General features: G+C 35.2%; 5 protein-coding genes and 2 pseudogenes across 5 annotated transcripts; 2 read left to right on the forward strand and 5 right to left on the reverse strand.

Annotated features, from left to right (window-relative positions):
* Nucleotides 1-993: 993 nt before the first annotated feature.
* On the forward strand, nt 994-9,072 carry LOC115973404 (helicase protein MOM1-like; the record flags this gene model as incomplete). Its single annotated transcript, XM_031093662.1, has 8 exons — nt 994-1,202; nt 3,248-3,502; nt 3,776-3,916; nt 3,990-4,301; nt 4,454-4,618; nt 5,468-6,416; nt 6,620-6,810; nt 8,195-9,072. Coding segments are annotated over 8 exons (2,453 nt in total), but the record flags the coding sequence as incomplete, so codon positions are not given.
* A 3,078-nt stretch (nt 9,073-12,150) lies between these two features.
* LOC115973401 lies at nt 12,151-17,462 on the forward strand. The gene is made up of 4 exons (XM_031093660.1): nt 12,151-14,050; nt 15,343-15,726; nt 15,843-16,056; nt 16,901-17,462. The coding sequence occupies exons 1-4, from the start codon at nt 12,914-12,916 to the stop codon at nt 17,167-17,169; spliced, it is 2,004 nt and encodes a 667-aa protein (XP_030949520.1). The 5' UTR covers nt 12,151-12,913; the 3' UTR covers nt 17,170-17,462.
* A 296-nt stretch (nt 17,463-17,758) lies between these two features.
* Nucleotides 17,759-21,505, reverse strand: LOC115973402 (isocitrate dehydrogenase [NAD] catalytic subunit 5, mitochondrial-like). The gene is made up of 7 exons (XM_031093661.1): nt 21,244-21,505; nt 20,303-20,623; nt 20,055-20,216; nt 19,893-19,967; nt 19,603-19,712; nt 19,456-19,528; nt 17,759-18,463 (listed from the first exon to the last, which is right to left on the reverse strand). Exons 1-7 carry the CDS (start codon nt 21,397-21,399, stop codon nt 18,272-18,274), a joined length of 1,089 nt encoding a protein of 362 aa, XP_030949521.1. The 5' UTR covers nt 21,400-21,505; the 3' UTR covers nt 17,759-18,271.
* A 19,369-nt stretch (nt 21,506-40,874) lies between these two features.
* On the reverse strand, nt 40,875-45,448 carry LOC115973405 (phenylalanine ammonia-lyase-like). Its single transcript, XM_031093663.1, has 2 exons — nt 44,894-45,448; nt 40,875-42,883 (listed from the first exon to the last, which is right to left on the reverse strand). The coding sequence occupies exons 1-2, from the start codon at nt 45,274-45,276 to the stop codon at nt 41,134-41,136; spliced, it is 2,133 nt and encodes a 710-aa protein (XP_030949523.1). The 5' UTR covers nt 45,277-45,448; the 3' UTR covers nt 40,875-41,133.
* Nucleotides 45,449-45,843: 395 nt separating this feature from the next.
* Nucleotides 45,844-50,795, reverse strand: LOC115973406 (phenylalanine ammonia-lyase-like). Its single transcript, XM_031093664.1, has 2 exons — nt 50,251-50,795; nt 45,844-47,687 (listed from the first exon to the last, which is right to left on the reverse strand). Exons 1-2 carry the CDS (start codon nt 50,631-50,633, stop codon nt 45,938-45,940), a joined length of 2,133 nt encoding a protein of 710 aa, XP_030949524.1. The 5' UTR covers nt 50,634-50,795; the 3' UTR covers nt 45,844-45,937.
* LOC115973408 lies at nt 49,049-49,135 on the reverse strand (annotated as a pseudogene).
* A 5,468-nt stretch (nt 50,796-56,263) lies between the features above and the next one.
* LOC115973403 lies at nt 56,264-58,811 on the reverse strand (annotated as a pseudogene).
* Between the last annotated feature and the right edge of the window lie 2,713 nt (nt 58,812-61,524).

Genomic DNA, 61,524 nt, shown 5'->3' on the forward strand with positions numbered 1-61,524 from the left:
CAAGTACACTAGAAATTTGCTATGGGAACAATACAATCAAGGACCCAATATACAATGATCCAACAACTCAGAAATAGAAAAACAAGAAAATGTTGGTAAAGCTAAACTCCACTCAAGTAAAGTATGAAAGAAGAAAGACTTAATCTCAAGAATAGAATGTTCACATCCCTCAAAGCTTCTAACATTCGGTTCCCTCCATATACACCACCTTATGCAATGTAACACAAACCTCCACAAAGCTATATTGCTTTGTCGGCTAAACCTGCCCCGCTATGATTCAAACACCTTAAGCATAACCCAATGGATTCCAAACAAGCTAAACACCATTGTCTACAACTCATATGCTATAGGGCAATGAAGAAGGATATGATCCATCGATTCTCCACGTTGCTTGCACATACAACACCAATCTATAATCATGTCCTCGTCCGGGGATTATCTATAGAAAGGATCTTACCCAAAGCAGCAGACCATGAAAAGAATGCCACCCTAAGAGGGACCTTTGCTTGCCACACCATTTTCCAAGGGAATGACTTTATAGAAGAAGTGGATAAAGAGTGATAATATCCGCGAACCTCAAAACCTCTAAACTTAGCCGGCTTCCAACAAATTTTATCACAACCATTATCCCGCACCTCCCTAGAATAAATCATGTCCATAAACGAAGCCAAAGATTCTAATTCCCAATCATGCATTGGACGAGAGAACTGTACATCCCAATAAGGTCTCCCATTAGAGAAACACATAATCTTTGCTACCAAAGCCTCCCTAGCCCGAATAATACAGTAAAACTCTGGAAAAGCCTCCTTAAGAGGATAATCTTCATGCCACACATCATGTCAGAACTTGTATATAGTACCATCACCCACATCATGCCAGAACTTGATGAACATTTTATTTTATGTTCAATGCTAGTATGAGAATATGACTCATGTATGAGATGGAAAGCTTTACTTCCAACTGTTGAATGTTTGTATAGTTCTTTACGCATAGATTATACATTATTGTTTATGCTTCATTACTTTGTTTTAAACAATTTGCTGATACTGCAGGAAGAGAAAAGTACCATACGTGAATTGTCAGAGTTATCATTTGGAGGTTCACTTGGAGAACATAACCGTCATCTAAGTTTTGTGAACAAGCTTCGTGAGCATTGGCATAAAGGTCAGAATGCCATTGTTGTAGATGACCATGCAGAGCAGGTAAATACTTCTTATATCCGGTTCCTTGTTTATTTTCCTTACTGATTTTTATGTGTCAAGGGCTGCTGCTTGATACATAGTTTTAGACTGTTAATTGGTTTCTCATCCTTGTTCTCTTTAGTTATTTACCGTTTGTGGATGCTAGTAATATAGTTCTATGGCGATTTATGTAATCTCCGTTAGATTGTATAATGTTAGATGGAGAGACAAAAGTACATCTTATAATTCTCTAACAGGATAGCAACCCAATGACAGGATACACTAGGATTTGTTTTTTCCCTTTGGTCAGTTTTTGCTAACAATTTCGTTGTGCAGCCTAAAAGGAAAACATATTAGTTAAGTAGCATCTTGAGTCTTAGAGACTTGAGTTCGCTGAAGGAACTTGAGTCTCTAAGACTTGAGTTCTAAGAGGTGGCAAAACTGATGTGGACAAAAATTCACGTAAACACAAACCCCTTTCACATCTCACCTGCAAACCCAACAAAAAACTCGCGCCACCACCTGGATTCCCACCGCCACCATGAATAGAACCTTCACCATCCCTGATCATCGAACCTCGTAGCCTCCTCCTCATAAATTTGCTAACCACTTGCTGCCTAGAGTCCCTTAGGTACCAGATAAGAGAGAGAGAGAAAGGGGGGGGGGGGGGAAGTTCATTGGCTTCAATATGGGGTTTTGACCAAGAGAGATAGGGAACAAGACAGCGAGAGAAAACCACCTTGGTGGTGGCTCATTGTGTTTGTGCTCAAGCTCAATGAGTGAGCTTTGGTCTTGGAGGCCTGATTTGGGCTTGATCTGGAGAGAAAGCTAGAGAGAAGAAGAAAGGATTGGCAACTTCTCTTGTTTTAGGCAGAGTTTCTCTTGGTTTTCTTTAAGGAAATTGAGTCCTAGAGACTCGAGTTCCACATGAATTTTTTGTCAACATTAGTTTTGCCACCTATTAGAACTTGAGTCTCTAAGACTCAAGATGCTACTTAACTAATATGTTTGCCTGGCTACATAACGAAAATGTTTGCAAAAATGGGCCAAAGGGCAAAAAAATCTAGATATACTATGTCAAACAGGAATCCACTAATTATTATGATGGTCCATGAACTCCATCTGGCAAACCATTAGATGGCATATAGTCAGGTTTCTAATAGTTGTTTGTCATGAATGGAATTATTTTAGGATATTTTTGTAGAGTAAAAAACTTTATGATGACTTTAGTGGAAATGTATGCTAATAGTATACATATGTGCACAAACACATGTTTGTGAGATCAGCTGTGCATATATGGTGATTATATTTTACTTACAAAGCCCTAGCAAGACAAATTTCATCTCCTATGTATATCTTTGTAACATACATTGTAATGAGTGATGATATTTTAGATATGCATGCATCTCAATGGATGACCTCTTAAAATAATAATTAAGTGATTAAATTCACCATTTCCTAACACTTAAAACTTTAGGCGCAATCGGTAATTTATCATGATATTAGAGCAGTTGGTCTTGGGTTCGAACTCTATCTTTGCTATGCCTCCCATTTAAAAAGTTTAAATCCCACGTGTTGGGCCCTACTCACTAAGGAAGAGTTTGGGTCCACATGCCACCGGGGAGGTAGAAGTGCGGGGGGGGTAGGGGTAGGGGTGCTAGAATAGTGGTTAAATGATTAAATTCACATTCTCAATTTCCTAAAATTTTAAGCATTTGGGACAATCAATAATTTAACATGACCTTCCTAATTTATCAATAATTTTAAGTAGTTCAAAAATTTAACAATAAAACAAAGCACAGTAATTTAAAACTTTATATCATGCAACCCTGATGAGTTACATTTTAGTGTATTGTATTTTTATGCAATATGTTTCTTAATCTTCTTTTTCAGTTGGGGCTGAATCTATTCTTTTTCTGGAGATCTTCATTTCTATGCAGTGCCTGTATGTGTTTATACAGTTCTCAATGCTATTTTTTGTTGTTGAGGTCTCCAATGCTCAGAATTACATCATGTAGATCATGACATCAACATCAATTGACCAATTGCAATATTTCTTTTTTCAGGAGCAGGCTGTGAAGGTGATCTTGTTTATATTATCCTTGCATCTTGATGTACAGAAGCCATTTTTGGTCATCTCAACTTCCACTGCTCTTTCTGTCTGGGAAGCTGAGTTTTTGCATTTGGCACCATCTGCCAACATTGTAGTTTATTATGGGAACAGAGATGTCCGAAGTAGCATCAGATCATTGGAGTTCTACAATGAAGGTGGTGGGATAATGTTTAGTGTATTATTATCATCTGCAGATGTGGTTGTTGAGGTACTCTTATTTTACATTATAGTATTATGCCTTCAAGTAATGAGTGTGCAGATCAATAAGCTTAAGTTTTCCAGAACAGAATCAATATTCTTGGATGAGTTGTTATGTGACTGTTAATTTCTTACTTTGTTGCTCTCTCTCTCTCTCTTTTGGCAATAGATGCTGTTTTCAAAGTGGAAATTGGTTGCGTTTATTCTGGGTTCTCTAATTGTAGAAGTGGTGCCAAAGAATTTAAAAGTATCATGTTCATTTGTCCTTTATTTTGATATGCAGGATTTACAAGTGTTAGAATGCATAGAATGGGAAGCAATAATAATTGACAAGTGCCAACGTTCTAAAATGTCAAAGCATTTTGAACAAATTAGGATGCTAGCTGCCAATATGAGGCTTCTTCTCATCGGTGGTCAAATCAAGGTACGCATATCTATAACAAACATTTTCTGCTATGCTAGCTCAAATTAACTGATTTTGCTGCTGCAATTTTCAGGATTGTCAGAGTGATTATCTCAATTTGCTTTCCCTCCTTGATTCTGGCTTTCATGGGTTAAACAGTGATAATATGGTGATTGACTCTAGTACTGATATTTCCCTATTAAAGGAAAGAGTAGCACAGTACATTGCATCTGAATGCAAGTCAGGCTCTCCTAGATTTGTAGAGTACTGGGTCCCTGTCCAGCTTTCCAATGTGCAACTTGAGCAGTATTGTGCTTCTCTGCTCTCAAACTCGATGTTTCTTTCTTCATGTTTGAAGAGTGAGCCAGCTGATGTGCTTCGTGACATTATCATTTCAGCTAGAAAGGTTACTCCTAACCTGACAACAGCACATGATTTTTTCTGCTTCACCATGATCTTTACCCCTTTCAAATGTCGAGTTATGCAATCTCATTACTTTAACTGCTATATTTACCATGGCTCAATTGTGATATGTCTGTTCTTGGTGTTTATTTGCAGTGCTGTGACCATCCCAATCTTCTGGATCAGTCTTTGCAAAGCTTTGTCACAAATATAGAAGAGAATCTGGATGTTGGAATAAAAGCAAGCGGAAAATTAAAAGCTCTTGATAAAATCCTTTTGGAGATTAGAAATCGGGGTCTCAGAGTTTTGATCCTATTCCAGGTAGCCTGCCTAATTGTGCTGATATATATATATATATATATATATATAAAATTCGCCAGGAAATTATTTTTGTTATTTTACTACTTCAACAGCATCCTCAATAGTTCCAAGAGTACGATATGTTACATGATTGCCTTCCATTTTGAGGAATATATGTGTACACCATCCCGTCTAGCAATGTTACTTTTATCGATATGTACCCTCCAGATCTTATGTTGGTTAAAAACAAGTATTATCTGTTTGAGAAAATGACAGTTTCTTTCAGAGTTAGCTAATGATATGTCTCTTATGATAACTATAGGAAAGGGACTTAAAAAAAAGAAGAAATCTTTTTCAACTTGTAAAGGGTCTTGGTGTAAACTTGAGCATCAAATCATCAAACCAACATTTCTAGATTTGATGTAAATATGTAACTGTTTTTCTCTCTCATGTGTAATTAAAACTTTTATGTTGCCTTTGCCCAAATTGTTAGAAGAGTTCCTAAAAACATGGGCTAATTTGGGTAACTCCCATTTATGTTGATAGGTGTTTGACAACTTCATGTGTGTTCTTCTTTCGTTATTGAATTCCCTTAATGAACTAGTGTGGTATCTCTAGTTTCCTATCAATTTCTATATAAGTAAATAGCTTCTGTTATTCAATCAATCCCTGATAAGAGTGTTGTTAACCTTGCTACCTTTTAAAAAAACTATGTTATCATTACAGTTTCTGATTTGAATTTACTCTGGTTTAGCTTATGTATACACACACACCAACACACATTAAAGATCATTCTGTTTTGTATATTATTTATTGATTTGGGGTTGAGAAAGGCATATTGTTCTCATTTTAAGGTTTACAATATGACAGTCAATTGGAGGTTCAGGACGGTATTCTATTGGAGACATTCTGGATGACTTTGTCTATCAAAGATTTGGTGGGGACTCATATGTACGTATAGATGGTAGAGGGTATGCCCATTCAAAGAAGCAAGCTGCTCTAAACATGTTTAATGACAAAGAGAATGGAAAATTTGTGTTCTTGATTGAAAATCGTGCTTGTCTCCCAAGCATTAAACTTTCATCAGTGGACACTGTTATACTATTTGGCAGTGATTGGGACCCACAGAATGATTTAAGGGCGCTACATAGGATCTCTATCAGTTCACAGTTTGAACAGTTAAAAGTATTCCGTTTATATTCATCATGTACAGTGGAAGAAAAAATTTTGATACTTGCGAAGGAGGGTATGGCTCTTGATAGCAATATACACTCAATAAGCTCGCATACTTGTCATTCACTGCTAAATTGGGGTGCTCCCTATCTATTCAATAAGCTTGATGACTTCCATGGTTGTAATTCCTCAGACTCAGGTTCAAACATGTCATCTGAACAGTCACTTTTAGATGATGTACTCCGTGAGTTGTCAACCCAATTGCCTAACAGTGGTGACAACAGTGACCCGAGTAACTACTCAATTATTTTAAAAATACAGGAGGGTGGAGTGTATGCCAGAAATCTTTCATTACTTGGTGAGAGGAAAATGCAGTTTGTGGACAATGAATCGCCTTCTATTTTCTGGAAAAATCTGCTTAAAGGAAGGAGTCCGCAGTGGAAATTTTTGTCTAGGCCATCCAAGAGGATCCGAAGAAAAGTTCAATATCTTCATGACTCACCAAAAGAATCTGAATTTGAAAATGTTGTTGTCACTAAGAAGAGCAGGAAAATGTTCAACAACACAGTTGATACTGTAAAATCCAACTCAAGATTGAAGGACAAAAGAAAATTAGTTACAAAAAAAAATACAGTCAAATTAGCTGGTACTACTGAATTTTTTTAGCTGCAATAGTTGGTCATCATATATTTTGTTTCAAAAGGTCCCCTGTATATGGTTATAATAAATCCAAAATTCTTATGGAGAAAAATGAAGAAAAAAAAATTTAAAAAGGATTTCAAGAAAATTTATCTTTCTATGGTGGCATTTGCAATCAATCGGTAACGTATTTAGTTTTGATGTTTACAGAGAACATGGGTGGCATAAATCAGGACAATGATTCTCCAACTGAACATCCTGTGGCTAGTAATGTTGCAAGAGAACCTGAAATTGACATGGTTGAATCCAGGAAACAAGAAATTCAGACTGATGTGTGGAAGACTACTCAATTCTTGCCAAAGCTGGAGATGTCAAAACTTTGTGAAATTCTACTGCTTCCAGTATGTTCTTCCTATGCTTTGTTGTATGCTTTTTAGTTCAAATACAAACACACTAATTTTTCTATTTGGGACCCGCTTTGCCAAGCCTCTGATTGGCTCATTTGTCCTTTTCATGCAACATGAATGCTCAATTTCCAATTGATTGGTGGCAAATATAAATTAGTTGTATAACTCACATTTCATCTTAGTTAACATACTAGAACTTCAATTCTCATTACTCTATGGAAGGGGCCACTCCTAAGTTTTGATGAACTTAATCTTTGGCAAGCATGATATGTAAGGCCAAGACAAATAATCTATTGTGAGCTTGGTACATTATGGGTCCTGCAACAATGGTGAGATAATAATGAACGGACTGCAGTGCATTGGCTTGTCTCTCCATCTATTCTCCCAACTAAAGGGATTAAACTGATGAAAAATTTCTTCCATGGAAAGTCAGAAATTATATGCAAGAATCACTCCTAAGATTCATAACCATACTGCTAAGCTAGAATAACCGCGTAATCTGAAATTATTTCTTAGTTACAGCAGCAGCTGAGTGTGATGATATTTGTTAATCATTTTGTGTGGTTGTAGCTCTTTCATAACGGGACATGCAAGTATGCTAAAATAGTTTCAATGGATTCTTCAAAGTGATCTATATAGATTGGTATTGTCTTTGGATCAATTCTACTTTGTTTCACTAAACTCTTGTAATTACTTAGAGCTGTGCTTAGCAAACAGAACTATGATGTGCCAGATTTGTGGGGTCACTCTAACTAGCATGCACATTCCATTTCCATGGTGGCAGTCTTAGTTTGATATACATGCTTCACATGCCTAATTGGAGCACTTAAAGATTGATCTAAGTAACAAAACGCTAGCCACAACTATGCTTATACCCCAAAAGGACTAGTCAAGTTACAATTGAGGCTTCTTGTAACCTCTTGTAAACCCAAGATTAACCTAGTAAACACGATGCCCTTGTCAAGGTCCATGTTGTGTTGTAGCGCCCTCAAGTCACGTGGCGTACTAGATTTGCTTTGATACCATTTATAACGACCCAAAAAAAGCTCTAGCCACATTTGCGCTTTTACCCCCAAAACCAATCCACTCAATTTGGGGTATCACAATTTGCTTGTAGAATTAGCACATAGAGGTACTCATCCAATGCACATACAACATTGTTACTGGCATGAACCTTGACAATTGCAATCCAGGCTATATAATACATGGTTGGTGGTTTGACTGCACAACTACTTAATTTAGACATCTATCTACTAGTAGAGAGAGATTGCAACTTCATTTTTAGATTGAAAGTGTTACCTGCGCGATGGATGTGAATATATTTTTCATAATATCTTTTTATATATGCTGATGTTTGTGATACATTATGACAATGCAGGAGAATATCAAGGACACTGCTCTAAGGTTTCTAAAGTACATGAAGAAAAAATTTGATGTTAGCTGGAAAGAAATTTCTACCTTACAGGCCTATCAGATATCACTGGTTAGATGCAAGCTTCATACTTATGCTACTTTTCACCATCTAGTGCCTAAATGTTTCTTCACAACTTTAAATGAATCATTGATTGGTCTTAATGAGAAATACAAAAAATATGATTGCAGAATTTAATTTCTTTGGTTTAATCATCATTTTAATTGTTTGTGCCACCGCTATGTCATATATGACACATGATGTGGTTCTTTAACCGAACAGAGAAAAAATTAACCTAATCTTAATCTTCTTGGACATCAATAGTGAATCTAGAATGATTGTCATGCATTCATCCAGCAAGCGTGCATTTATTTTTAAAAAAGAAAGAAATAAGAGAATGATTGTCGTGCACTTCCAGAAACCTAATAATATTGGAAAAACCAAAACGGATGCAACAACAAAAATTGAAAGGGTATAAAATAAAAAGATAGATAATTTAGAAGTTAGCACCTAAACTTTGCTTGTAGTATGATGCTGGTGGAAAGCAACAAGAAACAGAAAACATCCATCTCAAGAAAATAACCCTTGAATCCGCGAGGAGAATTTCCTGGAATCAACCAAAAAGAATATGAGAAAATCTCTCTGAAATTGTATTAAGCAAATTCTAATTTGCCGAGGAGGCTACAACCACAATATTAATAGTAAAGAAATCTTAGGGAGGCTAGGAGACCCTTGGGAAAGCCACAGGAAACAAAACATGTCTGTCTCAATAAACTAACCCTTAAATCCACAAAGGGTTCCTTGAATCTACAAGAATAAATTCTTGAAACCCACCAAAAAGAAAATTAGAAAACCTATCTGAAATCATATTAAGTGATGTTGATGGACGTGGAAACTTTTGGAATATTTTGTATATATATATATATATATATATTTGTTTTGCATTTAATGTAATAGATTACAACTTATTTCCATTCTTTGTTTGGGTATATCACATTTAATGTAATAGATTACAGCTTATTTCCATTTTTTTGTAAAAATGTTGTAAAATAATTTGTGAATGTAATATTATTATTCTTCTTGAATAATGCTATATAAATTATTTTATAAAAAAATTTACAAACTGCTGATGTGGTGAGTGATTATTGGAAAATGAAAAAGTTATATTAATGGTGGGCTTAAATGAAAACCAATAAAAGGTTGGCCAAAGCAACATTTTGTAAAAATGTTGTAAAATAGTTTATCTGTAGCATTACTCCTTCTTCTTTGCCGGGTTAGAATTTTTTTTCCTCTTTCCTTCTATGTAATAGATTACAAGTTATTTCTTCTTTGTTAGGTTAGAAATCTATTTCCTTTCCTTCTATGATGTAATTGGTGAGTCTATTTAAAGGCCCCAAAATTTAGTAGTGTAAGCAGTTTATTATGAAGTTATGAAATTTGGGTTGAAGTTTTCTTCTAGTGCTTGGTGTTTGTTAAAGATATTGGGTTTAATTTAATGTAATGGCCAAGAGGCCCAACATATTGTAAGCCTATATAGGCTAACCCTAGCTCTTGTATATACTCTACTAGTGTAATCAACAATTTTTTTTTTAGAGAGTTTTAATCTATGATATCCGCTTTTGATGATATCTTTTTATTATCAAACCAAGACACCGGTCGGTTTCTGGTGTAGGTGGAGATTGAACCCCAGATCTTTTATTCAACTATCAGAGACTTTATCAGTTGAACTAACTGGAACCCACAGTGTAATCAACAATTGAGAATGCAGTCCTATCCAAAAAAAAAAAAAAATTGAGAATGCAGTGAAGATGTAGCCGCTCAGCCTTTATCCCATGGACCGAAGCCATAACTCTTTAGTTATTCTCTCTTACTTGCTTGTGGTTCTCTAAATTATTTTATTCATTTCTTTCACTTGTGTTGATTCCAGCAAACGAAGGTGTTAAATCCTGGGTTCATATCGTGCTTGGTGTTAATTCCAAGCAACTGTTAAGTGCCTATTGCCTAGGTTCTATATATTTTTCTCATTTATCCTCTTGATGCTGAATTCAAGCAAACCCTAGGTGATTCCTAAGTCCTATTCCTTTATTTTCTTCTTATTGTGTTTCCCAAATAAAAGCCTCATTCTAGAGTCTATTTGTCTTGCATCACTCTGGGAAATGTCCCGGGATGGACGTGACCTCATTTTTAGTTTTAAATTGAAATTATAAAAAAAGAAAAGAAAATTACTATAAATAATGAATTTTACTAAACAGAAGCATAAACAAAGTAATTTGCCTGAAAGCAACATAGCTCATTGTCAAATGATAATGAGATTTGATCCTAATGGCAATTCCCTTCAGGTCACTAGATTTCATGGGATTCCGTTGTTTGCTCCAATGATTTCTACTAGTTGTCCAAACTTGTTGCATGTTGACTTCTGGTTGTCTCTCTATTCAAGGAAAGTTTGTGTTGTTTGTTCTACACTAAGTAAAAGAGTAAATGTAGAGTTTGCACTTATGGTTGGTTGGAGTCAATACCAAACCATTGGAAAAATTCCAAGAGAAATTTTATTTATCATAAACTTCTAAATTGTGGAATACAATGTTGTGCTTATTAGAACTATCTAACCCACACCCGGACTTGACAAACCCGCTGAACTAGAGTTACTTGAACTGAAATCAGTCTAATATGAGCAGTGGATTGGTTGACGGCGGGTGAAAATCATCAAAACCCAATCACATTGGGTCAAGTGCGGGTTTCCTGTCCAGAAATCCGACTCTAACCTGACCTATCTGATTATCTGTGGTTTGTAGCCCTCTGCCACTTTGCTGTTCTTTGCTGTTTGAGATCTAGGGTGATTCGACTAAAATCTTGCCATATCTGAAAAATATCTCATAGGATTTCACAAGATTTTTGCTAGATCTGGAGAGATCTTCACTGAATCTAGCAAGATCTTCACCAATTTGATGAGATCTCCACCACGTGCTGCCATTGAGGAGAAAGACTGGTTCGACTGATTCAACTGTCTCAAATTTGATGGCTTGCTGGATGACAACTTGTATTCCATCAGTCGATGGTGGATGTGGGTTTCTAGGACTCGATTTAGTTGAGTGGAGTGGCGGTTTGGTGGGGAATCTGAACGTTCTCAATCTGTCAACACCCCTGGTGCTCATATAGACTATAATTTAACCCTAATTATAGTTGACTTAGGAAATCCTAATTCCAATTGACTTGGAAAATCTTAAATATTGAATTACAAAAGCAACCTTGACCCTAGGAAATAAAATAAGATACTAATTAACCTAATTAACTAATAAGACCTAATACAATTGACTTCCAAAATTAAATAAGACTAAATTTTCTTTGTGCTTTCTGTATAACCTTGTGTTTTGCTTCCACAATCACCTATTAGATTTGCATATAATTTGAGCAACATATTGAAATAAAATCATTGCACTACACAAGCTTAAGAGACTATGAAGCCCAACTCCAGTAGAACCTAAAGGGATGCAGTTGCGCAAAAAGAAGATAAAAGTAGTATAATTATCAGCTCTACCATTGTGACCCTTTGGACATTATTGTCACCAAGTGACAAATGGGCACTGAAATTAACCATGGTATCGACTTTTTTGGTTAGAGAAAATGTAGATTCTTGAATTTTCTCACCAGTCTCTGTCAACATATAAAGTGCAAAGGTTATCAAAATCAGAATATTTTCCTTCAATGTAGAGATTCCGTATCCTCTATACATATGTATGTATGTATATACGTACGTGTTTCATGCATATGCAATATTATTATAACCGCATATCCTTTCTCTGGTTTCCTTTGTGTTTGGAATATCATTGAAGTCAATGCCACATCTAGTTAAGTGAATGATGTACTTCTCTATAGGCAATAAATACATATTCATCAATTTCATCTATGCATGCCTACTCTCTTTAGAGATTTAAAACAGATTATCCAATACCTTATCTTCACTAATTGGTCCAGCAGGACTGATACTTTGGATGATCATCATTTAGCTTGTTTTTTCCCTAGCAAAATTTTCTAGGATCACCGGTTTATTGCATGTTACTTTGCTATTAATTTCAGGTCTAGGTACCCCTAATTCTGTTGAATCCCCTATATAAAGCTCCAGTTTTATAGGAGCTCTTTTACACCAGCTATCAAATTCCATTCCATCCTTACAGGCATGGATGTGCTCATTCTCTGTTGAAATTTTTTAGGATCAACATAATTTAGAGGACATTCAAAATAATCTAAGTCTGTGTGTTCATATAAGCTATAAACTGCCATGGAGACAGTAATGTGTTATGTGGGAGCATGTGTATGTTTGCATTCTTGGATGCACCTAGATCAAGTGAATCTAGTGTGAGTTCTTATGCATTATCCTATTAGTCAATAAAATATCTGATTCACATACATTATTTATGCAATTATTAGTGATGAATATGTTTCTCTCAGTGTTGGGTTGCAGCTTCTTTGTTGAAACACAGTATTGATCACAAGGAATCGATTACACTTGCAAAACTGCACTTAAATTATGACTGCAAGGAAGAAGAGGTGGATTATATCTACTCTGAATTGCAGAAGGTAAAGAAAAAGTTTGCACGCCATTTGGAAAAAAGGAGAGCCAAGGGATCACATGGTGCAAAAGCTTCAAAATCGACTATATCCAACTATCAAGATGTGGTAGAAGGTGAGATGGAAAGGGGCTTTCAGAGTCATCATTTTTTAGATCTATCTGAACCTGCCACAGTGGAACAGGCACCTGACTGTAGAATGGTGCAGACGAATCATATCTCTACTAGCATAACAAGAGTTCCGGATATTTGTGATAGAAGAACGGAAAAATCTATTCAACACCCACAAACGGACATTCAGGAATTTCATGAAAGGATGATGGAGGAAAGGGAAAAGTTGGAGGAAGAGCACAGGTTAGAGTCCACCCTTACTTGTACAAAGGATCAGGACATTCCAGTAAGATTAGATAAGCTTGGGATAGTAGATCACAACTTCAAGGAAAATTTGGATGAAAACAATCATAAAACAGAACCTGTTGCTTCACAGCAGGATTCAAGGATTGAACATGAACAAATGAATGCTAACGTAGTAGCCTCGTTAGAAAAATCAAAACCAGGGGGTCCAACAGCAATATCAGGTAATCTCCCATTGGGCAACTTAGAGGTCAATGAGGGCAAACTGCAACAAAGTGATACAGCTGAAATTAACGATGGTTCCCAGAATGCTGGTCCTAATGCTATGCCTTATTTCCAAAACCAGAATCATGCTGGAACCATACCAAGTCTGCCATCTGAAGTTTCTCAAATTTCTTATCTTGAAAAGATATCCTGTAATTTGCCCAGAGAAATGGAAACTATTTCCATAGAGTCTGATCCAGAGAGTGATAAAACGGAAATAATGGCCTCAACAAGAGATGGAAGTATGTGTGCTGAGCAGCATGATAAAGCAGGTTCCAGTAATGATCCCACAAATGGTGCCCCTGTGTCGTGTCCTTCAGATTGGGAGAGTCCTATTAGAAATGCGCAGATTGGACAATGTGTGGAAGGACCTTCTGGAGTTCCTCATACTCTGAGTGAAGTGGTCATAGATGATGAACCCATGGAAATGTTACCTCATGTTGTGCATCCCACTGAAGAGTTTATTGCAAAAGATGCTGTGACTCTGGAAAGCACAACTGTTACTGAGGTCAGGCAGCAGAATGGAGCAGTCACTGCCAATTGTGGACAGTCAGCTGCTCTGGCATTTAATGGGACTTACTCATCCTTGGTGCAGCCAGACATTTGCCTGGCCCAAGGAAATTCACTGGCATCACAGCAGGTACTTGAATATTTATGAAAATAGTTTCCCTTTAGTGGTTTTACTTCATTTTCTATATAGTTTTATACTGTAGCCAACAGATATGTCTGTATTCTAAATTCATCACAAAATAATAATAAAAGGTCATGCTCAATGAACAAGGCTCCCAGTTCTATAGGGTGTGGGAGAGGTGGTTAGTGGGCAGCCTTATATCCATTTTGGAGAGGCTAATTATTGGGCTTGAACCCACAACACATCGAGTGGTCAGAGGGCACTAGCCATCACACCAAGGTTTGACCTTTATTGCCAAAGAATCATAAAGTACTTGTGTGGTATTTATGATAGACCATAGTAAAGAAATAAAAAGAAATCCCTATAATCAAGTTGAGGAACTCTTTGCAGCAATACATTTTGTTGCAAGGATAATTGACTTGGAGAGGGATTCTTCTGCCTTCCACAATTCATTTGGTCACCAAAGAATGAAGTATATTTTGTGCCTTACCTGAGTTGTACATGATAGATTGTCACTTTAATTCAGTAGCCAATAGAATTTTGCCACATTCTGATATTCTTCAGCTGGATGAAAGTTTCGTTTATATGGCAACACATGGTACATTGTACTTGAAAGAACTAAAATTTGGAGAGATCGCCAAGTATTGTTATCACTCCATGCACCTGACTGCAAATGTCAACTGTCAAGTACATCTGTGTTTGTAGACTTTTGTTGAAATGAGTTGCGTATGTTAAATTCTTGTCATCTCTCTCTCTCCCTTCCCCAAGTTTCATGTTGTCAAGGTTAGGATGTATAAGTTTTTTATTTTCATGCAAAATTTTGAGGTGTTTTCCTTTCAGGTTGAGGAAAGAGAGATGCAGTTCCAGATATAAATGAACTTTTTTATAAGGAATTGATCCCCTAAAAACATATTCAACTGCCAGCATTATCTCCTTGCTTAAAGCCTTCTTCCTCCGTACCTTGTTAGATTGGAATGTTGCTTTTCATCTCTCTGTTAGATTTGATTGAGCATTGTAGTTTGATAGCAGTTTGTAATTCTCCGAGTACACCCCAGGTGTACCTAGTTTTGTTTTTATTAATAAAATTTCTGTTACTTATATATATATATATATATATATATCCAAAAAAAAAAAAAAAAAACTGTCCGCATTATCTGCCAAGTGCAAGAAACAGGCAGGTTAAGTGGCAACCTGCAGCATTGTTTCAATAAAGTTATAATTTCTGCAGTGCAATTGGCAGTACCATACTGCCTTACCGTTTTAATCTTGAAAACTCAATTTTGCAATCTTTTGTTTTGCAGCTGCCTATATCTATTTATCCTTCCTCCACCGAACACAATCTAGCCAGCATACCTGCATCCAGTGGGATACAACATCACCAGAGCAGTGGAAGCCATTCCTACAGTCAAGAGGCTCTAACTCCAAGATCACCACCTTTAGAGAATCTGCTGGAATTTTCTGACGTTATGCATCCTGTTATGGATTTGCCCCTGGAACCATTCATAGTTATGCCTGAAAGTGGAAGTGAACATCTTCCATATAGTAGCGTATCGGGACCAGTGAATTATCATACACAATTTGTTCCTGTGATACCTGAGAGGCCTGTTTGCTTAAACCCACTTCAAATTGAAATGGAAAGAATACAGAGGGATAAGGAGCAAGCCTTCAAGATACACAACCATAGGGTTTGTCCAAGATGCCTTTTAAAAAAGATCTTTTGATTTCTTGATTAATTCGTTCTGGGGATTATTAGCCCTTGGGCATTTCTTGTTTAATTGAATATGATTTTCATTTTGAGCAGGTATTGCAGCTGAAATCTGAATGTGACAGAGAGATTGAAGAGATACATAAGAAGTATGATTTGTTACGTCAGGATGCTGAGACAAAATTGATGCAAGTGCAGAGGGATCTTGAGACATTTCATGGCAAGGTTTATCTAAATAAGTTATTGGCAGATGCTTTAACACTAAAGCAACAAATTCCTACGTCAACTGGGTCACTACATAAAGATCAAGGTATAGAACTTCTTTAATACCACATTCTATAATACACACACACACATATATATGTAGGAGTAATCTGTTCATTCCAGGGATTTATGCTGAAAAGTCAGCTTAGCCATACTCGGGAACCAAACAATCCTAATTGTTCTTGGATTAGATTCCTTTTTAATATTAGATTTTCTAAATCAACAAGAAGACCATACGAATGGAGCCAAACTAAGTTGGAGTGGGGATACCTTTTGTAAATACCTTCTTTTTTGCCAAAAATGTTAGTTTAGCAAATATGGACTTGGACTTAGTTTGTTGCCAAACTAAGTCTTCATCTTATGCTTCACACAACAATTAAAAACTCGCATCTTTTAGAGTTAATCTACACAACTGTGTCTCATTCACTTGTTTTCAACCATCATTATTGTGTTATCCAGCTAGTAGTCTTTAGAAATTTTTTTCATTTTTAACTTTTTTAGTCCACTTTATTTTATGAACGATCTTTTCTATATTATTTCGTTTCTTATTTTATCTGTTTTTTCTCTGTTGGAAAGTTTAAATTCAAACTTATAATGTGAAATCATGATTTATGTTACTGTTAATTGAAGCATACCCCAAAACTTTTGACCTACCCATCTTGGGATGGATGCAATTTTGCTGTAACTTTTTTATGCAGGGACTAGATCTACCTTCATATATGTAGTTAATTGGGTGCTTTGCATGAATATAAAGTTTATGCAGCTATAACAAAGATGCAAAGGCATTTGTATTCTATTAAACCCCTCAACCCAAAAAGAAGGCATAATAGCATTCTTGAGTTATATTGCTCTTTATGCCATGTAGCTTCTGACATTTCTGTATCTTGCAGCTGCATTATCCAGTCTCATGAATCAGTGGAGTCAGCAACCTGCTCAGATGACTGCTCCAATACTCCAACAATGTTGGGCCAGCCCCCCAATGAATATCCCACCTGTAATTACCACTCCCATTAATCCACTTTTTAACGCAATGACCCAATTCGCTGTGCAAAATGGCTGTGAATTACGTGCCCCTGCCCCACACATTCAAGCCTTAGTTCCCCCATCCATGCCAACAGCCCATTTCTCAACCCAATACAGTGGGATGCCCTATCTGTGATTACCCAGTAATCATCTTGCAACATCATTTAGGCTGACACTGCAACACCGAAGCATACCAGAATTGTAGAAATTTCCAAGTTTTGCACTGATACATAGTTTACCCATGGCTTCTTAATCAGCTCTGGCTCTGGTAGGGTTTTTGACTGCTTGCTTTGGTGCAGATAGGCCTAATTCTTGTAGGATATGAATTCAATGTTTTGGATGTACATCACTGTTAGTAGCAATGACAGCATTGAATATAGTGATTCACTAATCATTTATAGTATACAGTTTACGTTTTTACCTGGCAAATTTGTTTGTTTGGTTCGGATTTCCCCCTTTCCCCTTACCTGCATTTTTTAAGAGCATTTTATTGGTATACCTGATTTTTTTTTTCTCAGCTTATTATTTAAGCAAATATATGCCAATAAAAATAAGCTATAAAAGCCAACACAGTTGTATTTTGGGATGGCCATGTACTGACAAGTAGATCAGGCCGAGGGTGAACAGCTACATAGTACCTTTTTTGGAAGCCTAGGTTATCATCATATCTGAATCAAATGAACTCTGTACAGAGTGGCAGTATTTTGCTGAAAACTGAGCAACAATAATGTGAAACCACTGTACCACATATCTTATATAATTAGTAACAGAAATTAACAGAACTTAATGTCACCGTGAAAGTGTGAGTGCACCATACATCAAAAAGGAACCTGTCCAAGTCCACAGACAGGTAATCAGGACAGGTGGAAAAACACCACACCATGATGCTTTTATTTCGAGTTGCATTGACAAAGAATACAAAACCACCAGAAGAAAAGCACAAAGGAGTCCGAAAGAGAGCCCTGTGACCAGAGTCGTATGTATGTTAAATCTGAGACAGCAGGTACACTGGTTTATACATAAAATCAAGCCATATTCAACTCTCCATGGATGCCCCATAACTTGTCCACAGCTGTATAGTGCGATAATGGACGTCTTTGAAGCATCAAGATGATGTGGTCTTATTCCCCTTAGAAAAGAGCTAGAGAAATGTTCTGAATATGACTCCGTTGGGAACATCACAACAAATAAATTGTAGTCAACTCCAATGCAAAATTCAAATTCTATACTGAAACTCCTCAAAGATGATCACAAATTGCCCTAGTAAAATCACTTGTGGATGAAGAGCCACCAAGGTCAGCAGTCCGGTATTTCCCCTCTGCAATTGTGTTGAGAATAGCATCTTGGATACAAGTGGCTTTGTCATGGAGCTCCAAATGGCGCAGCATTGTTACAGAACTCAACAGCAAAGCAGTTGGATTCGCCAAATTCTACATAAATTTAACCACAACAAATATGACTACACTTTATTTCATAGGAGGTTATGCTTAAAGAAACACAGGATTACAAGTGTGAAATGACGAGGAATTCTTTAAAGCAAACACAAAAGGAAGAGCATAACCAAAGGTAGGTAATTAACAAAAGTAGCAATTTGCAACAAAGTAGGAGTCTATAATCATCTTATAAAACCACCCTCTTTTGGCCTTGGTCATTAATTCTTGACCAATGCACTAGGTATACTATGAAAAAAGAACTTGGTCAAAACCTCAATTACAGAGCTTGCCTAAACTATCTAATAATGCAATACCTAAAGCACAACAGCATCTCACTAGCTGATGGTCTTGCATGAAAACAACAGACTACAGTATTCAAGGGGTTTACCTTAAAACAGCCCCGAGTCTAACCATCCTAGGTAACCAAGAAAATACTCATCAAAGTTGACAATTCTACCACCACTTATCTTCTCTCGCCCAAATCATCCTGAACTCTAATCATTTCAAAGATTCCAATATCTTTTTCCCCCTGCTGATAAATGATTCTAACCATCTATCTCTTCTTTGACCATATGACCCATATATCAGCCACATTGCTAAAGAAGGGTTTTTTCTTCTTTTTTGGTTCCTTCCTTTGTTTTTATTTTTAATTTGTGAAATACCATGTTTTTCAGGATCCAGGAAAGCTAACATGTTTTTACTGGTAAAACAGGATGAATTCAAAATGTTAAAACATATTTGAGCCTCAGAAAGGAAAAAGGAAATTCCTTCTTTGAATAAGCAATAGCAATAACAATTTTTTTCATATTCATGCTAACACTCTAACCAAAACCTACAACAAAATATATGTCTACAGCGATGGGAGAAAGAGGACGAACTAGCATGATCAGGGGAAAAAAGGTTTATAAATGCATATTGCATGATTACATGCCAGGGAACCAGGGTAAATTCACGAGAGTGGAAATCATAAATTCAATTTGAGGCTTAACCTTTCCAGCAATATCAGGTGCTGAACCATGTACAGCTTCAGCAAGGGCAATGCCTCCCTCACCAATATTGCAGCTGAAAAATGAAGCCATATAATGTCAGATGGTCAAGTCATATATTATTGGAGATGTCTATGAATACACACATACCTTGGTGTTAAGCCCAATCCCCCAATCAACCCAGCACAAAGATCACTGATAATATCACCATAGAGATTAGGCATCACCAATACATCAAAAAGTGCAGGATTTTTCACAAGCTGTGCATGGCCAAACAAGAAAAAAGTGTTAATGCTTACCTAAAATTTTAAAAGGGAAATTGTGTAGTTCACACGATGTCTTAAAATGATTTTATTTATCAAAATATGACATTGCAAGAAAGGAAATCTATATGCACACAGATCAAATTCACTGACACTAAGAGAGAAACTTGTCTATACCATCATACAGCAATTGTCAATGACAACTTCCTCATATTTTATCTCAGGGTACTTCTCAGCAACCTCACGACAGCACTGAAAGTGAAGTCAAAATTGAAGTTAATATGACATTACTTGGTTAAATAATTAAGAATCTATAATCTATGCATCTACTACTAAGACCTTTAGGAAAAGACCATCAGTTTTCTGCATAATGTTTGCTTTGTGTATTGCAGAGACTCTCTCTCTTCCATGGGTCTTGGCATAGTGGAAAGCATATTCAGCCACCCTCAAACTGGCCTGACGAGTAATGATCTTGAGGCTTTCAACCACTCCTCTGACCACCTAGCATCAAAAGAAGGAAAAAGTTCAGATTCACGCACATTTAAACATTGCCAACATTCATCTGCATATGTCAAAAACACACTTACTTGATGCTCAAGTCCACTGTACTCCCCTTCCGTGTTTTCACGAATAGTGATAAGATTTACATCATCATACCGAGTCTTATAGCCAGGGAGGCTGTAGCAAGGCCGAACGTTGGCATACAAGTTAAGTTCTTTCCTCAGAGTAAGGTTCAAAGAACGATGACCTTTTCCAATTGGTGTGGCCATTGGTCCTTTCAACCCAACCCCATTTCGCCGTACAGATTCTAAACTTTCCCATGTTAGGAAACTTTGGGTCCTAGGATCTATTTGGTCCCCAACATAGTGTTCTTCCCATTCAATTGGAACATCAGCTTCTCTAAATACCTGCATAAGTTTGAATCACAGAGACTCGAACGCTCAGACATGCAAGCAAATGCACATTTTTTGTTATAATTCAATAGTTGGGGGTGGGGGATTTGAACCCAATACGTCTCTGTTGGAAGCTATAACGCTCTTGGCGCACATTATTCATGGTTTTACTTCAATTAGGACATTGTAGAAACAGCAAATGAACCCATTCCTAGGCTTAAATGACTCCATACACATTCATTTTTTCACCATGTATATTTGGTCCCAAAACCATTAAATTTCTTCTACAGCACCTAAATCCAAAAACACAGTCCAATTATGCAAATTAAAGTACAACACACAAAAATTACACTAAAACCCCTTCAAAAACCCTTTTTATTTTCTTAACTAACACTTGGTTATGAAGCTTGAATTATCAAATATATCATAAAGCTTCAGCCTTTTTGTTCTATCAAAACAAAAAAAGCAATCAATTATAGAAATTCATAGGTGCAGATCGAGTCATATACCTAGATTGACTTTTAGAAAACCAATAATACTCAAACTGATATAAAAAAAACACAATTTTGTATCGATTTTCATGGAGAACACACAGAATCGGAGAGTGAGAGAAAGAGAGAGAGGGATGGACCTACCTGTTTGACGGACTCGGCGATCTCGGGGCCGATACCGTCGCCGGGGAAGAGAGTGGCGCGGATAGTGGTGGCGGAGGAGAAAGCCCTAACGGCTTCGAAGGCTGTGCTAGGGTTTGAGTGGCTTCCGAGAGCGCGACGAAGGAGTTGGGAAGCCATGATCGAATTTTTGATTTCACGCAGAGAGAGAGAGAGAGAGATATTCGCAAAATGTTCGAGGGAGAGAGTAGAGTATAAAGTAGGTTATAATAATCTTTGTTCAAAAAAGTTGAAAAGTTTTAGCCCCGTTCAATCAGAGTGCGCCAAGGGTATTCACTGTCTTTTTGCTTCTTCTTTTTTGACATAAATATTACGATAAACGCACTGAAGTAACACTCTCTTTTAGGAAAAATTATTAGACCTACTAATCATTCTCAGTCTAGTTTAATAATTTAAAAAAAAAAAAAAAAAATTACATGTTACCCCTAAACTATAACTCCTTTTATACTTAGGGTGCGTTTGAATCGACTTCAAACGAATTTCGGAAATCAATTTCCGGAAAATTCTGCGTTTGGCTGTCACGGAAAACATTATTTTCCGGAAATTGATTTCCTGTTGACCGAAATTTTAAGCCTTGACCACGAAAATGAATTTCTGCCTTCATTTTCACTTCAAAGCATTTCCGGAAAAAGAGAGAGAGAGAGAGAGCGCGCGCGCGGGCGAGAGAGGAGAAGAACATTCCAGTCAGTCCGATGATCGCCGGCGGACTCCGAGCTCCAGGCGGCGCCGATCTCGCGAGCTCCAGTCCGACGCCGCGAAGATCGCGATCGACGGCGCGATCTTACCTTTGCGAGATCGCGATCGACGCTTCGCGAGATCGCGCCATTGATCGCGATCTCGCCTTCGACCGAGATCGCGTAGTTGATCGCGATCTCGCCTTCGACCGAGATCGCGTTCGACGGCGCGATCTCGCGCCGTCGCGAGATCGCGATCTCGCGACGCGTCGATCGCGATTGACGGCGCGATCTCGCGAAGCGTCGATCGCGAGATCGCGCCGTCGCCGTTGATCGCGAGATCGCACTGGCGAGATCGCGATCGTTGATGATTTTTTCTGGATTTGTGTTTTCCTTCTTCTTTTCCAAACACCAGAAAATATTTTTCGGAAAATTTTTTGAAATGCAACCAAACACATGGAAACATTTTCCTTTTCCGGAAATTAGCATTTTCGGAAAATATGTATTTTCCGGAAAACGTTTTACAGCAACCAAACACAGCCTTACTCCCTATAGGCCTAACTAATAAATTTGACTCTATTTATAAACTAATCAAAAAATTCATGCACTAATAATGTTTTCTTCTTTTAAAATTTAACTATAATACTTTTAATATTTGAATTGGCTTGGATAATTTATAACGCTATATGGAATACACAAGATCTTCTTGTTAGTAATTAATTATGAAAAAAAATAAAAGCAAGTTCGTAAGAAGTTGTGTGAAGCCAATTTCCCTCAAACCCAGGTTGAAGGAACGAATACAACCATTAGTGAAAACAAATTCGACTCAGAAGGAGCCGATGCAAATTTGAAGGATAGAAATCAGAAATGGAACAAAAACTAAAGGGAGAAGACTTTAAAAAATTTAAAACCCTTAAACAGGAAGATGAACTGGAATAATGCTCAACAAGATTTGGGGTAATCAAAAGGGGAGCCTAAAGAAGAGAGGTTTCAATCTCCAATAGGACAAATAATATCTTCAACACCCAAATTGCTCTTTGGGGAATTGTATAGAAAAAGAGGAGGGGGAGGGGGAGGGGGGGGGGGGGAGGATCAAATTCAAACAAAGAAATAAAAACCAAATAATGTAAATAACTATTGAACCATATAACTTCATAATACACATTCATCTTAAATTCAAAATCAATTTGAGGTTTTCTTGTTCTCTCCTTGCTCTCTGAAGATGTCAAAAACCCAAGCATATTTCAGAAGCTCCACCCTGACCTTACCATCAAAAGTTGATAATTTTATAATACCACTAATTGTGTTCCTAGAGATAAACTTGTTTCAAGGTGCTACGTGACATGACTTTTAGACTCAATTGTCAGAATTCTTAGGTGTTCATCTATATGGATGGCGGGGATCTATAATTATCTTTTCAAGTGACACATTATGACTTAGTATGTAAGCTACAATCTGCAAATCAACTCCACACCAAACAAAGCCAATTAATTCAACCACCTCGAGGCATTTAAGTCGACATTTATACTTTTTTACCTCCACTTTCTCTTTTGTAGGCTTGCCTAAGTCTTCAAACTGCACAAGGAAAAGGTTAACATCACATGGTTGTTCAAAGACAAGAAGTCAAAGAGAGAATATAAACAATCAACACTAACAAAAAGTATAAAAGGCAATGGTATCATCACCCAAAATATGAATCTAACACTAGGCAATATGCCATCTAGTTGTCCCATGAAAAATAAATTAAATCGCTAGCACTTTCTACATGTAATCCAACCAATATGCATGGGTTAAATAATCTAAGTATCATAGTAAATTTGTATGGATTTCAAATTGAAACTTCTTTAAGGGGTTTTACCAACTAAATGAGCTGCAGAGGCCTAATCCCATCATACCACATTCTGGGCAAGTTCCACATTCCCACAATAATCCAGATTCTAGGCAAGATGGATGTATGTCAAAAAATTAACTGCTTTAACAAGTATTTAAACCTAAAAAAACTTTCCACTATTCTTTCTTAATGGAACCCTCTTTAGTACAGCAAAAGTAGCTTCAGCAAGCAGGTAGAAGCAAAACCCATATTGCCATGAATGTGTTCAACCTTAACATAATATCAGATAGATAATACTGGATCCAAATCCAAATTATCAATATCAACTCAGATGTTATTGCACATATACAAGCTAAGAAAAACAAAATAAAGAGATCATAGATCTACTTTCTTCACAAGTCATATACCCTGTTATTCTACATAAAAATACCTAACCAACTAATTCAGAGTAAAACTGTCAAAGTGGGAAAAATAAGTCTACCGAACATGGTAGCTTGTAAGGATTTCAAATTGAAGCCCTCAATATCCCCAATCATCAGCACTCAGCAGTCAGTAGGTTCTAAAGCCCTCAATACCCCTAACATAGTAGCTTGTTTTTGGATCATGCAGTGCAAAAAAAAAAAAAAAAAATCCCCACAAAGGAGCAAGGTTTCATCTTTTCCCATAAAAAAATAAAAGAAAAAACAAGAAATCAATTTATCTTACTAGTTTACAAACAAGTAAACACAATTCTCAGGCAATATTAAAGTTTTATTGTGCCTTTGCATTAATTACACACTAGCCTAAATGTTTTCAATTCACAAATTCATTGTTACATCTACCAGAGCAAATGTGGCCCTTTAATAAGGGGAAACTGACATGTGAGTCATAATATCTTGATATGGACAAAAGGTGTTATCAATCTAGATGTTATTGCATGTATACTGTGTACATCATAGCATAAGCCTAACAGAAAGTTAATAGGCCTACCTTATTCACAAGTCATTTCATCTCATTCTATAAGAGAATACAACAACAGTTCAAGGAAAAACTACCGAAGTGGGAAGAAAAGTTCTTCCCCAAGTATTGTAAGACTAAATAAAATTGTTAGCATTTAGTTGGGTTTGATGCCCCTTGAGGTAGATCCCCAGAATAATAGCTTCCTTGTGGAATATGTGGTGCAAAAAGATAAGTGCAAATTGCAAATAAGAAATAGACCAAAATAGGGTTTCATCTTTTCTAAAATAAAAGGGGGAAAAATCAATCTCTTTTAAAAGTTCAAAAGAAAAAGTTAGGAACACAATTTTCATGCAAGATTATGGCTTTATTGTGTCCTTGCACTAATTACACACTAGCCTAAATCTATTCAAATCATAAGTTCATTTCTTTTGGGTTAAATTGGATGATCCCAAAGACGGTGGCAGCATTATCAAGCATGTTGGAAGGAACAGTTCAGTAAACAAGATGGCAATGAAGTATGGAAGGCAGTTCCTCTAAGTTTGATGAAATGCATTCAGAGGAAAAGGATGTGCTTTATTTTCAGTGGAGAGAAATATCTATAGATAAGCTGAAACCTTTATTTCTAGGGACACTGTATCTGTGAATGAAGACCATGGTTCACTTTTCATATGCATATTTCTTGCTGATTTTACTTTTTAAAAAAAAAAAAACATATTTGTTGCTGATTTTAGATCTTTTTGACTTTTAGATTTTTTTTTCGATGTTCTCCTCCTGTATATGCCTTGTGTACAAGGGTTGCGCCCCTTATGCGCTTCTTCTATTGAACTTAATTATTACTCATTAAAAGAATTAAAACAAATTCATTGCTGCTTTTACAAGAAAAAAACATGTCATTTTAATATAAAAATATATAGCTTTACTAACTCTCGTGCAATGATAGGTAGAAACTGACATGTGAGTCATGTTTATTTGTTTTTTTATTGGTAAGTTACACGCATCCTATGAGTCTTGAACCTAAAACCTCACCTTCCATATCATAATAATGAAAAAATAAAGTACCGGTTGAGACATAACTCATGGACACAAAGTGTTAGACATGAAAACTTTAGAAAATTTATGGATAAATCTACAAAAATTCCATTTAGGGGTCAACCAAGTGCAAAAACTATCAAAATCCCTCTTTGTTTTTATTTTTTATTTTTTATTATATATATAAAGTGGAGTTCCTATTTCATAAGTCTAAAAACCAAAAAAGAAAAGAAAGAAGGTCTTTTAAAGAAAAGACCTCAATAACCAATTGAATGCAGCCCAACAAAATAAGGTGTGGTCAAGATTCTAAGAGAGGCATCTAAAGCACAGAATAAACAAGTCCAGCAAGAGCATGAAAATTGTATTTACGGATTCAATAGTCAAACTTTAAGCCTCACACTTCTTGTTTATTATAAGTTATTCCTTAAGGGCTTTTACCTTCTAATGAGCAATTTATATGAGCTGCAAAATGGTCTAAACCCATCAAACCACATTCCGTGCAAGTGAAATACCATATTTCCACTCTTTTCTACATTCTACAAACTACGATCCAGAATTTAGGAAAGCTATATGCAAGTAATCTAATTAACTTCTTTAACAGTGACACGAGAAATTGGAAAATTTGCCTACATATGCTTGTGGTGGGTTCAGGTTTATAACGATTTGTGAATATAGGGTTTAGATTGGTAGAAGAAAGTTTTACAACACAAAATTGGCTTTAGTTTGGCAAGATTTTTATGCCTATTTGATAGAACAAGTATGCAAAGTTTAAGGGTTTCCAAAGATGAGGAAGGATTTGACTTTGGCTTGTAAGGATGAAGGGACAGAAATTTATAGAGTTCTATTAACACTATCTGTGGAAAGTACCTCGAAAAGTAGAGGAAAAAAAGGAGATAAGAGAAATGGATAAAAAAGAACAATAATGCCAACATGTCTCCATCCTTTTTTTTATAGGCCATGTCTCAATCCTAAACACACTCAATATTTTTAGTAATCAATCCATATACTCTTCAAGTACAATCTGTACAAACCTATCCAGGTGTAAGGAAAATGTCTACGCCAGATATTGGAAGACAAAACATGATACATTCAGCAGGGTTTGATGCCCCTCAATGCAAATCTGCAAAATAGTTTCTTGCTTGTGGATTCTTTGGTGCAAGAAATATATGCAAAACCAAAGGACCTCAACAATCCTTCACTACAACCCAACCCAATAAGTTGTGATCATGTTTCAAAGAATTATCATGTCAGTTTGGTTTCTAAATAATGATCCAAAATATTCAGGTTGGCTCATGGGTTAGAGAGGCACAGCTAATTCAAGAATTAGGGTACTTTAAACTAGTTTCATTATTCTAAACCGTTGGATGCTTCAAACGTTAATCTTACATTATTCAAGGTGATACATTCCATTTGAACTGAATTTTCCATCAGTAAACCACATGGAAAATTCAAATAATGATAATCTTATAAACTTTTGGTGTACATGTAAGTCTAGAAAAGAGAGTAAACTATTTATTACATTACTGCGTAGCAGTAGTTGACTTGGATTCAAAACATTGAACTATAATGAAGATAAAAACTTAACGAGTAACACAAACTTCATGATAAATAAAGCTAATCAATCCATACTATCTTTAATATGAGCACATTAGGCCCCAAAAACTAAAACATAATGTTAAAAGTTAAAACAAGATGTAGCTGTGTTGTTTAGTAACATTCAAAATGTAAATGAAGATAATAGATTAAAAAAAATGTTCATGCTAATAGATGCCCTTAGGACAATGGTTAACAATTCATTTTAGAAAAGTTTAGACGCCACTTTATAAGAAATAGAAAAAACTGTCAAAACATTAATTGTTTTTTATTTTATTTTCTTTTCCCATAAAAACTTTCTTTAAATGAATTATTAACCATTGTCCTAAGGGCATCCGTTAGCATTTCTCTTAAAAAAAAAAAAAAAAAAAAAAACTCAAACTATGAAAAAGAGTAGTACAATTGACCAACTAACAACCTCAAAATAACTAGTGGGAAAGGAAAGCTTTATAATAATCATAAAACAAATATGTAAAATGTATAGTAATGAAGGAAACATACACTTTACCTTCAAAAACTAACACCCCTTTTGCGATCTCCCCCAGATAATCAATTTTTACCAATTAACACCCAATTTCAAAGAACTGTATCATGCACCCCATAAATCAGGGAAAAAAAAATATACAAAAGCTATGCCTAATACATTTGGTGACATGGTAGTTTAGTACATGTGCCATATGCCCTATCAGACATTTATGTTAAAAAATAAGAAAAAATACAATAGATTTAATTAGAAAACTAAGAAAATAAACAATTTATAATTTTTATTTGACATGCTTAGTATAATAAACTACCATCTCATTATATTTGTTATGGGTAATTTATGCATTTTTCACAATTAGGGGTACATTGCTACAATTTCTTAAAATGGGGTGTGAATTGCACACATCAATATTTTAGGGTAACATTGCAAAATCATTGATACCTTAGGGTGGGTGGTAAAGTAAATTCACCCAAAAAGAAATAACATCCAATCCACAACTATAGCTTTGATGTAAGAATATTCACCTTAATTGTAAATCTATTTAATGAAGGAGTTGCGCATAGTAGGGATGTGCAAAGAAGGAGGCAGAACAAGCAGGAAATTCAGTATAAATTCCAATTATTTGAGATTCCTTAACTTGGGGAACCGTGTTAACTTCTGAAAAAATTAAATCACAACAAAAATTGATAAGCCTTCTTCTTTTGTTTCCATGTTCTTTCTTTCAAAAAATAAAGAGAGGGGTTGCGGGGAGCAAAAAAAAAAAAAAGGATTTATATACTAACCTTGGTATCTATGTCCAATACAAGTGTCTCTAGCTGAAAGATATAGCTTGGAGGCTAGAAAAGATTCTTGATGATATAGTAGGCATGAGGTCTTGCAAAAGGCTGGAGTGTGGACTTGAATGAAATCTTTTCCATAGTTCCTAGATATTTAAATTACACAAAATTTTCTGCATAAATATCAAGACTTTCCAAGACACAAGAGAATACCACGAAGTGCTTTAACTTGAGTGATGGGCTGGAAATTTTGCAATTCATCACATGTGACATTGATATATATAAGGATTCAAGAAGTGGGCAAGTAGATAAAATGTATTCGAGAGCTTTTCTAGTCACCTCCACAGAGCATAGATGAAGTTTAGTTAACAAATCAAGTTTGAAATTACGAAGCATTGGAGGCATAAGAGTGTATGACCGGTTATTTAAAGCTTAGTTACACATGAAAATCAAATGAAGCCATTTAACTCCCTTTTGAAATGCAAAGCTGATCCAACTATCAATATCACTTTTCAAATGATCACCATACATAGAAAAGTGAAGGCGAAATTCATCTAAATGTGTACCCTTATGTAAATTCAACACTTGATTTACCCAATCAACAAATCTCTTCCTTTGAACAAGAAATGGTGGTATGGAGATACAAATTGAGACAAATCAAAGAGAGTGGGAGTGGGAGGTTGAGCATTTAAAAGATTCACTATGCTCACATCATCTAACTCTAAATGAGTAGCGAAAGTCCACAAGTAACACCATCTATGGGCGAGGACATTAGTTCTTATTACTTGTCTCGTTTTGGTTGTCTGCTTGGTTGTGACAAAATTTTCTATTCTTATGGTTGTCTACTTGGCGGTTACAAGAATTTTCTGTTTTTATCAATATGCGTCTACCGTCTCCCATACTCCAATAAGAAACTAGAGGAAACAGTATCATTATGGCAAAAAGTAATAATAATAATAAGATCCTCTTTGATTGGTCTCGTTGTTGGGGTTTCTTAGATTGCTCTACCCTTTTGGATTTTCTTTTGCCCATTAGAATAGATTAGGAGCTGCTTCTGTCTTTTTGTTCCTTTTTTTCTTTCGTTCACTACCGTGAACTCTTTGTATTTTTCTTGCTTTTCTTTGATTAATAATATTATCTTCTTACTTATCAAAAAAAAAAAAGAAAGATCCAAAGGTAACATGGTCACCTTATAGGAGCCATCTCAAACCCCCACCTTAAACTTATTGCATGGCAACATCTTTTCCAGTCTACCATGAAAACAGATTATTGTTAGACTGCAAGTTTTCCAAGCGTGTCAAAGTTTATTTCGTTACTCAACCATTCCACTCGCATGGGATCCAAAATTATAATTGTAAATCTAAAATAAAATATATAAATTGCATAGGTTTTGGATTTAGCTATAAATATTCACCTCCCCTCACCCCCAAGAGGTTTTCTCCCATGACGATCTGGTAAGTGAACAAGAATAGCAGGCAAGTTTTAACCTTCAAGGTGGAGAATATTAGTGATATTAGGAGAACTCCTAAACATCCCTTTTGGAATGGCCTTTTTGTGCTCATTTAAATATATACTTCAGCAGAATAAAAATCATATAGAGACAATGAATGAATGAAATAGTACATCATATCACCTTAAACAGCTGTCCAATTCACATGTAACTTCGAAAACTATTTTCTTATTTCATTGGCTATTTTGATGACCACAACTTTCCCCCTCATTTAAGATGATTTTTTTGTACTTAGAATGCAGTAAAGTTGATATTTTTAATATTTAGGTATTATTTAAGTAAAATAGTAGACGCTAGAAGAAAAGTCCAACTTCACATTTTTATTAACAATCACTTCAAAGAAATTTCATATATCTTAAGAGAATTTGTAATTTAGATATACCTAATAACTATGGTTGTAACAAATAATATGCAAATCCACCCAAAAAAGGAAAAAAAAAACATTGAATTTTAAAAATTTTGTGCCTTATCTGCTTGTATATCATGTAATCAATGCAACTTGACTATTGAGGTTACTAAGATCTTTTGTTAAATAGGTGGGATATAGCCTAAACACCACCCACAGACCTAAAATGGTCATATTATCAGCAACTGACCAATGTCCCAACCCCCAACCAACTCAAATTACACACAAATAAACCACAAACCAATAAACAGCCTAACAAGCTTCATCTTAAAAACAAAGTTCCCCAAAACTACACCAATAGACAACCATAATAATACAATAGATTCAAAAAATAAAGAATTAAAGGCTCAACCTAAATGAAAAATATACAAAAGAATTAAAACAACAGTGGTCATTTTATAAACAATTATTGTGAATGTTGAAATTACATTGGATACATTGATAGATCACTTTTGACATTGCCAGTGGTCTTTATTTCTTGAATGAAAGTAATTGTGTGTGGGTGACAGTCAAATTAATGTGTAGCACCTCCCAACAAGTGGCTATTATATGACATTTGGGGTTTTTCCAAGAATACAGTCGCAATGAGCTGGAAAGCTGCAATTTATACAATAGTAGAACCATTGTTTGGGATCTCGTTCTTCTTCACAGATCTCACAGTAATATTTATCGGAGTCATCTTCAGGAATATAATAAAGAGTGAATGGATGCTCATGTTGGTTGTACCATGTGGTTTGTGGTAGTGTAGCACATTTTAAGTCTAGAACAAATTCACAAGTGAGGCAGTAAAATACATTAAAATTTTCAAAATTACAATGACTACACTTTTGTTTAGAGTTTGTTTTGGAGAGGTAAAGGCGATGCTCATGACAGGCAAGAGTGAGGGGGTCTGATAATGAAATACATGGAATATTGTAATTACGGTTGCACACTTGACAGCTGTATCTTAAGCCATTGCATAGTTGGCCAGCGGTACCACTGAAAAAAGAAGCTTCCTGATAATTGAGGGTGAGAGGGTGTAAATGAAGTGGGTGTTGTTTTATTTTGGGTAATTTAGTAATGTATGAAGAAAGAAGTTACACCAGGTACAATTGTAAAATGGAGAGAAAATGGATTGTACGCACCCGTTGCATTTTGTGTTATTCAGAATCTCATCAATAAGCTTTAAATCATGTTGGTGACTGAAGTGTTTAATTTCTGTGACTATTTCAGCTCTGTCCTTCCCCACAATGATTTTTTTGACTTCACAAATTTTTGAGTCAAGGGATTGATGGAGCTCTGGATCTGAGGACTGCTCCTCTTTAAGTTCTAGCAAATTTATGTACTCCCCTGTTAAAGTGGAGCATAGCACAATAGAGGTGGGCAGCAAAATCGCATCTTGAGCAATAGTAAAGCCAGAGTGTATCCACTTTTCAAACACAGAGTTGACAAATTGGAGAGTCAGATTGATGGACTTCAAGAGAAGGGGTGAGGTGGAGAGGGTGGTTGTGACGATTAACTTTTAGTTTGCGTGGGCAAGTAGCACAACGTGAATGTAAAGCGATATCGCATTGGGCACAAAGTTAGGGCAGATTGCCTTCTTTGCCACAGAAGTCGCAAGTGAACTTCATCAACTTCCAAATGCGAGTCAATTGGTGGTCATGGACTTCAGTTTCGATGGTGAGTGATAAAGAAGAACATTTGATGTGAATGTTGAAGTTGCAACGGTAACAACAATAACCGTATTCACCACTCTTTGCTCAGCAAACGTCGCAATTGCTAAATTTGTCATATTCTTCATCATTGTATGCATACATGTCAAAGAGAATAAGAGGATGATTTGGGCGTGAGGGATGGTGCAACCCAAGGGGTAGTTCCACACATGATTTATGATGAACGTACCCCCCTCTGCATTCTTTACAACTGTAGCTAGGACCAAATACTGGTTCCGTGCACCCATAACACTTGTGTCCACTTCTCTCTTCTTCATTAAAGACCAATGGATGCTGCCAATGCCACCGATGTTGAAGCTCCATCTTCTAGGCGACATCAAATTTAGTTAGAAAATAATCACAGCGCAAAACAAACTGAGAAAGAGAGTGAAACACATGAGATGCTTGATTGAAGTCTGGCAGCATTTGTTTTCTCACTAATTATCATCAACATGGAACAATTAGTAAACTTTTGTATAAAGAGTAAAGACCAATACCAATTAGACAATCACACACTTCTCCACTAAGCTTAGACGCTAATGCTCTCGCTGGCTGGGCTTGCTCAAATTTGATTTGGAAATCCGATTTTTAATGTCAGCTTGTGAGATTAAAGGTGAGGATTCTGGGATTTTAAGAAAGATATTTGGGTTCATTCGGAGGTGGATGCTGATGAGTTTGGAAGTGTCTAGAATGACTTTTTGTTTATAAAGTCACCTAATTTATGTATAAATAGAATGGGAAATCCATTTCCCATTTGAGTTTGGACTCGTTTGGAAAGATCTAGAACACTAGCTATTTTGAGTTTACAGCTTGTTTAGAATTAGGAGGGTGAATTTGGGCCTGATAATGTGGCTGGGCTTATTGGGGGATTTATTTTTGATCGCTGCATTCAAGTACGAGTGAATTACTGGTTTGTCAAATTTGGGGTGGGATTGGGTGGTGGTGTATTTTGTAAGTTAACAAATAGTATTAAATAGAACTACTAATTTAGTTTCCCTAAAGTAATGTTTATTGGTTTTTTTTTTTCCAACATAAAATGTGGAAGACCTTTTGAAAAGTTATAAATATTGAGATAAATAAGAGTTTTTTAAATGAGTATTTGAAAATATTATGAATTTTCAACTAAGGCTGTTAATAGAAGGAAAAAATGAATATTTAATAGGCACTATGTATAAGTTATTATTTGCATTATAAAATGAGTTATATTTTATTAGGGTCCTCGTGTCAAATATCTGAATGTAAGAACATCTTAATTTAATGGTCTCCACTCTTCATATAAAATGATAGGAATAAAAAATAATAATAATAATGAGAAATCTAAGAAAAAAGAAAGAAAGACATTATGCTTGCACAAAAGTTTCAACTATGTCTTTAATTGATCTCCCATTTCTTGTGACTAAAAAAAGAACTTTGATTTAATAGTAGAAGGCATTGACAACTAAATATTGTGAAATTTTGCATATGATAAACCTATGATAGATATTTAATAAGATTGTTATGCAATAATATATCTCACAAAAATATATTGTTAATTCAAGTACAAATTAACAACTAAATAAGCCCAAAAGTTTACTACATTTAACATCTATATGACAAATTTTAAGCAAGCAAATCAACTTACTATTAAAAAAAACACATCTATATAAACAATTATCTATACTTACATAAAGAAGAATTCAATTTTGGCTTCAAAACACACCTAGGAAAGCTTCCAAATTAGCCTAAATTTCAAATTTTTTCAAAGCTAAGTTTATGTGAAGTTCATCTATAACTTCTTCTATATATAGGATCATTATGTCACTATGCCAAAAATACCTTCCCCAAACAAAAAAGAAAGTGAAACAAAGAAAGAATATAAGAAGCAAACACATAGACAAGTATTGATTCTTGTTTGTTTAGATTTATATACCTAAGGCTTTTATGCTTGCTTGAATAGATTTATATACCCTTCTTTCCATTTAATTTTGCTTCAAAACACTCCTATGGAAGCTTCCAAGTTAGCCTTAATTTCAATTTTGTTAAGCTAAGTTCACGTGGAGTTCATTTATAACTTCTAGTTCTACTATCATTATGTCATTGTGCCAAAAATATCTTCTCCAACACAAAAGAAAGTGAAACAACGAAAAAACATAAGAAGCAAATAAGTAGACAAGTCATTAATTCTTGCTTGCTTAGATTTTATATCTAAGGCATTTATGTTGCTTTATTAGATTTATATGCATTTCTTTCTCTTTTATTTTATTTTATGTTTTTTCCCCCATGGTTAGACTTCATTCTAACTTTTCTTCTTTCTTTTTTCCACCATTCTTCTCCTAAATGTGTCCAAACTATTGATTTATTCTCTAATTCATTAATTAATGAAATTTATTTAGACATCTTTATCTAGATTACAAACACATATAATTCTATCTCATTTGTGATATTTGGATTATAACTTTTTTAGGTAATATATAATCAAAATCGTAATTTAGAAATTTCTAATATTGATTTCTATTGTTTATGTTAACAAGAAAGGTAATTCAAAAATTCTACATTGTTTTATTATTTAAATTAGGAAGAATCCAATGTCGAAGTTGAATCTCTACGAAGGAGTGCACCATTTACAAATTCTACCAACATCACAATTGTCATACTCTCAATCAATCCACCATGATTCCACTCTTGGACTAAAAATACATATATTCTTGGGGATCCAAACATTAAAATTGTCAAACTTTACATTTATGTTTCGGATTTAATTTTGCAACAAGTATATTAGTGCCTCCCAAATTTTCTTAATTTTATAGGAATCTTCTAAACTTATTTATATAGTTGATATTACTTTGAATCCTTAATTTTGACATTCTAGTTTCACCACTAACTACTTTTCATACTATCATTGTAACCACCACTACCAACATGATCACTGTTAATACTTTTACCACTTTCACCACCATCCCCATTTCCACCACTTGTTAACACCATTAAATAAAAATTCAGAGATATTACATAAAAGATCAAGATACTTCAACCTGCAAAATACACTTGACCATATGCTTTTCTTTATTTCATTGTTACATTTTCTCTTTCTATATCTTATTAGTTTAATGTCTCCCTTCATTGAAAATAATCAATGAAGATGTCATTGATTCTTGCTTGCATAGATTTATATGCCTAAGGCATCTATGCTTACTAGATTAGATTATATACCTTTCTTTCTCTTTTATTTGCCTTTAAAACACACCTAGGGAAGCTTCCAAACTAGCCTCAATTTCAATTTTGTTAAGCTAAGTTCATGTGTAGGTAATTTATAACTTCTACTATACATATGATTGTTATGCCTTTGTACCAAAAATATCTTCTCCAACACAAAAGAAAGTGAAACAAAGAAAAAACATAAGGAGCAAACACGTAGACAAGTCATCGATTCTTGCTTGCTTAAATTTATATGCCTAAGGCATTTATGTTGCTTTATTAGATTTATATACCTTTTTTTCTCTTTAATTTCATCTTTTTTTCCCCTCATGTTTAGACTTAATGCTATCTTTTCATCTTTCTTTCCTTGCCCCCCCTTTCTTTTCCTAAACCTGTCCATACTAATGTTTTATTATCTAATTCATTAATTAATGAGATTTCTTTACACATCTCTATTTAGATTATATACACATATTATTTTATCTCATCTGTTATATTTGGATTATGACTTTTAAGGTAGAAGGTACTCAAAATTGTAATTTAGTTTTTTCTATTATTGATTTCCTTTATTTATGTTAACAAGAAAGGTAATTCAAAAATTTTGAGTTGTTTTATGATTTAGATTTTGAAGAAACCAAATTCGAAGTTCAATCTCTATGAAGAAATGCATCATTTATAAATTCTACTAACGTTACAATTGTCATACTATTAAGTATTAACCCATCTGCCATGACTACACACTTGGACAAAAAATACATATATGCCTGGAAATCCAAAAATTTTAAATTGTCAAACTTTACATTTATGTTTTAGATTTAATTTTGCAGCAATTATATCAGTATCTCACAAACTTTCTTAATTTTATATGAATCTTCTAAATTTATTTATATAGTTGTCATTACTTTGAGCCCCTAATTTTGACATTCTAGTTTCATCGCTAACCACTATTTTATGCTACCGTTGTCACCACCACTACCACCATCATCACTGTTAATGTTTTTGCCACTGCCATCACCATCCCCATTTCCGCCGTCTATTAACACTATTATGTGAAAATTCAGATGCATTGGATAAAGAAAAAGAACCACCTGTTAACACTATTATGTGAAAATTCAGAGGCATTGGAATAAAGAGAAAGAAAAGATAAAGTAACATACTTAACTTGTTAAATAAACTATCATATGTTTTTCCTTCTCTTATTTGTTACATTTCTCTTTCTATATCTTATTGGATTAATGTTTCCCTTCAATGAAGAGATTTTTTTTTTTTTTTTTTGTGATTATTTCTTGATTTTTAAGAAAATAATAAATTACATTAAGAAGTCAAGTGAATTTAAGAAAATATATTTTCTTATTCAAAAAGCGATTATCCTAAAGTTATCTTTCATGTGTCCCAATCCATTGCTCTACATGTTTACATAAATATATATATATATATATATATATATATATAAAAAGAATGATCATCAAGAATGAACACTTTTTCTTCAAAGTCTAAGACCCAAAGCCACAATTGGCCCAATCCACACCTAATCCTTTCAAAATTTCAAATCCAAACAATTACTTAAAGGCAGTTAAAGTCATTCAACAAAAACCACCACACATGGTCCTAAGTCCAAAATCCAAAATCCAAATCCATACATATGACATACACCCACCACAAAACTAATAACCCAAAAGCCAAAACTTGTTTCCTATGAATAGCAAATTGCTTTTATGTTGATTCAAACACACAAGAACACAATTCATAACTCATAAGACAAGAACTACAAACAAAGTGATGCATAAAAGCAATGAGACTATTACATCCACTTTTTTATTTCCACCTTTTCATATTCTCTAGTTTTTAAATGTGAACATTTTATTCTCATTTTTTTGTTTTAAATAGTGTAAATGAGTGTAAGAAGATATTTTCGGGATTAAAAAAAAAAAAACCATATGAAAACCAAAATTAGTTAAAATCACCCAATTGCCCCTAAACTCAATCAGAATATCCTCACCAAATCTAAAACAACACGTTTTAATTTGAAGCTAATGCCAACAATAAGAGAATGATTTCGGTTTAAAAAAAAAATGGGAAAAACTATAAAGAAAATAAAGAAGAGGATGAAAGAGAGTTTCAGTCAAGGTTAAGACAATAGGAGGAAAAAAAAGGGAGAAAAAAAAGCACTAAAGACTAAGAAAATAAATTTTTAAAAAAGAGGATTAATGGGTTAAAGATAAATATTCAAGCTATGGCTATCAATCCCATAACAGTTATAGAAAATAAATGTTAAATAATTCTTGGATGGGGTTAAGAACCTTGCTTCATGTGACAAACAGTCACCAATCAGCCTCTAACACTCAGTGCCATAATTTTATGGTGTCAACATTTTGAAAGTTAATTTGCTTATTCAAACACAAATTGTTACCATCGTACGGGGATAGGAGATTCATCTTTTTGCTGAAAATGGATTCAGTGACGCTTGAATTTCTTCTAGTGTTCACCCCTTGGTCTCAAATACCAACTTTGCTACAAACAGAACAGTTAAGCCACATATGCTTTAGAATATGAGGAATGTTCCTGATAAATAGTAGACATAAATTTAAAACTAAAGTGATCATATTGCAGTTTGTACCTAATATAAAAACTCTATGAAGAGACAAGACTGGTTTGGCATTACTTGCTAAGCTCCAATCCATTAGAAAGTTAAAAGCATATGATATAATCCAAGAATCTAACTAGCTAACCAATGTCACAAGGCTACCTGCTAACCCCTTCATGTTAATGGGACATATCTGAGACAAAATTCACTCCATTCAATCAACCATAGACCTTCATGGAAATTATTTGACAATAAAAGATGAAGTTTCAAGTCTAATAAGGTAAATCTACCTCTGACATTAACCAATCTTTAAACACCAAGAATTTGGCTTAAACCACCAGTTAACATCAACTAGGGTATGAGGTTGGAGTTGTGACCCTCAAGCCAATTGCACCATTAATATAGATTGAGAACTGTAATAGATAACCAAAATCAAATCATAAAAATGCACAACTTTATGCAAGACCTTTTGCAAATACTCATACTTCCAAAGCAGCAAAAAGTATTTCCAAATTGCTACTAACTGGTTAAATACAACCAAAGGTAATGGTAGTAAATGGCTTCAGTTTAATTATCTTTAAACTTAATAGGACTACCACACTCAGTATTCAAAGACCATGGATAAAATGACAAAAGTTGGAGAAAAAGGCAAAATTAAAACTTTTCATGGACGGTTTTTCCTTTGGTTATATTATAAAGAAAATTACACTTTACCACTTTAAACTATACACTAGATTACATTTTGGATTATAAATTATTCGAATGCATGATTTGCACACTAAACTATAACTATTGTTACATTTTGCACCATGTCATTAGTTTTACTGTTAAATTAGATAGAAATTAATAGCACATGATTTGTACATAATTTTTACTTAGTTGGCATAATGTCTAAAGACCAAAACACTCTTTTTACAAACAATTAAAAACAAAAGTTTTTTTAATTTTTAATTTTTTTTTTCGGTTTTTTATCTCTTCCTAGTGCGAACAGGTACACAGCTCTCTCTCTTTCCCAAGGTTTTTTTCCTCTTTTTGGACTGCACCCTTTGAATGGCTTTTTCCAAGCACCACCACACATTGACTATTATCAGTCACACCACCATATCCTGTTGCAGCAGTTGAAGTTCTTACAACAGAGAACTTGCAGCAACAGTTGAAGTTCTTGCGCCTCCAGCCCAAGAATTTTCAGCAGTTCTCGCACCTCCAGCCCAAGAATTTGGAGACCAATTGATGACACAACATTCAATACAACAATTCAAACAAAAAATACTACTCTGTACAATATTCCACAAACAATCATCGTTTCTTCTATATAAAAATTATAAAAAAGAGAGTCATAATTTAACAATTCTAAAAAGCTGCAAAACAATAAAGCTCTCCCTACCCAACGCACCCTTTGACAATAATACACCCATCAAAAATCCTAACCATTCTCATGTCCAAGCTAGTACGGGCAAAGATTTGAGGACTAAATTCGTACTTCAAGAATGGAATTCTTGATATTCGTAGCTCTTACTTTTTCAAAACAAATAATTTAAGATTCTCCATATAATATTAAATTATTTTATATATATATATTTAATATCAAATAAATAAATATATATGGGTGAGATGTGGTGCGATTTTTTTACGGTTTTCTTATTATAAAATTACACTCTACATGGACTACACCACACAATGCAGTGTGGTTTATTATCACTTGTGATGTGATGCAGTTACATCATTTTATAGGTGGTTTTGGTCGGTTTGGGTGTGGTTGGGCGGTTTAGTGAACATCCATGCTTCTAAATCATTAGTGTGCAATCCATTCTCCTAGTTTAGGGGTAAAATGTAATTTTTATTTTTTTCACCAAATCATTAAAAGAAAATTTTAAAAAATAGGATGGAATTTTTCCGCAACAATATAAAAGTTCAGGACTTAGTTTTTTTATTTTTTATTTTATTTTAATGATTTGGTGCCAAAAAAATAGAAAAAAAAATTAAATAGATGGAGAATAAGCGGGAATATCCTCGCTACAATACCATAGTTGTACCCCTACTCCACGAGAGCACAAGAGGGGAAGGGGTCGGGGGACATGGGTTTTTTTCTCAAGCGCCCCCCATTTTTGGATTCGACCTTAGGACCTTCATCCCCAAACCACATGGAAATGGGTCCCTTGACCACTAGACCACTGTCCTTTGTCGTTCAACAGCAAAAGTCTAGCTAAAATATGGACAATTTTTACATTAATAAGAAATAACTAGCTTCTCCATATATATACATGAGAATTCTATAGGCTGTAATCTAAACAAATATCATTAAACTTGTTTAATTTCACATCTGACAACGGAATGAAACCCCTTTGTCAATGTAAGTAGAAACTAGAAATTTAAAGAACAATGATATGTCAAGAAGCTGATATCCTATCATCAATCACTGCAGATTTTTCTACTTAGCATGAATAATGGTCGAGGAGCTACCAATTTCATCTTGTGGACCACATTTGGTTGAAGTCCAGCAACATGGTTATTATCTTCCATAAAGTTATGATTAGATGGGTACAATTGTACAAAATGTCATAAATGACCAATTCTTCCAAGGAGAGTCAAATTGGTCAATAACGATGGGTTAATAATCAGGTTGGAGTCGTACAGTAGTGTCAAAACTAGAAAGTGGCAATATATCCATGAGTCTCAAAATGAAAATGGCATAAAATTTGGGCAATGTGGATGATGGGTTTCAGTCATGTTGTCAATTATGTCAAGCATGGCATGAAAGAGTGAGTGAGCTCACCTCTCTTAGCTCCAAAGTTTGTAAAGTTCAACACAACTTCAAGTAAGTCAGCTAAATTTCATTTTGGTTGAGTCAATATTGCAGCAAAACCTTAGTGACCTCCAGTGCTGTTTAAAATGAAGTCAAAAAAGGGAAAGAAAATGTTTTATTACTACTGCTATATTGATAAGAGGGTCATTCCTAAATGACTCCAAAAAGTAGTAAGCTGTGATACTGATCAAAGTGTAAATGGATTCTTTCAGCATTTGATGCAGTCCACATGACTAATTTTCAAATCACAATATTTTTTTAGCAAACAGAGGCTTTTTGCTCTTTTCAATTATTATATCTTAGCAGGAGATACAGCAGCATGGGGATTAGAGAAACAATATTCATACATATCAAAATAGTTTAGTTGATTGGAAGAGGAGCACCATTCCATTCCTTGAGGCAATCCAACATTGGATCAATGAGCTTTCCCTGAGACATAGCTGTGAACACCTTGTCAAAATCCTCACCAGAAGACCTGGTCTTTTCCCCGGTCAGCAATTCAGTCCCTAACTCTTCCCTCACAAACCTGTACAACGGATATGATCTGCATTCCTTAATCCTGTTTGCAATTGCTGGATTTCCACTCTCAAACGCAACTCTTGCTCTCTCTACCTCTTTTGGCAAGACGGACTTCACTTCTTCATCGAAAGCTGCAATCTTTTGAAAGATAGATGTGCTTTCATTCTTCTCAAGATCGCCATTTCTCAATGCGTGTTCAACAAGTACTTGCCTCAGTTTTTGCATCAATGGATAGGTAGCACTGCAGGGGTCATCAACATAGGCAAATACGTATTCCCGATCAACCACGTTGAGCAAATCCTTCTCACAGAATCTGGATGGGTGAAGCTCTCCATTAACACCAGTTGCTAGAACTCTCCTAGCCACATGGCTTACAGTATTCTTGACAGCGGTCTTCAAATTTTCCTCCAAATGCCTCAAATCAATAGCTTGGCATAGTGCTATCAAAAATGTGGAAGACATGAGCTTCAAAATATCAACAGCTTCTTCTGTTTTCCTTGAAGAGATCAATCCCAATGAGTTCACATCTTGATTGTGCTGCTCAGCACTTTGGACATGGCTAGTAACTGGATTTGCCAGATATTGAAGCTCAGAACAATAGGCCGCCATGGCAATTTCAGCCCCCTTGAAACTATAATCCAAACTCGGATCCCTACTACCATAAAGATTTGATGGCAACCCATTGTTGTAATAATCATTGACAAGCTCAGAAAATTGTGCAAACATGAGTTTTCCTATGGCTGCAATAGCCAAACGTGTGTTGTCCATTGAGACACCAATTGGGGTCCCTTGGAAGTTACCACCATGCAAGGCCTTGTTCCTAGAAACATCAATCAAAGGGTTATCATTTACCGAGTTAATCTCCCTTTCAATCGATTTGGTTGAGTATCTGATAACTTCAATCTGTGGGCCAAGCCATTGAGGAGAAGTTATGAGAGCATAGCGATCTTTTTTTGGTTTCTGCAGGGGATCTATTTCATGTAACCTCTCAGCTTCTTTCACATAAGCACTTCCATCTAAAATGTGCTCCATAATAGCTGCAGCTTCAATTTGGCCAGGATGGTGCTTCAATTTGTGTGTCAAATGGTCGGTAAATTCAGGCTTTCCCTGCATTACTTCCGCGAAAATTGCTGATAAGATTTCTGACAGAAGAGTTAGAAGGTTGGCCTCGAAAAGAACCATAGAAGCCAAGCCAGAACCAACAGCTGTGCCATTCACAAGAGCAAGGCCTTCTTTTGGCTGTAGCTCAAAGAACCGGGAATTGATACCAGCTAGTTGGAAGGCTTGAGCAGCATCAAGGGATTCACCAGAGGGTCCAATGGCTTTAGAATTGGGGCGGCCAGTTAGCAGTCCAGTAATGTAGGATAGAGGGACAAGATCACCAGAAGCAGTGATTGTACCGCGAAGTGGCAAGACAGGAGTGATGTTATGGTTGAGGAACTTGGTGATGGCCTCCAAGACTTCAAATCTAATGCCAGAGTATCCTTGGAGAAGGGTGTTGATCCTCACTAGCATTGCAGCTCTTGTTGCTGAGTGAGACAATGTGTGGCATGTCTCTGTTCCATTGCCAAATATTCCAGCGTTCAAAAATCTGCAGCAATAACATTCATCATTTTAGATTAGCCATGATAAAGTGATTATTTCATAAATTTTGAAACAAAAAATACTCACTATGGTATTAAAATAGATGGGGTTGATTATTAAAATTAAATAACATGGATTTTAATGAAACAAAATAAACAGAACACTTTTCTTCAAATGTCTCTAGCACCTCAAATATATTCAGGTTGGCCAAGAAGGTGAGTTTAAATTTTAAAAATTAAAAAATTATGAGTTCAAATTTTAGGGGTAATTAGAATTAATAAAGGTGTGGAAGAAATCCTTCTAAAATTGGAGGAAATTCTATCCTTTTTGTAAAAAAAATTGGAGGAAAATCTAGATGAATAATATTTTTGTTTTTGAAAACACTTAAAATTTATTTTGAGAGAATGGCTATTGTGGGGATAAAGAATTTGTGACTCCAGCTCACCTTACATTAGGGCCCAAGGCCCTTGTCGAGGAGAGACGTTGCCGAGGACATGCAACGAAAGTACAAATGGCCTAGAAATGCAGCCGAGGATGATTCTGTCCTCGGCATCCCAAAACCTAGAAAGGAAGAACGGCACGCCATCAAAAGCAGCCCCCAAAGCGCTCCCAGAAGAAAGGTCGAGTATAGTAGGACTTGCACAGGGGTACAGTGTGGGAGCGGTTTAAGGAAAAGCTGTCATCTCCGCATTGAATGCGCCAACAAATATCCTGACCACATTAATGGGAAAAGACCCCTGAACAATGTGGTTTTGGTTATTGCAACTAATAGAAAGTGGGGAAAGGCGGCTGATGGGACAAGTACTCGAGTAGTTACCTGCCTGATCAACAGATGGAAAGTCAGGATCAACTGAGAGGGGCTATATAACGTATTCATTCACGAGAAAGAGGAGGGGGAAAAATAAAGAGTATTATATATCGTCTTTAGGACCATTGTAACCTAGCGTAAAAGGAATAATAAGAACATTAAGCTCCTCGGACGAGGTCCGATGACCGGAGCCACTCAGGCCGTGCCGAGAAGAAAGTCTTCTTGGACAAGTTCAGTTCACTTCTATGCAATCATCATGTATACCATAACTAACGACTGTACGTTTACCAAGACCTAGCATTTTAGCCTACTTTTTACAAATTTATTGCTTGGGCCTTTAACGTTCAAACCCAATATTAATTTGGAATCGTTACAAATTGAGTCCTTACAACTATAAAGGAAAAAAATTAACCATGATGTGATGATTGCCCTCCATAAAATATGATTAAATTAATTATTAATTTCTTCACCATAATGATGGGGTTTGAATAGTTTGATATCACTCCAACAACTATGATATGATTAATCAATTAAAAACTATCATAACACAATTAAAAGTCCAACCGAACCCTCAACAGCTTTTGTGCCAAACAAGAGCTCAACAATTTACCCCAAAAAGAAACATGGGGTTTTTGAATAGGTTAGGTGATCAAGAATATCAAACATTCCTGACTCAAAATTGTAGCAGGAATAAAAATTTAGAGAAATTAGAAAATATATATCTATATAAGAATCAAAATTATTTGTTACGACACGGTCTATTTCATTTTCAATTAGTCTTAAAAGCTCTTTTATTTTCAATTCTTAACATCAATTTACATTTTCAGTTACTCTTAAATATTTTTGAAAAAAAATTTAGCATTTTTGAGTTAATAAAAATAATTAATATATTAATTAGTTTTTTTTATATCATTTGCTTGTATATTTTATATATTTATATACAAATAACATTATTATTTAATTTTTGTAATTAATTAATTCAATTAATCCCATAAAAAAAATTAATTCAATTAATAACCTCTTATATAAGAAGAAATTCTATAATATATATACATATATATTTGAAATTACTTTTCCTGACACCACCGCTCTCCCGTGTCAACTCACAAATACTGCACCGACTCAGTTCGGCCGAGTCAACGCAGCCACCGAAAGTTTCAAGCTAACGTAAAACTAAAGAAAAAGGTGTACATAAAAGTTATAGCTCACCTAATCAACTCGGTCTGAAGAGCTCCACCTTGCTTGGTTCGCCTATGCGAAGTAGCACCAAACCCAGTAGTGACACCATAGATATCTTTACCCGACTCCGTGCTCTCCATAACCCAGTCACTGCTAGCCTTCACGCCAGCCCTTTTTGACTCGGAAAGCTCCACCTCGACTCGTGACTCCCTCATGGCTATCGCAGCCACCTGTGATATCGTCAAGGTCTCACCTCCGAGCTTCACCAATGGCTTCCTGAACTCGGCCACCATGCGCTTCACCTCGTCTAAATGAGACCCTTTGAGTGACTCAGCAGCCACACCCCAACTCAGCGAGTCATGGCTAATGCAAAGACCACCCTCATCACTGCTTTTGTTAACATTGGTTCCCATGTCGACGAATGACCCAATTGAAAGAGAGAAATAATGGCAAGAAAAAAACTGAGTTTTTGGGGTTTGAATGAAAAGTATAGGAGATCTTGCTCACTAGCTTAGGCAGGTTTGTAAGGATTTCTTGGTTTGTGAAGAAGGGTTGTGAGGCTTAAATAGATGGCAACATGGCATGGAGTTTTTGAATTGTTAAGCGCGGTTTGGTGACGTTGTTCATTGTTGGTATTTTCTACAAACACGTGAGTTAAAAATTAAAAAAATATTGCTTAAATTACCACACCAAACAACTCTTATTCAGTGGCGTGGCAGAGTGTTTTGGTAGGTAAGCTTTGAGATAAAGAATACAACAAAGGTGGTGGCTCCGTGAGGGACCCATGGGGGTTGGTTGAAAGTCTTAATTCTGATCATAGGATTGTTATTTCTATCCCACGGTTGAGAACTCGCAACGTGGCATCACTAATGCATGTTTAGTCTTTATTTGGTGGGGCCCGGGTTGGGTTATTAGTAGAAGGGTAAAAGTTGATGCAGTCCACATGACTAATTTTCAAATCACAATATTTTTTTAGCAAACAGAGGCTTTTTGCTCTTTTCAATTATTATATCTTAGCAGGAGATACAGCAGCATGGGGATTAGAGAAACAATATTCATACATATCAAAATAGTTTAGTTGATTGGAAGAGGAGCACCATTCCATTCCTTGAGGCAATCCAACATTGGATCAATGAGCTTTCCCTGAGACATAGCTGTGAACACCTTGTCAAAATCCTCACCAGAAGACCTGGTCTTTTCCCCGGTCAGCAATTCAGTCCCTAACTCTTCCCTCACAAACCTGTACAACGGATATGATCTGCATTCCTTAATCCTGTTTGCAATTGCTGGATTTCCACTCTCAAATGCAACTCTTGCTCTCTCTACCTCTTTTGGCAAGACGGACTTAACTTCTTCCTCGAAAGCTACAATTTTTTGAAAGATAGATGTGCTTTCATTCTTCTCAAGTTCGCCATTTCTCAATGCGTGTTCAACAAGTACTTGCCTCAGTTTTTGCATCAATGGATAGGTAGCACTGCAGGGGTCATCAACATAGGCAAATACGTATTCCCGATCAACCACGTTGAGCAAATCCTTCTCACAGAATCTGGATGGGTGAAGCTCTCCATTAACACCAGTTGCTAGAACTCTCCTAGCCACATGGCTTACAGTATTCTTGACAGCGGTCTTCAAATTTTCCTCCAAATGCCTCAAATCAATAGCTTGGCATAGTGCTATCAAAAATGTGGAAGACATGAGCTTCAAAATATCAACAGCTTCTTCTGTTTTCCTTGAAGAGATCAATCCCAATGAGTTCACATCTTGATTGTGCTGCTCAGCACTTTGGACATGGCTGGTAACTGGATTTGCCAGATATTGAAGTTCCGAACAATAGGCCGCCATGGCAATTTCAGCCCCCTTGAAACTATAATCCAAACTTGGATCCCTACTACCATAAAGATTTGATGGCAACCCATTGTTGTAATAATCATTGACAAGCTCAGAAAATTGTGCAAACATGAGTTTTCCTATGGCTGCAATAGCCAAACGTGTGTTGTCCATTGAGACACCAATTGGGGTCCCTTGGAAGTTACCACCATGCAAGGCCTTGTTCCTAGAAACATCAATCAAAGGGTTATCATTTACCGAGTTAATCTCCCTTTCAATCGATTTGGTTGAGTATCTGATAACTTCAATCTGTGGGCCAAGCCATTGAGGAGAAGTTCTGAGAGCATAGCGATCTTGTTTTGGCTTCTGCAGGGGATCTATTTCATGTAACCTCTCAGCTTCTTTCACATAAGCACTTCCATCTAAAATGTGCTCCATAATAGCTGCAGCTTCAATTTGGCCTGGATGGTGCTTCAATTTGTGTGTCAAATGGTCGGTAAATTCAGGCTTTCCCTGCATTACTTCCGCGAAAATTGCTGATAAGATTTCTGACAGAAGAGTTAGAAGGTTGGCCTCGAAAAGAACCATAGAAGCCAAGCCAGAACCAACAGCTGTGCCATTCACAAGAGCAAGGCCTTCTTTTGGCTGTAACTCAAAGAACCCGGAATTGATATCAGCTAGTTGGAAGGCTTGAGCAGCATCAAGGGATTCACCAGAGGGTCCAACGGCTTTAGAATTGGGGCGGCCAGTTAGCAGTCCAGCAATGTAGGATAGAGGGACAAGATCACCAGAAGCAGTGATTGTACCGCGAAGTGGCAAGACAGGAGTGATGTTATGGTTGAGGAACTTGGTGATGGCCTCCATGACTTCAAATCTAATGCCAGAGTATCCTTGGAGAAGGGTGTTGATCCTCACCAGCATTGCAGCTCTTGTTGCTGAGCGAGACAATGTGTGGCATGTCTCTGTTCCATTGCCAAATATTCCAGCGTTCAAAAATCTGCAGCAACAACATTCATCATTTTAGATTAGCCATGATAAAGTGATCACTTCATAAATTTTGAAACAAAAAATACTCACTATGGTATTAAAATAAATGGGGTGATTATTAAAATTAAATGACATGGATTTTAATGAAACAAAATAAAGAGAACACTTTTCTTCAAATGTCTCTAGCACCTATAAAATATTCAGGTTGGCCAAGAAGGTGAGTTTAAATTATAAAAATTAAAAAATTATGAGTTCAAATTTTAGGGGTAATTGGAATTAATAAAGGTGTGGAAGAATCCTTCTAAAATTGGAGGAAATTCTATCCTTTTAGTAAAAAAAATTGGAGGAAAATCTAGATGAATAATGTTTATGTTTTTGAAAACACTTAAATTTATTTTGAGAGAATGGGTATAAAGGAAAAAAATTAACCATGATGTGATGATTGCCCTCCATAAAATATGATTAAATTAATTATTAATTTCTTCACCATAATGATATATCACTCCAACAACTATGATATGATTAATTAATTAAAAACTATCATAACACAATTAAATGTCTAACCAAACCCTCAACGGCTTTTGTGCCAAACAAGAGCTCAACAATTTACCCCCAAAAAGAATCATGGGGTTTCTGATTAGGTTAGGTAATCAAGAATATCAAACATTCCTGACTCAAAATTGTAGCAGAACTAAAAATTTAGAGAAATTAAAATAAAAAATATAAGAATCAAAATTATTTGTTATTACACAATCTAGTTTTGGTCACGTGTCATGATCTTAACTGGTCCTACAAACCCGAGCGAAAATCTTATCTTCTTTTACCATTTTAGGACAGTCTAATCAACTTGGTCTCATGACTAGGGATGGCAATGGGGAGGGGTGAGGCCGAAGGATGAGATCTTCGCCCCCGCCCCACATGGATTTTTCTTTCCCCATCCCCAGCCCGCCCCGCATGACGGGGAAAATTTCTTGCCCCGTCCCCACCCCGCGAAGACCCGCGAAGCCCCGCCCTACACCGTAAAACTTTATATCTTATTAATTTTCCCTACAACTATTACCATTTTTCCAAATAAAATGACATGTTTCAATAATAAAAATATACTTGAAATTATAAATAAATTTATCCTGTCAAATCAAACTAATTTTTAGCAAAAATTAAATAATATTATCTAAATGTTTATATTTCATTGGCCTAAAAAACACTAAAACAAATCTCCTTTATACTAAGTAATGTGCATTATTTAATTCCTCCCATTTTGTGACTATTTCATAGAGAATGGGACAAAGTCTCAAACCTGTACCTTATGTTTTTTTAATAAAAACACAGAAAACTAAATTAAATTGTATATAATTTTTGTGTGGAGAACGAGAACGATCAACTAGAGCTAGTACATGATTGATGCCATCATATTTGCAATCAAACCAATAGGGAAACATATTTCTCATCATCTCGTTCTCCAAAAATTAAAAAACAGCAACCCAGCTTGTAAAATAGATGTGGATTTTGACAAGCATAAAGAAGCAGTGTTGTTAAGCAGCCAAATGCCCACACAAAATTACAAAAACAATGACACAGACACAAATATTTAGAGCCTCAGAGTCGTACCTCATTAAAAAAAAAAATATTATGTTTATGATGAAAAGTAAGTTGAGAAAGATGTATGAATCATGAATGAAACTAGTAGTTCAATAGTATATAAATTTGTTTCTAATAAAGACAAAAAAAAAGTTAAAATTGGTACCTTATTTCCAACTTTGCTAGAGAGAAAAAAAAGGTAGAGCCACTTTAGGTAGAATAAAATAAGCTAATGATATTTTTGTTTAAATAGTAGGGTTTTAGGGTATGAAAAAATTACAATTTAACCCTTATTAATGCGGGGTAGGGTGGGGCGGAGTGGGTCTAAACAGTGTAAACCCATCCCTACCCCGCCCCGTGGTGCGGGTTTAAAATCTCGTCCCATCTCCGTCCTACCACGTTTGTGGGGCGGGGAAAACCTGTATGGGACAAAGCGGGGGAGGGGCAAGTCAAGCAGGACAGGGCAAAATTGCCATCCCTACTCATGACTTTTTAAATAATAATAAAAACTAGGTCCCTTGAAATTTCCCAAATTAATTGTTCAACACTTTGTATACTTGTGTTCCTTTTCCAAAACTTGTAGGCAAGAACTCTAACTAGTACGGACTCGGTCACTCAAGCGGCTGAATCAACCCGTTCCACTCAACCCGTACCCAAAGGCCAAAGTTGACCATTACTGTTTATTATATTCGTTACTTTTAAGCATTAAACAAGCCCATACTAAAAAGGAAGTATTTCATTTTCAATTAGTCTTAAAAGCCCTTTTATTTTCAATTCTTAACATCAATTTACAATTTCAGTTACTCTTAAATATTTTTGAAAAAAAAAAAAAGCATTTTTGAGTTAATAAAAATAATTAATATATTAATTAGTTTTTTTTTTATATCATTTGTTTGTATATTATATATATTTATATACAAATAACATTTTTATTTAATTATAATTTAAGGCACGACAAATTATAGAAAAAGGTGTACATAAAAGTTATAGCTCACCTAATCAACTCGGTCTGAAGAGCTCCACCTTGCTTGGTTCGCCTATGCGAAGTAGCACCAAACCCAGTAGTGACACCATAGATATCTTTACCCGACTCCGTGCTCTCCATAACCCAGTCACTGCTAGCCTTCACGCCAGCCCTTTTTGACTCGGAAAGCTCCACCTCGACTCGTGACTCCCTCATGGCTATCGCAGCCACCTGTGATATCGTCAAGGTCTCACCTCCGAGCTTCACCAATGGCTTCCTGAACTCGGCCACCATGCGCTTCACCTCGTCTAAATGAGACCCTTTGAGTGACTCAGCAGCCACACCCCAACTCAGCGAGTCATGGCTAATGCAAAGACCACCCTCATCACTGCTTTTGTTAACATTGGTTCCCATGTCGACGAATGACCCAATTGAAAGAGAGAAATAATGGCAAGAAAAAAACTGAGTTTTTGGGGTTTGAATGAAAAGTATAGGAGATCTTGCTCACTAGCTTAGGCAGGTTTGTAAGGATTTCTTGGTTTGTGAAGAAGGGTTGTGAGGCTTAAATAGATGGCAACATGGCATGGAGTTTTTGAATTGTTAAGCGCGGTTTGGTGACGTTGTTCATTGTTGGTATTTTCTACAAACACGTGAGTTAAAAATTAAAAAAATATTGCTTAAATTACCACACTAAACAACTCTTATTCAGTGGCGTGGCAGAGTATTTTGGTAGGTAAGCTTTGAGGAAAAGAATACAACAAAGGTGGTGGCTCCGTGAGGGACCCATGGGGGTTGGTTGAAAGTCTTAATTCTGATCATAGGATTGTTATTTCTATCCCACGGTTGAGAACTCGCAACGTGGCATCACTAATGCATGTTTAGTCTTTATTTGGTGGGGCCCGGGTTGGGTTATTAGTAGAAGGGTAAAAGTTGCTGCACGCAAGCCGTAAACACGCACAAGACAAATTAAAACAACTGATTGGGTCTTTTAGCAAAAAAATAAAAACAACTGATTGGGTCTTTCTCAAAAAAAAAAAACAACTGATTGGGTCAAGAAAAGTTAACGGATGCCTTTATAAAATATTTTAGAAAATTTTAATAGAAAAAAAAAGAGATTTTTTTACAACATTTTTGAAAAATATAAAAAGTTGTAAATAGTATCAAAAAGTATAATATCAATTGTCAAATACACACTTAATATTAAAATCTATTAGTACGTGGCTGTAGGATTACTCGAGTAAAAAAATTCCATACTATATTTTTTTTTTTGTAGAGATTTAAGGCTTTTTTTAATTTAAAATGAGTGTTTGTCTAAAAAATATATGAGACATTTAAAAAAAAAAAAGGCAATAATTTTTGTCTATTATTTGATTTATTTCGGACTATGGTTATGAAAATGGTTAACTGATATGGTTGGTGGAGGTTGAAAATAAAATATTGAACTCTCAGTTAGGTTCTAGTAGAACCTCAGTCCCAACAAATATATATTATGATGGCTCACAATATAAAGATATTTTTTTATACATATGAAGTATTTGATGATAAATATTAATGAGTTACAAGTTATGAAATTGTTGTAAGAATTATTTATTTGAAAGGTTTTTTCCCACACCCCAATGTTAGTGAATTCCACTTATTGAGTTATCTCACCCCCCTTTATTTCCCATTACAGATACATTAGAGGGATTATTGGAGTAGAGATTCTTGGGAGACAGCAGTTACGAACTATTTTGTGGAACTGAGGATTTTATTATTATTTTTATGGCATTAAACATTGTATTGGAGAATTATTTTGAGGACGTTTTAGTTTTGGTGGATTAGAGTTCTGACATTTGTGATGAGATTTAAGATTGCTGGTTTCTTTTATTTAATATTTTTATGGGTTATTCAGATTAAATAGACTTTTATTACTTATGATTTTAGGGCGTTACAACCATCATCACTGTTCATGCTTTTGCCATTGCCATCACCATTCCCATTTCCATCGTTTGTTAACAGTATTATGTGAAGATTTAGATGCATTGGATAAAGAAAAAGAACCAACTGTTAACACTTTTATGTGAAAATTCAGAGGCATTGGAATAAAGAGAAAGAAAAGATAAAGTAATGTACTCTAACATGTTAAATAAACTTATGTAATTATGCTGAAGACTCTTTTTTCGCCTCACATGGCATTACTTCATTGGCAACCTACGCCACGTCAACATATTATTGATTTTTTGGGTAAATCTCTTTAAAACCCAAAATAAGCTTATATCTCATGGAATGGGCTCACATGGCCCATAAGATCCTTACTTCAAGAGGCGGATTCATGGACCACATTTCCTCTTCATCAATTGGGATCATAACCCCACGACATCATCAACATCAATATATGGATCGGATTTAAGCAATGAATCAAATCTCATAGCCCATATTACCTCTCTTACACTCATGGCAAGCGGCTTCTTCAACAGAAGCCCATATTTACGCAAAATGACAACAAAACCCAAGGTATGTCATCTCATCTTTGGCTTATGATCCAAGCTCATGAGTCTTCTTGGGGAAACTTTGGGAGTTGTGGTTTGGAAGGTCAAGAGGTATATTCAGTAAAGCTCCAGGGTTTAAAGTTGATAAAAGAAACATGTTACTTGGCGTGTCTTCTCCAACTCCCTAAACTCTAATGAGTTTGTGTGTAGTGGGTAACATATGGTAAGCATCTCTTATCACATAGCACTTAAAATGATAAAATTTCCCATTATTCTTTTCCTAAAATTTAATATTCATCATATGACAAACACTCAAAAACTCCAACCATCTAAATGTTAAGAAAATAACTATTCATTCAACCTATAGCTGTTCCTATACAAATTTAGAAACTTCATTATATTATTCTATATAAACTATATTACTACTTTTAGCTAAAATCCAATTTAAACACATGACCTAATCTGATTGGTTGTTTTTAATCTTCAAATACATAAAATATTCATGATATCTCTAATACCTAGCTACTGTTTGCCACAATCAGACCAAATATTCCTCTGCTAGCTGCTAGTGCAGAGCATTAAATGCTCTTCTTGCTCACCAAGATTAAATCACAACACAATGAGACCTTGACTAAATCTCTAAAGCTTCATTAACTTTCAACCAATCATTCTATTACTTACTAAAAATGTGTTGTAATAGAATCTTGAATAAAAAACACAAACACTCAAAGAATGAAACATTTCTAGCAGAACACTAGTCAGTGTGTTCAACACTTGACACCTGGCTGAAAGTGATATCATCAGTCATTCAATGCCCAAATCCCAGTAGCCTGACATTTAACCTCATCTACTTCTGTCCCAAGCAACAGCTGTCTTATGATAGCTGTGACAGCTTTTCCAGACAGTTGGGATAGCCTTTTCAGAATAGCTTTAACAGTTGATCCAACAACCTTAACATTACTAATTTTCCTCATTTGGCTAAAAATTAAAACCAACTAAAGAAACTATCTTTTTCTTGTTAAAATACTTTCCTTTTCTGCTGCTCTTTCCTCTAGCAGCTATTACCCAAAACAGCAAGAATACCTTAAAGCTAAACATACCATTTTTGGCCAAATCTTAGGATGGAATTTCTAAAGATTCATTGCTGATTGGGACAGATTTTGGCTGAGATTATTTGCTAAAAACCCCCCCTTAAACTCAACTATAAATATAGTCCCTCTTCAACACACTAAAGGACACCAATAGAGAAGAACAACTCTCTCATAAACTTCTCTATTCTCTCTCCCTCTAATTATCTTCTTAAGCTCTTAATGAAGTTTTGAGCTTATGAGTTTTTAGTTTCCAAATTAGGAACTAAACTCTTCAGCCCTTAGCTCCTAAATGTCCTTCACAAGCTCTATTCCATCCTTCAGCAAAAAATCCCAACAGCAACGCTAAACACACTATAACACCATTAGTCTCTTATACTCATTCTCTCATTCTCCATATTCAGAAAATACATTTATCTTATAGCTCCTATCTCCAAATACCTAAACACATCTCCATACTCTTCTCTTACAAAATCTTCCCTCTTGGAAAGCAATCTCTACAACTTCTCTAGCAGTTATAATCTCATATTTTTACTATCTTTAACCTCCATATTTCTCATACTTCCATATATCATACATATTACACATACTACATCCCACGAAATATCTATATCTTTTACCATCTCCACACTTCTCAAGTGATATCAAATGCTAAAACTAAAAGCCCTACTTATGGAAGACATAAACTTCTAATATTGAAGCCCTTCTCCTAGAAGGCACCAGGATCTCATATCAAAACCCTTCTTATGGAAGGCACAAATCTATCTTACATGAAGCCCTTCTCTTAGAAAGCACAAATACATCTTACAAAAGCCCTCCCATGGAAGGTAATCCTATTCGTAGTTTCACAACAACTAAAAGAGTATTGTCAAGGGGGAAACTCATTTAAGTGCATGATAAGAGGGGCAAGCTTAATCAACCTCTACACACAGCTGTACATACTCTCTCTCCCTCTAGTGGCACCCATTTTTCCTCTTTAATCTTGAAGTTATCAGGGCAAACTGCCTCTCTACCGCTAGGAGTCATTCTGCTAGAATATTATCAATTCACTGACGCTACACAACTGGAGCTACAAATCATACAAAGATAAGTGACCCTACTTCCATATCTTTAAATTTACATCATTGAGTACATAATTGCTTCACCTTTAAATACATATTACTTTATTTCAACTACTATTACAACTATTAATCAAAGCTATTATATCAAACACATATTACATATTTATTCAACCATTATCATAATTCTTAGACTTTGGCTTTAATGGTTTTGTAGGCTTAAAAGTATGCCAGTAGCCATTGGGCCACGTGGCCCAATGTTGAGTTCCGGATGCAACTCCCCAAACACAACCCGGGCCTAGCAAGGTTACCCCTCTAGCGGACAACACGTGGCCAAGCTCTGAAAAAAGGCTCCCGAACAACTTAATCATATGTATTTCCTTCTCTCATTCGTTACATTTCTCTTTTGTTTCCCTTCAATGAAGAGTTTTTTTTTTTTTTTTGGGTGATTATTTCTTGATTTTTAAGAAAATAATAAATTACATTAAGAAGTCAAATGAATTTAAGAAAATATATTTTCTTATTGAAAAAGCAATTATCCTAAAGTTATCTTTCATGTGTCCCAATCCATTGCTCTACATGTTTACATAAAAAAAAAAAAATATATATATATATATATATATATATAAAATGAATGATCATCAAGAATGAAAACTTTTGCTTCAAAGTTTAAGACCCAAAGGCACAGTTGGCCCAACCCACACCTAATCCCTTCAAAATTTCAAATCCAAACAATTACTTAAAGGCCATTAAAGTCGTTCAACAAAAACCGCCACACATGGTCCAAAGTCCAAAATCCAAATCCATACATATGACCTAAACCCACCACAAAACTAATAACCCAAAAGCCATAACTTGTCTCCTATGAATAACAAACTGCTTTTATGTTGATTCAAACACACAAGAACACAATTCATAACTCATAAGACAAGAACTACAAACAAAGTGATGCATAAAAGCAATGAGACTATTGCATCCACATTTTTATTTCCACTTTTTCATATTCTCTAGCTTTTAAATGTGAATATTTTATTCTCTTTTTTTTTTTTTTTTAAATAGTAGTGTAAATAAGTGTAAGAAGATATTATCGGGGTAAAAAAAACCATATGAAAACCAAAATTAATTTAAACCACCCAATTACCCCTAAACTCAATCAGAACATCCTCACCAAATCTAAAACAACGTGTTTTAATTCGAAGCTAATGCCAACAATAAGAGAATGATTTAGGTTAAACAGAAAAAGGAAAAACTATAAAGAAAATAAAGATAAATATTCAAGCTATGGCTATCAATCCCATAACAGTTATAGAAAATAAATGCTAAATAATTCTTGGATGGGGTTAAGAACCTTGTTTCATGTGACAAATAGTCACCAATTAGTCTCTAACATTCAGTGCCACAATTTTATGGTGTCAACATTTTGAAAGTTAATTTACTTATTCAAACACAGATTGTTACCATCGTACGAGGATAGGAGATTCATCTTTTTGCTGAAAATGGATTCAATGATGCTTTAATTTCTTCTAGTGTTCGCCCCTTGGTCTCAAGTACCAACTTTGCTATGAACAGAACAGTTAAGCCACATATGCTTTAGAATATAAGGAATGTTCCTGATAAACAGTAGACATAAATTTAAAACTAAAGTGATCATATTGCAATTTGTATCTAATATAACAACTCTATGAAGAGACAAGACTGGTTTGGCATTACCTACTAAGCTCCAATCCATTAGAAAGTTAAAAACATATGATATAATCCAAGAACCTAACCAGCTAACTAATGTCACAAGGCTACCTGCTGAGCCCTTCATGTTTATGGGACATATCTGAGACAGAAACCACTCCATTCAGTCAATCATAGACCTTCATGGAAATTATTTGACAATAAAAGATGAAGTTTTAAGTCTGATAAGGTAAATCTACCTCTGACATTATAACCCAAGGAATTCCTCCTATGCCTAATGAGAAAGATCCAGTGTACACCTGATTGCAGAACCAAACAGATAAATTCAACTTAAACAATCTTTAAACACCAAGAATTTGGCTTAAATTAACAGTTAACATCAACAAGGGTATAAGGTTGGAATTGTGACCCTCAAGCCAATTGCCCCATTAATATAGATTGAGAACTGTAATAGATAACTAAAATCAAATCATAAAGATGTACAACTTTATGCAAGACCTTCTACAAATACTCATGCTTCCAAAGCAGCAAGAAGTATTTCCAGATTGCTACTAACTGGTTAAATACAACCAAAGGTAATGGTAGTAAATGGCTTCAGTTTAATTATCTTTAAACTTAATAGGACTACCACACTCAATATTTGAAGACCATGGAGAAAATGACAAAAGTTGGAGAAAAAAGCAAAATTAAAACTTTTCATGGACTATTCTTCCTTTGGTTATATTATAAGAACAAAAAACTGTCCTTGTGATAATTTCGATACCAGTACACCAACAAGTGCTAAAATTGGCGTGGTCTCAATCCATGATTGAAGATCCTGCGCAATTGAAGCTTTAATCTTTTAACAAAATATCTAATAAACGGAAGAAACTAGATTTCAAGAGAAATAGATTTTTCTCAAGAAAAGACGTGCAAGAAGAATGACAATCCCATAAGCAAGCAACTTAAGCATGTTCCTGCTGTAGAAACCTGTGAAGATAGTGGGATTCAAACTTATTTTCATTCAATTCCATCACACAATAGAGATGTCTCAGCCTTCTTACCAATAGAAGTGGTCGTTGTCCAGATTTATCTATCAGAATTATCCCCAATACCGTCAATGGAATTTGTAAAAAATCATCTTAATCACTTAAAAAGAATTAAGCAAAGGCAAATGTTGGATTACACGAGAGAGTCAAGAACCTAAACAATGACCATTGCTGTGGTCCCAGTATTACTTGAAAACCCTGTCAGTGACAAAGTATTCCTCTATTCAACTTCCATTACTTGTTAACTATAGATAGCATTAAATAAGGGGAAAAATAATAAAAAGAAAAAAGAAAATCCTTTTTTTACAAGCTGATATTAATATAGCACTTGCATAAAATGCAATTCCATTGACTCCTCCAAATTGTTGTAGTACCATCAGGACAAGTCCAACCTAACCTACTTTTATGTTAGCAACTAAAAGATCAAATCTTTCTAAAGAATGAAACATGCAACCAAGATTATAATAGAAAAGCTTACAATGAGTGAATTGTTAGGCTTTGTGGAGTCTAGTTGTGTTTGATCCAGATTATGACCTAACCCCAAATAATATTGTTATAGTTTTTTAATGGGAAATTTTTTGAGGCTTAGTCCATGGAATAGAGGCTTGGGCCGATAGACCCAAGCCATAGCGTTCTTGGGGGTCTCGGGGGCAATGCCCTCGGGAAAAAAAAAATTGGCCTGTTTTTGTAGCCTATTGTGAATCCTGTGCACAGGATATAAAAACTGTTGTTTTGGAGATTAGGGTTTGATGTTGTTTTGAGAGAGAAAACTGTACTACCGCACTCTTTATTTTTCCCTAAGAATAGTGAAATCCCTGCAACATTGTGGACATAGGCAAATTGCTGAATCACGTTAATATTGTCTTGTGTGCGATTATTTTTCTTTGGCGTATATTTTTTTTTCTATTTTTACATCTCATAGATTTGGGAATTTCGTACGTATTCCCATCATGAATGAGCATATTTCCATTGGAATAAGTCAAGAATACTAGCTTTAGAAAGCCGTTGAAGGGTTTTCGTGTACTCCTGTAAAATGATTCAAAAACATGTCAATACTTGGTTTTAAGCAAAATTTTTGGGAAAAATTCAAGACTGTGTTGAAGGATGTAATTTTGCTGGTTAAAATGGAAACAAAGAGTTATTTTCTCATTGATGTCTAAAGTCTAGAAGTTACTCTAATCTCAGCAGCTTCTTGAGAGATATCAGTGTTTTGCCCCCTAAGGTGCTGTAGAGCAACTTCACACTCTTTCTTTCAACCAATTTTTTCCTATTAAAAAAAAAATCATATAAGCATGTCAATCAATTCTTAAATTTACTTTGCCACTTTATAGCATTTAGACATGTTTGTCAAATCACATCTACTTGGCTAAAAAGAATAATGGAAATGGCAAATGGTTAGGAAAACTTTAACTCTATTTTTTTTTTTTCAAGTGCATTATCTTGAGAGCACCTTTTGTTAGAATAGTCACATGTGAATGGTGTGGTTTGTTATAAGTAATGAAGTATCACATTAATCAATATCAATATCAATCAATCAATATATATATATATATATCTGTGTGTTTGTGTGTGTGAGAGAGAGAGAGAGAGGGCATGAGGTTATGTCATATGGTGTTCTATTAGAGCAACTTTTGCATTTGACCTTCCACATCACCTCTTGAAAAATGGAATTTTAACATCTTTTTTGAAATTGAAAGGATGCGGGTTATTTAATAGCTTCAGCAAAAATCATTGAACCAGTTCACCTCTCTCTCTCTCTCTCTCTCTCTTAACTATTCAATTCCCAATAATTTTTTTTAAGAAACAGTTTCCATTTAAATTTAATGCACACAATTGTGTTTCTTTATAAATCAACATCTACATCATTCTTTTCCCTTTCAAAAAAAAAAGAAAAATCTATAACCTTTGTATCTGGCTAAATTGGTGTAAGGGTTACGTGGAGAATAAAGAGAGAGCCTCTCTATCTACAATCAATCAATCAATCAATCAATATGTATAAAGAGAGAGCCTCTCTATCTACAATCTTCCAAACTCCCTCATTAGTCTCTCTAGTCCACAACTCTCTCCTCTTGATGTCTCTTAGCATACCTAAACCATTCCTCAATTACACAAACCTATGGCTTTTCAGCTCTTCCTATTCTACAAATCAGTCTCCACTCTTACGGTATTTGACATACATTTGGTCTTACTCTTAACCTTGAATAAATGACTTCAAAGGGTTTCAAATATACCACCGAGGTGCGCTCCACGCTTTTCATCGATTTCACTAGGTTTATAAATCTCTCTATCTCTCCTTCTCTAAAAATTCAAATGTTATGCTCTTCTCTTTCTCATTCAATTTTTGAAAAGAAACAAAAAAAAAAAAAAAAAAAAAAAAAAATCAGATTATGAGCTTCTTTGAGAGTCTTGGGGATTCTATAGGGGAAGGCTTCGACGCCAGCCCTTGAAACTTTGTCTCCAACAAAGCACATCAAGGAGCTTTTTTTATTATTATTATTATTTATTATCCGTATGTACTCCTACCTATATTCTCTGTTTATTAGCACCTCAGAAATTTTTACTGAAAATTTTCCTACCAAATATCATTGTATTCTTTATTTGTCTTTTAATGTTGTGAATGATTCTAGGAAGAAAGCGCTAATGCAAAAGATTGACAGTCGACCTGTTAAGCTAAAGAAAGAAGCTTTGTTTGGGTTTTTTTAATGCTATATAGTTAAATTCCTTCTTGGCAGCTCTAATGTGTCAATGGCTATATGGGAAAAATCTTTTTCAATAGCTCTATTTTGTCTCAAGACCTTTTTTTATATGCCATACCAATTAAGAAAAGACAAATGACCAAGAGCAATCTTTGAAATTCCTAGAGCCACAGATGTTTGTCACTTGCATGAGTTACCTTGTGGTTAATAAACTTGCTATATTTGACATGACCTTGAATCATATTATGATGAATATTTGGGTCATTCACAATTACAAGTTGCTCTTGAAATTTTGTCCTCAAAATTTTCTGGCTTCATAGGCATAACCTTGGTTGGATTGTGGTTTCCGAAGAGCTTTTCTACACATAACAAATTTCTAGTAATCGCATTGTTTGTGCCTATCTCAACAGTATAGGGTATTCGTGGTGTGATTTGGTGTGGTTTTGGGCCATTTTAAGTACTACATTTTGCGATGTGGTTTAACCAAAACTATAACCACACTACATCTCAATTTTGTGGTCACATGTGTGGCAAGGTGCAATTTAGTCGGTTTTGAGATGGTTTATTTTTTAAGATGTCATGAGCAATTTTTAATTTACTATTAATAATTATGACAATTTGACAGTAATTTTTTTTACAAAATATAACTTATGTTATAAAAAAAGTAACACAAATATATACAAAACAAAAAATATTTCATGACAAATTGACAGTAAACTAAAAGTACTATAAACATATTATATACACAATATATATATATATATATATATTAAACTTTTGAACTTTTGATTTTGTGAGAGTATGAGTATGAGATGGAGAAGTGAATGATGTTTAGAACTTTTGATTTTGTATTTAACCAAAACGGTGTCATTTTAACATGAAATTAGAATGCACTAACACTAGACTAGCCACTTACTTCATATAATATTAAATTGTTATGTATATTTAATATAAAATAAATAAATATATATGGGTGAAGTGCGGTGCGATTTTTTGTGGTTTTCTTATCATAAAACCATACATTTTTTTTTGAGAAGATATCATAAAACCATACTTCGTACCACACAATGCAATGCGGTTCATTATGATTTGTGGTGTGATGTGTTTACTTCATTTTGCAAGTGGTTTTGGTCGGTTTGGGTGTAGTTGTGCGGTTTTGTGAACAGCCATGCTTCCTAAATTATTAGTGAGCAGTCTATTCTCATAGATTAGGAGGTAAAATGTAATTTTACTTATTTCACCAAATCATTAAAAGAAATTAAAAAAAAAAAAAAAAAAAAAAAA

The sequence above is a fragment of the Quercus lobata genome, unplaced genomic scaffold, assembly GCF_001633185.2.
Source record: "Quercus lobata isolate SW786 unplaced genomic scaffold, ValleyOak3.0 Primary Assembly Scq3eQI_2013, whole genome shotgun sequence".
Classification (NCBI taxonomy): Eukaryota; Viridiplantae; Streptophyta; class Magnoliopsida; order Fagales; family Fagaceae; genus Quercus; species Quercus lobata.

What these genes read in the sequence shown, in the direction of transcription:
- LOC115973406 (XM_031093664.1), bottom strand. Translation starts at nt 50,633, where the DNA reads ATGGGAACCAATGTTAACAAAAGCAGTGATGAGGGTGGTCTTTGCATT. An exon ending in CTTCAGACCGAGTTGATTAG is followed by an intron (nt 47,688 to 50,250) that starts GTGAGCTATAAC and finishes TTGTTGCTGCAG; the next exon opens with ATTTTTGAACGCTGGAATAT.
- LOC115973402 (XM_031093661.1), bottom strand. Translation starts at nt 21,399, where the DNA reads ATGGCTTCCCAACTCCTTCGTCGCGCTCTCGGAAGCCACTCAAACCCT. An exon ending in CTGATGGTCTTTTCCTAAAG is followed by an intron (nt 19,968 to 20,054) that starts GTCTTAGTAGTA and finishes CTTCACTTTCAG; the next exon opens with TGCTGTCGTGAGGTTGCTGA. An exon ending in GGATTGGGCTTAACACCAAG is followed by an intron (nt 19,529 to 19,602) that starts GTATGTGTGTAT and finishes TTCATTTTTCAG; the next exon opens with CTGCAATATTGGTGAGGGAG.
- LOC115973405 (XM_031093663.1), bottom strand. Translation starts at nt 45,276, where the DNA reads ATGGGAACCAATGTTAACAAAAGCAGTGATGAGGGTGGTCTTTGCATT. An exon ending in CTTCAGACCGAGTTGATTAG is followed by an intron (nt 42,884 to 44,893) that starts GTGAGCTATAAC and finishes TTATTGCTGCAG; the next exon opens with ATTTTTGAACGCTGGAATAT.
- LOC115973401 (XM_031093660.1), top strand. Translation starts at nt 12,914, where the DNA reads ATGGAAAGGGGCTTTCAGAGTCATCATTTTTTAGATCTATCTGAACCT. An exon ending in TCAAGATACACAACCATAGG is followed by an intron (nt 15,727 to 15,842) that starts GTTTGTCCAAGA and finishes CATTTTGAGCAG; the next exon opens with GTATTGCAGCTGAAATCTGA. An exon ending in GTCACTACATAAAGATCAAG is followed by an intron (nt 16,057 to 16,900) that starts GTATAGAACTTC and finishes TGTATCTTGCAG; the next exon opens with CTGCATTATCCAGTCTCATG.